This window comes from Hordeum vulgare, chromosome 7H (genome assembly GCF_904849725.1).
Source record: "Hordeum vulgare subsp. vulgare chromosome 7H, MorexV3_pseudomolecules_assembly, whole genome shotgun sequence".
NCBI lineage: Eukaryota > Viridiplantae > Streptophyta > Magnoliopsida > Poales > Poaceae > Hordeum > Hordeum vulgare.
This window is the reverse complement of record NC_058524.1, coordinates 386,912,222-386,984,310: the sequence shown is the minus strand read 5'-3', so window position 1 is coordinate 386,984,310 and position 72,089 is coordinate 386,912,222.

Sequence of the window (72,089 nt, the reverse complement as noted above, 5' to 3'; positions counted from 1 at the left end):
TAAAGAGAAGTGGTTTAAATATCATCCTCCCTTAGAAGTCAATGTAGTTAAACCCAATCCAGTTGAAGAGAAAGTCATTGCCTATAATGATCCTATTGTTCCCACTGCTTACATTGAGAAACCACCTTTCCCTGTTAGGATAAAGGATCATTCTAAAGTTTCAACTATGATATGTAGGGGCTACATTAGAACACCTACACCCCCTGAGCAAATTAGAGTTGAACCTAGCATTGCTATTATCAAAGATCTCTTGTACGACAATGTTGATGGCCATGATATTCACTTCTATGAAGATGCTGCTAGAATTGCTAAACCACATGCTAGAGACAAACATAGGCATGTTGTTGGCACGCCTGTTGTTTCTGTTAAGATAGGAGATCATTGTTATCATGGTTTATGTGACGTGGGTGCTAGTGTTAGTGCAATACCTCAATCCTTATATGATGAAATTAAGGACGAGATTGCACATGTCGAGATGGAACCTATTGATTTCACTATTCAGCTTGCCAATAGAGATACTATCTGCCCTGTGGGAATTGTTAGAGATGTTGAAGTCTTGTGTGGTAAAATGAAGTATCCTGCTGATTTCCTCGTTCTTGCTACCACACAGGATACCTTTTGTCCCATTATATTTGGCAGACCCTTCCTCAATACCGTCAATGCTCATATTGACTGTGAGAAGCAAACTGTCACTGTTGGCTTTGAAGGTGTGTCAAATGAGTTCAATTTCTCCAAGTTTGGTAGACAACCTCATGAAAAAGAGTTGCCTAGTAAGGATGAAATTATTGCTCTAGCTTCTATCGTTGTACCTCCTACTGATCCCTTAGAGCAATACTTGCTTGAGCATGGAAATGATATGCATATGGATGAAAGGGATGAGATAGATAGAGTCGTCTTAGAACAATATCATATCCTTAAGAATAACTTGCATGTTGAAGTGCTTGGAGATCCACCCCCACCAAAGGGTGATTCTGTGTTCGAGCTTAAACAGTTGCCTGATACTCTTAAGTATTCTTATCTCGATGAAAAAGAGGTATAACCTGTTATAATTAGTGCTAGTCTCTCAGAGCATGAAGAAAATAAGTTACTAAACTCCGAGGAAGCACTGTGCTGCTATTGGATATACTCTTGATGATCGTAAGGGCGTTAGTCCCACTCTATGCCAGCACAAGATTAAAATCGATCATGATTCCAAACCAGTTGCTGATCATCAAAGGAGATTAAATCCTAAGATGAAAGAGGTAGTAAGAAAAGAAATACCAAAAGCTCCACGAAGCAGGTATTATCTATCCCTTTGATCATAGTGATTGGGTGAGTCCGGTGCATTGCGTCCCTAAGAAGGGAGGTATTACCGTTGTCCCTAATGATAAGGATGAATTGGTCCCTCAGAGGATTATTACTGGCTATAGGATGGTGATTGATTTTCGGAAATTGAATAAAGCGACTAGGAAAGATAATTACCCTTTGCCATTTATCGACCAAATGCTAGAAAGACAGACTAAACACACACACTTCTGCTTTCTAGATGGTTATTCTCGTTTCTCCCAAATACCAGTTGCAGTATCTGATCAGGAGAAAACCACTTTGACCTGCCCTTTCGGTACCTTTGCTTATAGACGTATGCCTTTTGGCTTATGTAATGCACCTGCCACCTTTCAAAGATGTATGATGGCTATATTCTCTGACTTTTGTGAAAAGATTGTTGAGGTTTTCATGGATGACTTCTCCGTTTACGGGTCTTCTTTTGATGATTGCCTCAGCAACCTTGATCGAGTCTTGCAGAGATGTAAAGTTACCAATCTTGTCTTGAATTGGGAGAAGTGCCACTTTATGGTTAATGAAGGCATCGTCTTAGGACATCAAATTTCTGAAAGAGGTATTGAAGTCGATAAGGCTAAGGTTGATGCGATCGAGAAAATGCCATGCCCCACAAATATCAAAGGTATAAGAAGTTTCCTTGGTCATGTTGGTTTCTATAGAAGGTTCATTAAAGACTTCTCTAAGATTTCTAGGCCTGTTACCAATCTCTTGCAAAAGGATATTCCTTTTGTTTTTGACGACGATTGTGAGGAAGCCTTCGAAATACTTAAGAAGGCCTTGATAACTACGCCTATTGTTCAACCACCTGATTGGAACTTACCTTTTGAAATCGTGTGTGATGCTAGTGATTATGCGGTTGGCGTTGTTCTAGGACAAAGAGTTGATAAGAAGTTGAATGTTATTCACTATGCTAGTAAAACTCTAGACAATGCCCAAAGAAACTATGCTACTACTGAAAAGGAATTTTTAGGAGTCGTCTTTGCATGTGAAAAGTTCAGATCTTACATAGTTGATTCCAAAGTCACTATTCACACTGATCATGCTGCTATTAAGTACCTCATGGAAAAGAAAGACACTAAACCTAGACTTATCAGATGGGTTCTCTTGCTACAATAATTTGATTTGCATGTTGTCGACACGAAGGGTGCTGATAACCCAATAGCACATAACTTGTCTATGTTGAAGAATGTTCTTGATGACCCGCAACCTATTGATGATAGCTTTCCTGATGAGCAATTGAATGTCATCAATACTTCATGTAGTACACCGTGGTATGCTGATTATGCAAACTATATCGTTGCCAAATATATACCACCCAGTTTCAGATACCAGCAAAAGAAGAAATTCTTCATTGATTTGAGACATTACTTTTGGGATGATCCTCACCTTTATAAGGAAGGAGTAAATGGTGTTATTAGACGTTGTGTACCTGAACACGAACAGGGATAGATCCTACAGAAGTGTCACTCTGAGGCTTACAGAGGACACCATGCGGGAGATAGAACTACACACAAGGTATTGCGATCAGGTTTCTATTGTCCCACTCTCTTCAAGGATGCCCGTAAGTTTGTCTTGTCTTGTGACGAATGTCAAACAATACGTAATATCAGTAAACGTCAGGAAATGCCTATGAATTATTCACTTGTCATTGAACCATTTAATGTTTGGGGTTTTGATTATATGGGACCTTTTCCAAAATCCAACGGGTATACTCATATCCTAGTTGTTGTTGACTACGTTACTAAGTGGGTAGAAGCTATCCCAACTAGTAGTGCTGATCACAACACTTCTATCAGGATGCTTAAAGAAGCTATTTTCCCTAGATTTGGAGTCCCTAGATATCTAATGACCGACGGTGGTTCACATTCCATTCATGGTGCTTTTCGTAAAACGCTTGCTAAGTATGATCTCAATCATAGAATTGCATATCCCTATCATACTCAGTCCAGTGGTCAAGTAGAGCTAAGCAATAGAGAGATTAAACTAATTCTGCAAAAGACTGTCAATAGGTCTAGAAAGAATTGGTCTAAGAAGCTCGATGATGCCCTGTGGGCTTATAGAACTACCTATAAGAATCCCATGGGCATGTCTCCGTACAAAATGGTTTATGGCAAAGCATGTCATTTACCTCTTGAGCTTGAGCATAAGGCTTATTGGGCAATCAAAGAGCTCAATTTTGATTTCAAACTTGCTGGTGAGAAGAGGTTATTTGATATTAGCTCGCTTGATGAATGGAAAACTTGCTGGTGAGAAAAGGTTAAACGGTGGCATGATAAAAGGATACAAAAACATGAGTTCAACGTAGGTGATTGTGTCTTGCTATATAATTCTCGTTTAAGATTTTTTGCAGGCAAGCTTCTCTCTAAATGGGAAGGTCCTTATATTGTTGAGGAAGTATATCGTTCAAGTGCCATCAAGATTAACAACACGGAAGGTAATTTTCCGAGAGTGGTAAATGGGCAAAGAATCAAGCATTATATCTCAGATACTCCCATAAATGTTGAAAGCAATATTATCAATACCATAACTCCGGAGGAGTACATAAGGGATATTTATCAGCCTGTTTCAGACTCCGAAAACGAAGAGGTATGTGATTCGGTAAGAAAACCGACTCCAAAACATTTCCAGTAGGAATTTTTCTCCGTTTTGGAATTTTTGAAAAAATAGAAAAATTTAAAGTAGTCCGGAAAGCGCACGAGGAGGCGACAAGCCTGCCAGGCGCGGGCCACCCCCTGGCCGCGCCTGGGGGGCTTGTGACCACCTCGTGTGCTTCCCGGACTCCGTTTTCTTGCGGAATACTCCTTCCGGTCGAAAAAAATCATTATATATTCTCCCGAAAGGTCTAATCCTCGTATCACGCAAATTTCCTCTGTTTTCGTTTTGAGCCTGTTTCTGCTGTAGATCTAGATCGCTATGACGTCCCCCAAAGCTCTGAAGGAAAAGATCTTCGAGAAGGTCATCAATCCCTACCTCGCGGGAGTGCTGCAACACCCTCAATCTATCGAGATGCGTGAGGGGATGCTGCACATCCGTGATGTTGAGGGGCCCAAGAAGACCGGAAGCGTGGAGGCGAGGCTCGAAGCAATGGAGCAACAAGTCTTCAAATGCCAAGGGATGGTGGAGCGTGAACTCAATGCCAACCACATGATGATCACGGAGTTCACCAACAAGCACAAGATCGATGCCAATAATATCGGGAAGCACCTCTCCAGGCTCTATGACAGAGTTGATCACCTCGAAGCCCAGATCTATGACCTGCAGAACCAAAACTGTGAGTATGAGTATAGATTTAAATAAATACGGTTGGCTGCAGATTTGAGGATTCCGTACACTCGGTCATCTTTCCATGACGGAGCACCTATGCCTTGGAAGACGGAGGATCAAACCTTTGTTGCAACAACTCCACCACCATCACCTTCGAAGGAAGACAACTAAGCACGGGTATGGGCAATCCCCTTGGCTTGTGCCAAGCTTGGGAGAGTTGCCCCGGTATCGTAACTCTCACATCCCGGAAACCCTAATAAAGTTAGCATTGTGCTCATATCTTCTTTGCCTTGCATCCAAGAAAATTTCAACAAGAACAAAGCAAGTGGTGAAGAAAAACTCAAAAACCCTAGCCACTTCTCAAATTCAAAGAAATTATAAACTTATTCAAATCAATGAACCCAAAATGGCCTCAAGAAAAGTTCAACTTTTTTGATAATTCATGGAAGCAAGTAAGCACTGAAGCAAACTATTTTCATAACACTTTTGGCATTTTATTTAAATGCAAAAAACCTACTGGATTCAAGTTTAAATTTGAATTCAAAAACTTTAAGTTTTCAAAAATGTTGAAAACTTCAGGAATGGTTGGATATATTCCAACAAATATTCTGGTGTGTTCAAAATATTTTTTGTAAACTATTTTGGAGCTGAAATAAATAGCAAATCAAAAGTTAGTAAAACAGAAAACAAAATAGAAAAAAGGAAGAAGCTTACCTGTCGCCCTGAGGAGGCCCAGCCCATCAGGGGCAGGGGCGTCTTCTTCCTCCTGCCTTCTGGCAGAGGAGCGCACGCCCACGGCGTCTCCTCCACCTCCTGCTTCGCCGTGGCATGCTCCGGTGCTCCCCAGGACAGCGCGAGAGCAGGGATAACCTCCCCGAGCTCTGGCCTATCCATTCCCGTGCACCATTTCCCCCCTCTCCTCTCGGTTCCTTCCTCCCCTACTGCCGCCATTGACAGGAGCTCGAGCTCGAGCTGCCCATGCCTCTGGCCACTAGTTCTCTCCCCCGAGTTCCCCATTCGCTCCGCCTCGACGAGCTGGCCCTGCCTGCAGAAGCCGAAGATCCCCCGAGCCCTGCAACGCCCACGGCACCGTCGTCTTCAAGCTTCGGCCGCCGGCGAGCTCCGATCGATTCGTCGCCTACAGCGCCTCCCCGAGCAAGCTAGCGCCACCACTGCACTCCTCGTGAGCTTGCGCGGCTTTCCCCAAGTTTTCCCCGTTGATGTCTTCCTCTAGGCCTAGTTCCACCGGAGCCCGACGAGGACCGCCGCTGTAGCTCGTCGCCGGTAGCCCTCCGGTGAAGGGTTGGTCCATCTGAGGCTACCAGCACCTTCAGGCCGTCCCGTAGATGCTTTAGGAGCCCAGCCCCGCGCGTTTTGACCCTGTTTCCGATGACCTCGACAATGGCCGAACTTGGTCGCCCTGCAGCTCGTCGCCGACGTCGATTCCGGCCACCCCAGCCCCTGGGGTTTGCCCCATCGTGTGCGTCGTCGAGTGGCCGATCTCCGTGTGGTCTCCGCCGTGCGTTTGGTCGTCGGAGACGAGTTCCCGATGCCCTCCGCCGTTCTGGTGGTCGCCGGAGGCTCACCGTCGGCGAGCACGACCTCCCCGTTGGTGGATCTCAGCTGGCCTGAGCCACTGACGCGTGGGGCCAGCCTCTAGAAGTTTTGAATTAATAAAAATAAATTTAATTAATCTAATAAGTCACTCACATGTGGGTCCAATACTGTTAATTAGCTAATTAAGTTTTAAACAAATCTAAAACTGACGAGAGTCACTCACTAGTGGGTCCCACTGGTCAGGTTTGACTTTCAACGGCCAGTTCGACCTGCTGATATCATGTTGATGCAGTAAAGATTTTCTGATTTAAAGATTTTCTGACTTTCAACTTCTAAAAATCATAGAAATTAATCTGTAACTCCAACGAAAATAATTTATATATGAAAAAGTTTCAGAAAAATCCAAGGAATCTGAATATGTCATTTTCAAACATGTTTGGAAATGTTACTGGACCAAACATGTAGAATAATGAATAAGTTAAATTTTATAAATGCTATGGAGATGGAATTTGAAAATCATTTGAATTCCACTTCAAATGCTATGATCAAACATTGTTCAATCACAATGAGCAACTTAACATATCATTTCCATGCATGTTAAAACCAAGTTGATCTGAGCATCTGGTCGAATCAATTAAAACGGTATTCGAGAATACCCCGTTTGAAGTGATATTGAATCTGATTCAAATCAACTTCAAACCTAATAAATGTTAGCTATATTAGCATACCACCTTGCATCCTCATACCATGCTCATGCATCATCTTCTTGCATATGATTGATATTGATTGTTGTCATTTTCTTCGATAGGCTCCGCTCCTCCGGATTCCACCGAATATCCGACTGACGTATATTGTCCCTCCTCTGAGAAACAAGGCAAGCAACCATTTTGATCATCCCGATAGATCCCATGTTCTCGCTCCTGCACTTACTTATTGCATTAGGATCAAATGCTTCAAATGCTTTTGCCACGTTAGTTGAACCCACTTCCTTTGCATGACCTGTCCTTGTCACGGTAAATAGCTGAACCTTGCAACCTAGCATACCTGGTAGTTTCTTGACCCATGATGTGCCTTATCCTGCTATGCATGCTATGCTTAGAGTTGTGTATTGTCTATCATCTGGGAGATGAACAGAATTGTGAGAATGTGTTCAGTAAGTAAAGGTTATGTGTTGAACCTGATTTGGTAAAGGTACCGGTGAAAGGCTATGTAGGAGTACATGGCGGGATGTTTCATTGGAGCCGTCCTTAGGAACTGAGTTCCGTGTATGTAATCCAAGACGAGATACTAACACATGTTGGGCCCTAAAATATGACCCCGCTCGGCTTATTAATCGCTTAGTACTTGGTCCAGGAGTTGCAAGTAGTTTCTGGTGTTTATAGTCATGCTGGAGGCCGTGCATAGCGCTGACCTGATAGGTGGGCTGTGATGCGGTAGGCAGTGGCACGGTGTACCAAGTGGCGCCCGGATGGTGGGCTTGGGAACCTTGCGCATATCACTTGGGGCCGTGGCGGAAACCTAGGCCGGACTTCTATACGGGTTACCCTCAGATAGGCGATAGACCTGGACCAAGTATTAGCGTGGTTAACGGTCGTGGCCGACTCCCTCGCTGGGCTTCCGCTTGAAGGTTGCCGAGGTGCATGACGTGCACATGGCGATAAGTGGCAAGAGCGTGAGTGACGAAGTACATCCCTGCTGGGTTATGATCTATTCGAATAGCCGCGTCCGCGGATATGGACTAATTGGAGACATATGTTGTTCATAGATAACTTCAATGGCTACTCATAAAATTGTCAAAATAAGCGTGAGTGTCGTGGACGGCATTTCCGTATGGAGACGGACTGATTCCACGATGGAGTATTGTTGTGGTGTTAGTGGACTCGTCTGCGAGAACTCAAGTTGTCAAAAATTGTTTTAAAATGCAAGTTGTCTAGCCACGAGTCAAATGTTGGCTTTCCGCATGAAACCCCACAATTCCTTATTGATACTTGCATGAGTAGATAGTTATCCTAAAGTCTTGCTGAGTACCTCCGTACTCATGTTTGCTTAATAATTGTTGCAGAGGTTGTTAATGACCCTAATGGAGGGTTCTTCCTAGACATCGACGACGATGAGTAGCCGGTATCCCAACTACGATCTGGCCCTAGGATGGGTCTGTAGTATAGTCAGGCCATGTGCCTTCTAGTTTCATCTATCTGTACTCAGACAGCTTATCTACTTCCGCTGGCTGGTAACTTGAATGACTGTTATGATGGTTCATGAGACCCCTACTGTGTAATATTATGTGTGAGGCTCTTCCGAGCCTTTTAAATAAAGCTTGTATGTATATGGTTATGTTGTGATGCCATCGATGTATCTATACATATCGGTATGCCATGCGTATGTGTGTCATACTTGATATGTATGGGGTTCGATTACCTAGCCGTAGACTTTAGTAGCATTCCTTACAGGGAAATGCCCCTTTGTGATCCAACGATCCATGGTAGCTCGCTACTGCTCCGGACACATTGGTTGACCGACGTGTGTCCTTCTTAGCTGCTGTGTCTGTCCCCTTTGGGGAAATGTCACGCGATGTAATGGAGTCCTTATAGCTTGCTACGACTCGTCTACATTCGCTGGTGACCGACACCTGCTTTGCTGGGTCATGTATGCATGTCCCTGTGAGGAACTGCCACTTTGGTTTATGACTAGACATGTCGATCCGGGTTCTTTGTCATTGGATTGCTAGCGACACAATTGCATACGCGAGTCAAAAGGCGCAAACGGTCCCGGCTAAGGTAAGGTTGCAGCCGTGGGGTTAACCGTGCGTGAGACCACAAAGAGATGCGATGTGTTACAGGCTGGATTCCTATGACTTAGGACTACTAAGCCAAACTGGTCGAAGTTGAGTCTAGAATTGCTTTAGTTATATATAAGGGAATTGTTTGTGGAAGGGAACGTAGGATCTTGTTCTCTTCTCAAGTTATTCTATTCTGGTCATCCTCGTCTTTTCTGCGGGAATTAAGGACTAGGTTACTCATCTTCTTCTAAGCTCGTGTTTCTAATCGGTAGATTATAAGACTACGGTTCGAGAGTTATATTGGATTTCTTTTATCCCTAGGAAAAAGGAAGTAAGTTTGATGATAAGAGAATTGAACTTGATAGTTGAGTGGTTACGCTATTCTATTTTTGGGTTGTCTCAAAAAAAATTTGAGCATTTACAGCCGTTATGCTGCCCAATTTTGCATTCAGAGCTCTAATGCTTTTGCATTACTCTCTATTTTCATATGCCTGGCCGTCCTTCTCGTCAGGTGGTTCGAGATGACCAGGTGCATTGATGTGCCGGGTCATACAGCCATGCTGGTCAGGGTGATGTCGGTGTGCGGTTACCGCCGGTACCCAGAGTACACAGTGGAGGAACAGTACCGAGACTTCAACCAGAGCTAGTATATTTGCACTGTTAGGGTATTTCCAGACTACCCTGGAGCTGAGGAGCCAATCCATTGGTCCTATGGATTGGGAGACACTGTTGACATGGCAGTACAAGATGTTGCCTATTCAATGCTGACCATTATGACGGTAAGACATGCACTGTTGCAGAACTCAGAGTTCTGCTATTGTCGTGGGTATAAGCCTGACAGTAGATGTGTAGGGTACGAATGAGATGGGCAGAGTCCTAGCTACAGCGAGGTTGTATGAGTTCAGGCCCCTCTACGGTGGAGGTAACAGCCCTACGTCTCAGTGCTCTCGGAGCTTGTTGCCGAGTGTAATATGGAATACAATGATTTTCTAACCCTTCTACCAGTGGGGGAGGGCGGCTTATATGGAGTGCGCTGCCCTCCACAACGGTTCCGGTATAAGGGCGGAGTAGTGGGGATTGAATGCAAAAGTTACAGGTAACGTATGCTCTAAATGCTAATAAATGCACCCGGAAACGTACGACCGTTTCCCTCCAAGGAGGTTACGATGTACCGAGTGTATCCAGTCGGTTAGCTTGGTATTCTCCGAATGCTAGTATCCGACTGGATGATATAGGACCTGTTGCCGACTGGATAATGGGGATTCCTTGATTTAGTCGGGGTAGACTTAGGGTCTTGTCCTTTGTGTGGGGTAGTCCTTGGGTAGGACCTGTACGGCAGGCCTATGACCCTACCCTAGGACTATGACCCCATCATTAGTCCCCGAATGGATTGGGGTTGAAACGACGAAGCAGTGCTTGAAGTTCGGATCCGACTGGACTAGATTCGGCTTGGGCGTTGCTTGCCTCTATCCATTTTACCTCTTCTGACCAACGATCCAAGTGGAAGTGCTTGCGAAACCGACTGTCGGGAGCCGAGTGTTTCCGCGGCATCTTTTGACGCGACCGGTCAACTGACAATGGCGGATTTTCCGGGATCTCAAATTTCGGGTTCCGCGCGCTCAGCGGGGACGACGTCAGCGCACTCGAGTAGCGCCTGACGCCTCGATTCTCACGCCTTCAAGTCCTCCACTGATATCGCCGCGGCCGGGCGGGCGGATAAGGTTTCGGGGCCACCCGCCAGTGACCCAGTCGGAATCCTATTTAAATCTGGGCGGCGAGGCTTCTTCGTTACGCTCGCCGAATCTTTCACTCTCGCCTGCTCTGTCTTCCTCGCCACCCCCTGCGCTCCTACGCTCCTTCCTTCTCCTCCCTCTCGAGGGTTCGCCGTCGCCTCCATGACCAAGGGTCTGACCAGCAAGATGGAGGCGAGGAAGAAGAAGAACAAGGTGGCGGCGCCTGCTCAGCGGCGGCAGCGGCCGCTCCCGACGGGGTGGATCCAAGGAGACTTCCTTCCCTCTACGGTGACGGAGGGAGATCTGCTGGACCTGGTGGAGCACGGAATGCTCGTGCATAAGTCCTGGAGACTGCTGGCAGACGACGAGGTCGAGCCAGCGCCTCGGGAGGGGCAGCACGTCCTGCTCCTCAGGCATGTTCACAGAGGTTTTTCTTTGCCCCCGCATCCCTTCTTTAAAGGCATCATGAATCACTTCGGGGCTCAACTCCACCACTTTCCTCCGAATGCCATCGCCCATCTTTCTGCCTTCATTGTTTTGTGCGAGTGTTTCATCGGTTGTGCCCCCCATTGGGGTTTGTTCAAACACATCTTCTCCGCCCGATCCCAGACTATCAAACGGCTTAGCCAGTCGGATGATAAGACTCACCTCCTCCAGCTCTGCGGAGGTTTATGATTCCAGAAGAAGAGTCGGAGTAGCTATCCTGCTCTCCAGTTGAGTGAGTCGGTTAGGAACTGGCAATCGACGTGGTTCTACTGCCAGGACATCGCCTGTCCGAACGCGTCGACTGGGCTGCCTCCTTTTAGCCTAGACCGGCTCGCCCCGCCTAAGCAGCTCGCGCTATCGAAGGCCGAGAAGAACGACATCCAGCCTTTGGTCGAGGCACTCGTGGATGTCGTCAGGAGGGGGGTCACCGGTATAGACCTGCTGGAAGTCTTCCTTGGTCGGCGGATCCAACCTCTGCAGGCTCGTGACCATGCTATGTGGCATTACACGGGGCCCGAAGATTCCACTCGAAAACCAACGTGGTGGGCGTGACCGAGGAGAGGGTAACCTCGTGGGTGCTCCAAATCATGGGACCCTGTGAGAATCCCAAAGGAGCTCGCCGAGTGAAGCCTTACAGCGCGGATCATCCCCCACCGAATCAGGTGAGTGGCACTAGTCGAGTGCATTGAACTGTCTTAATTCCAGTCATTTGCTTATATCTCCGTGTGATGCCTAATGTTTCCGACTGAACTTTATGCAGGCGTGGACCAACTGGTTCTCCCCCGTCTCGAATGGGAATCCGGAGGAGGAAGAGGAGGAAGGCAGCCAGGAGGGCAGCGTGGAGAGCGCCGAATACGTCTCCGACAGCAAGGAATCGGAGGAGGAGGACAGCGAGGAAGAGGAAGAAGATGAGGAGCAAGACTCGCCACCTCCACGACCAGAGCATCGGACCAAGCGCCGACACGAGCCCGCCGTCCCCTCAGCTCCCCCTGCGTCGTCGAGTGCTCCGCCTACTGCTCCGGTGGTCCCGAGTGTTCGAGGCACCAAGATGGTCAGGGACGCCGCCGCTGAGCCCGCGGGCCAGTCTTCCAGGGCGCCCAAGCCGAGTGGGCCTAAGCCTCGGAAGGCTCTGCCGCGAATGAGGGTTTCTATCCATGTCACCTCCACGTAAGTGTATCCAGCTTTCGGCTCTTTCTGTTATCCGAGTGAACTCCTGATTACAGGTCGAATGGGTTTCACTCGACAGGGTCGCTACCTCTGCCACCTCTTCGGCCCGCCAAGGGGACGACCCCATGGACAGGGACAACATCGTTTCGTCCCACCCAGGTGTGTTGTAGGAGAGTCGGGTGTTTTATCCCATCGCGTCTCCAACTCTATCATAGGGCTTGTTTCTTTCTTTTCCTGAGACATCATGTCATTCGACTTGTTAGGGGAAATTTTCCTGGACGAGGACGACCAGGGGAGGGTCGACCCCGCCGTGGAGCCTGTCCTTGAGGCTGCTCCTCCTGCTGCCGCTCCCGCCGCCGATGTCCCGCCGACTGAAGTGCCTCCATCGACTGAACCAGTGCTGGTGGGGGAGGAGCCGACTGGGGCGGACCTTGGGATGCCTCAGGAACCTCCGACGATTCCAGGTTCGTCGAATGCTGAATTCAGCATCCGGCGTCTTCCGGAGGAGCAGGTGGGAGCGGCCAAGGGGGCCATGGTGCAGGCAGAGCTGATGGCTGGAGAAGCCAAGAGGGCTTATGACTCTGTTGCGGCCTTGTACCAGCGGAGCTTGGAGCTGCGCGATGATATCCGAGTAAGTGGTCTTGTAAGTATCTACTTTTCCCCTGTAGCCCACTGAGTGTTATTGAATATCAGCTGTTGTTTGCAATGGGTTCACTCTGAGTGAACCCAGTGGGTGTAGTCCCCGAGACTTCTGTCGAGTGCTTGCACCGACAGTTGTCTTTATACACTTTGCATTGAGTTTCGTTGTGTCTGTAAATAGGATTACCGAGTGCGAGTAATTGTTGCAGTCGGAGTGCACTTACGGTAAGAGTCCCCGAGAGTAAGTTGTACTCAGGTCGGGTACTATTGGCCTCGGAGGCGTAGGTGATAACATGCATTTCAATAGGGCAGGCCTGTTTGAGGTGCATGCCAGTGGAGTCACTCTTAGTGAACCCACTGGGTGTAGTCCCCGAGACCACTGTCGACTGCTTCCGTCGGCAGGGGTCTGAAGAACTTAGACTGTTAACTGTTGAACTTTCTGATTGTCCCTTGTTTCTTGTTGGCAGAAAACTTGTGAAATGGGGACGGGCTATGAGGCTCTCAAGGCGGAGAGGAATCAGTTTGCTGGTGAACTTGATGCGGCCATGCTTGCAATGGTCGGCATGAAGGAAGCTCTGGCGGAACGGGAGAAGTCATTGGAGCAGGCGCGTGAAGTGAACAAGGTGTTGACTGAGGAAGTGGAAAGGATGGGGAAGCAGAGGACTGCGCTGATGAGTCAGATGGACGTGCTGAACAAACGATGCAGAGCACAAGAGAAATATGTGAGCGACTGGGCTCGGCAGATGATGACGCGTCTGGCTTGTAAGTCCTTATTCTTCGGAGTGGTTGTGCTATGCGCGTAGCACTCGGCGCTTATTGTCTATTTGTCCTATTGTCGCAGATTTTTGCTCTGACGCCGAAGCTGAAGCGGCTGACGTGGAGCGTACGATTCTTGAGAACGTTCCACTCGGCGACGACGCCAATCGGGATCTGCTCCGTGCGCACATCCGCGTGGGCAAAGTTGGTCCTTTCATCGGTCGACTGAGAGAAGTCGTCGGCCGAATTGACAAGGAGCTTTGGCCAGAAGATGAGTCGCGGCAGGAGATGGAGAACCTGATGAGTCGACTGGCGGAGATTCCCAATAGAGTGCAGTCGTGGAAGAAGTCTGCAGCTTGTTACGGTGCAGATGTTGCTCTGTCCCTGGTCCGAGTCCATTGCAAGGAGGTGCGTGAGGAAAAACTGAAGACGCTGAAGGTCGCCAACACGAAGAAGCTTCGATTCGAAGACTTCATGGAGACGTTCCTTGAGAGTGCTACCCGCGTCGCCGACGGAATCGACTTGGACACTTTCGTGGAGCACTCCAGTCCTGGTGCCGGCCCAGCTGACGCGTAAGAAACTTTATCCTCGGTATGCCGAGTGTTTATCTGTAAGGTACTTTGGCCACTTCTGTTGGCCGTCACACTTTTAAATCGGTGCGGGTAAACTTGATCCGCATCGAGTTAGCTATCTTTGCGAGAATTTTGGAATCCGATTTTTTCTCTTCTGTTGCAATGTTGATTCGAGTTTTTGGTTGGCGTTTGTTGGTGAAGCCAAAGGCAAACAGCCGATGCTGGATCGCTGTTAAGCTCCCTCCGAGTGTGACGTGAAGTGTACACTCGGAGAAGGTTATTACTTAGGCGATGCTGAATCGCAGCTAAGCCCCCGATTGTGACGTTAAGTGCACACTCGGGGAAAGTTAATACTTAGGCGATGCTGGATCGCAGCTAAGCCCCCGAGTGTGACGTTAAGTGCACACTCGGAGAGAGTTAATACTTAGGCGATGCTGGATCGCAGCTAAGCCCCCCGAGTGTGACGTTAAGTGCACACTCGGAGAGAGTGAATACTTAGGCGATACTGGATCGCAGCTAAGCCCCCGAGTGTGACGTTAAGTGCACACTCGGAGAGAGTGAATACTTAGGCGATGCTGGATCGCAGCTAAGCTCCCGAGTGTGACGTTAAGTGCGCACTTGGAGAGAGTTAATACTTAGGTGATGCTGGATCGCAGCTAAGCCCCCGAGTGTGACGTTAAGTGCACGCTCGGAGAGAGTGAATACTTAGGCGATGCTGGATCGCAGCTAAGCTCCCGAGTGTGACGTTAAGTGCACACTCGGAGAAAGTTAATACTTAGGCGATGCTGGATCGCAGCTAAGCCCCCGAGTGTGACGTTAAGTACACAAGGAGAAAGTTAATACTTAGGCGATTCTGGATCGCAGCTAAGTTTTTTTTTGAGACCGGAGTCTGCGACCGCGGAAGAACTTTGAACCTGCAAAAAACTCAATCTGCTTTATATTATTTCGCCAATACTTGTTCTTTACATCGCTTCAGTCGACGGTCACGTGTAGAAGCGCTTTAGGAGGTCTCTGTTCCATGCACGCGGCTCGTCAGTCTCCCTCTGAATGTTGTATAGTCTGTATGCTCCGTTGTTCAGCACCTTGGAGATGATGAAGGGTCCTTCCCAGGCTGGAGCCAACTTGTGGGGTCTTTGGTGATCCACTCGGAGCACCAGGTCGCCTGCTTGGAACGTCCGACTTCTGACGTGGCGTGCATGAAAACGCCGCAGATTTTGTTGATAAATGGTTGAGCGAGTTAAAGCCATCTCGCGCTCCTCTTCCAGAAGATCCACTCCGTCTTGCCTGGCTTGTTCTGCTTCGGCTTCGGAGAAGAGTTCGACTCGTGGCGCTTTGTGTAGAAAGTCACTCGGAAGGACCTCTTCTGCTCCATAAACGAGGAAGAACGGTGATCGCCCTGTAGATCTGTTCGGGGTTGTTCGAAGTCCCCAAAGCACTGAAGGTACCTCGGTAACCCAAGCGCCAGCGGCATGTCCTATCTCTCGCAGGAGTCGGGGCTTCAATCCTTGCAAAATAAGCCCGTTTGCCCGCTCTGCTTGTCCATTGGACTAAGGATGTGCTACGGAAGAAAAATCCACTCGGATGCCCTGGCTTGTACAGAACCCTTTGAATCTGTCTGAGTCAAAGTTTGTCCCGTTGTCCGTAATTATGCTGTGAGGTACACCAAATGTGAAGATGATGTCCCTCACAAACTTGACGGCTGTCAAAGCGTCGGGCTTCTTGATGGGCTTTGCTTCGATCCATTTTGTGAACTTGTCGACTGCCACCAACAAATGTGTGTATCCACCTTGGCCTGTCTTGAACGGGCCGACTGTATCTAATCCCCACACCGCAAATGGCCACACAAGAGGGATCGTCTTCAACGCAGACGTTGGCTTGTGGGACTTGTTGGAGTAGAACTGGCAGCCCTCACATCGATCAACCATATCCTTAGCCATCTCGTTAGCCTGCAGCCAAAAGAAGCCAGCCCTGAATGCCTTGGCTACGATTGCTCTCAAAGAGGCGTGATGACCGCAGGTCCCCGAGTGAATATCCTCCAGAATCAGCTGCCCCTCCTCTGGGGAGATGCATCGTTCAAGAACGCCTGAGATACTCTCCTTGTACAATTGGCCTTCAATGACAGTGAATGACTTCGATCTGCGGACTATCTGCCTGGCTTGGACTTCGTCTTCTGGAAGTTCTTGCCTCAAGATAAATGCCATGATCGGCACAGTCGAATCGGGAATGACAACCAGAATCTCCATGACCAGATCAACCACAGTAGGTACATCGACTTCAGTCGGATCTGTTGTGCTCTTGGGTTGTATCGGTTCCTCTGTGAAAGGATCTTCTTTGACTGAGGGGAGGTGGAGGTGCTCGAGGCAGACGTCACTCGGGACTGGTCTCCGAGTGGATCCGAGTTTTGCTAACTCGTCAGCTGCTTGGTTCTTCAGTCTTGGAACATGGTGGAGCTCTAGACCTTCAAACTTCTTCTCCAGCTTCCTCACTGCATTGTAGTATGTGGTCATGGTGGGGTTCCTGACGTCCCACTCTTTCATCACTTGATTAACCACCAAATCCGAATCGCCGTAGACCATCAAGCGACGGACGCCGAGTGAGATGGCCATGCGCAATCCGTAGAGGAGAGCTTCATATTCTGCCTCGTTGTTGGAGGAATCAAAGTGTATTTGCAACACGTACTTGAGCTTGTCGCCCTTTGGTGATATGATCACAACACCAGCGCCAGAGCCATTCAACATCTTAGACCCATCGAAGAACATTGTCCAATGAGCCGAGTAGATGTGGGCCGGTTGCTGTTGTTCTACCCATTCTGCTATAAAGTCAGCCAGGGCTTGAGACTTAATAGCTTTCTTGGCCTCGAACTTGATGTCACAGTACAGCATCTCCATTGCCCACTTCGCCACTCGGCCTGATGCGTCCCGATTATGGAGAATTTCCGACAACGGAGCATCAGAAATGACAGATACCGAGTGGTCTTGGAAATAATGAGCCACCTTCTTCGCAGTCATATAGATCCCATAGATAAGTATTTGATAATGAGGATACCTCTGCTTGGAAGGGGTCAGGACTTCGGAGACGTAGTACACTGGCCCTGAACTTTGTATGCTTTGCCTTCTTCTTCTCGCTCGACTGTAAGAACAGTACTCACAACTTGATTTGTAGCCGCGATATATAGCAGAAGGGGCTCTTTACTGAGCGGAGCAGTAAGAACCGGCTGGGTGGAAAGTAGGACTTTGAGGTCGTCGAATGCGACTTGGGCTTCGTCTGTCCACTCGAAGGTATCTGATTTCTTCATGAGTCGGTACAGAGGAAGTGCTTTTTCGCCGAGTCGACTGATGAACCTGCTTAATGCCGCTAGGCAACCTGTGAGCCGTTGAACATCGTGTATTCTGACCGGCCTCTCCATTCGGACGATGGTCCCGATTTTTTCGGGGTTGACGTTGATCCCTCGTTCGGAAACGAAGAAACCGAGTAACTTTCCGCTGGGAACACCGAATGAACATTTGGCTGGGTTGAGCTTGATATCGTACCTATGAAGGTTGGCGAATGTTTCTGCCAAGTCAGTCAGCAGGTCGGAACCTTTGCGTGACTTGACTACGATATCATCCATATATGCCTCCACATTGCGACCGATCTGGTCGAGGAGACATTTTTGGATCATGCGCATAAAGGTAGCTCCTGCATTCTTCAGACCGAAAGGCATAGTGATGTAGCAGAAGCACCTGAATGGGGTGATGAAGGCTGTCTTTAACTCATCGGGACCATACAGACGGATCTGATGATAGCCCGAGTAGGCATCGAGAAACGACAGACGCTCGCAACCCGCAGTCGAATCGACAATTTGATCTATGCGGGGGAGCGGAAAATGGTCTTTCGGGCAGAGCTTATTGAGATGCTTGAAGTCGATGCACATTCGGAGAGACTTGTCCTTCTTGGGCACCATGACGACATTGGCGAGCCACTCGGAGTGGTGAACCTCGCGAATGAAGTTGGCTGCCAGCAGCTTGGCCACCTCTTCCCCGATTGCCTTCCTCTTGTGCGCGGCGGACCGGCGCAGACGTTCTCGGACAGGCCGAGTCGTGGAATCCACGTGCAGTCGGTGCTCAGCCAACTCCCTGGGTACACCTGGCATGTCAGAGGGTTTCCATGCGAAGATGTCCCAGTTCTCACGGAGGAATTGGGTGAGCTCGGCTTCCTATTTAGGATCGAGGGTGGTGGAGATGTTCGTCAGGGCAGCAGTGGCGTCCCTCGGGTGGATGCTGACTTTCTTCGTCTCTCCCGCCGACTGAAATGCAGACTCTGATGCTGGCTTTTTCGAGTGCACCAGGTCGGCGGGGTCGATTGTTTTCTTGTACTCGTCCAGCTCGAGGACGACCATCTGCTGGTCGGCGATTCTTGATCCCTGCTGCATACACTCTTCAGCCCGTTGCCGATTGCCTGTGATGGTGATCACGCCTTTCGGGCCTGGCATCTTGTGACAGCCCGATGCCGACGTTCCAGAAGATTTCCCCTTTTATTTCCGTTTCCGTCGTGTGATTAGTTTTATTTGTCGCATCATCATCGCATCATGCGCATCATCTACATTGCATCGGCGTATCCGTTGCCGCCCGTTTTCAAAACTTGCGCCCGTTGTTAGTTGCCGGTTCTCGTCGTTGTTCATTCCGAGTCCGACCGCACACGGACGCGCCCGCGGCACCATCAAACCCTGTTTTAAAAGTGTGCGTAAAACTTTCTCTGATCGGGTTGAGATTTGACGTGCGGTCTTATTTTAATATAGCTAGGCCGCCTGTCAAGTTTCGTCGCGATCGGAGTTCGTCTGGTACCCGAACGGTCGACCGTAGCGGCACCGTAGTCGGTCTATCGTCGGACGTTTTCCGGTATTTTAAATCTCGTTGCCGGGCTGCCCGTTTTCCCTCTCATCTCCGCCTAGCGCCTCTGCACAGTGCACCGACCCTATGCGCAGCCTAGTCCGAAAACCTCTCGGTACCCGAAACATACGATCGTGACCGTTGTATCCGGATCAATCCCGTTTTGTCGCAAACAGTCATCAGTTTGTCCATTGGATTTCCTAGACTATTCATTCTTGACCGTCCGATTTATATTGATAGGTCCAGATAACCCTAGATCTAACCTACCTACTATATTTATAGATGTATCCCTAGCCTAAACCTAATTTCTAGGGATCCTACACTAGCGCCGCCACCCACATTCCATCGTAACTACCACCCGACCAACCTCCTCCTTCCTCGGGATCTAATCCCGATCCAGATCCTCCCCAACCAGCGAGCTCTCCTGTGCGCGAGCAAACCCCCGTTCGTGCATCCACCCACCCAACCAGCATCCCGTAGCTGGCCCAACCCGGTGCACCCTCATGCGTGTGGATGGGCTCGACCCGGAGCTCCAACAGCCTCATGGCGATCCCGAGCTCCACATGGAGTTGGCCTCGATCTCGAGCAGCCAGTAGTAGGTGCAACCGTTGCCATCGTTTGGAGCAATGTGACCCCGAGCCTCGCTGGAGATGGCCATCGTCCCGGTCCGGAGCTCCCCTGCTCTCTCATTCATGTACAGGAGGCAACCATGGATGACCTCGAGCATGACCTTCTCCCGTGACCGACCCTGTCGGATCCTGCCGTCTGCCGCCCGGAACGGAAACCCATCGCCCAGGTTCGTTCGTTCCCACCACCGGCTCTACCAGATCCTGCAAGGACCGGCCTGAAATTGCGCTGCTATCTGCTATGCATGTTGCCCTGCTACCCCTCTTATTCTGTCTCTCTTCTCATTTCTTCAGATAACAGGAGATGGCATGGCGCCATCGGCCATCTCCACGCAGCCGAGTCAATCCGGCCACCGCATGCCTAGATCCGACCGATCCGGCGCCGCCGTGGACCTGCCGGCCCTGGAACCCCCTCTGCTCGCGCCATCCCCGACCGCGTCCTGCACTCCATAGGTCTGTAGGTGCCAGATCCGCAGGGTCGTTGTCTGTCTGTGTTCGTGGGAAGAAGTCCCGCATCCTGTCTTGTATTTGTGGAATACGGGCAGTAATTTAACACTCAACCATGCATATCCGAGTTGGTAGCGTAGTCATGTTCCAAGCGAGGGATCTGGGGTTCGAATCCCAGACAACCCTGCTTATTTTTGCTGTTTGTTTGATTTTTGGTTCACGTTCGGCGTGGTGCTTGTTCATGTAGCTAGTTAGCGCACTCGGTAGCAACTGTGAGGTCCAGGGATCAAATCCTGCCGGCGCCCCCTTTTGTTTATCCCGTTTTTTCCCCTGTTGCAGTAGCAGTAGAGTTAGTTTATCTATGTTAAGTCCTCATGTGGGGTTAGCTGCATTGCAGTAGCTTAGTGGTTTGGAGTTTTGCATAGGGTACCCTAGGTTCAGGGTTCAAATCCCCCTGCACTCCATTTTTTTTCTTTTAGGTGTGTGGTGCAGCAGTTGGGGTGTGTGTGTATTGTGGGGTTTGGCCTACTTGCATACACCAATTAGGGGCCCTGGTGAGTATGACCAGTGGGACCCCCCTGATGTTTATATGTTTTTTTTGTTTTGTTTAGTTTTTTGATGTATTTCCAAATCTGGGATATTCCAGAAGAGGAATATGGCAAATCTGGCATATCAAGAACAACCCTTGTTCTTGTTATTAGCGTAGTTTGATCCTGTGTAGTTTTTCCTTTGTTGTTTCTGGTGTTTTTCCGCACGCCTTTATAGCAGTGTTATATATGGATTTGGGGTAGGAGAACCCAAGGAATCCAATGGAGACACTAGTTTTCCAATTCTGAATAGTTCCGCAGAAGTGTCACTTTGTGATGAGGTGGCACTTGGTTACCTTGTAGGTTGGAGTAAGAGCATAGTTAGGGATTAAGCATCCATGCATCATTTATTTAGTGCTTCCTGTTGTGCATGTCTCTTGAATGTAGCTCCGTTCTTTGTTCCACGTGTTAACCGTCTAGGATGACATGTAGAATCACCGCTTCACCTCTTGTCATGTTTAACCACATTTAATATTGCCGTGTATCTAATCGGGAGTGAACTAAATATTTAACGTGGAGTTTCATCAATATGCAACTCGTGCATATTGAACTTCACTTACTTTGTAGTGTTTGATTGTGTGATTTGTCATGCCGTGACTTGCATGTATTCAGTAGTTCATGCATCATATGTGTTGTGCATCGTGTGGTGAATATCATGTGTTGATGCTTGTTTCCGGTTTCCCCATCTCGATAGAGTTCCGCACGCGTGCCGGATTGTGAGGAACCGTTCGACTACGTCGGTTCGTCTGCTTCACGGAGGCATACTTCTTCGAAGCGGGATCTCAGGCAAGATGATCATTTCCCCAGATACCATTACTATCATTGCCATGCTAGTTTTATCACTTCTGTCGATTATGTCTCGTTGCCTACCACCTGTTAAATATCAGCCTCTCAACAATGCCATGTTAACCTTCAACATGTTCAACCTAGCAAACCACTGATTGGCCATGTTACTGCTTGCTTAACCCTGTTGTTAGCGTTGCTAGTTGCAGGTGCAGTTGCTTCCATGTGAAACATGGGTTCGTTGTTATATCACCACGTTAATGCTATTTAATTTAATGGACCTATATACTTGGTAAAAGGTGGAAGGCTCGGCCTTTCTAGCCTGGTGTTTTGTTCCACCTTTGCCCCCTTTAGTTACCGGCTACCGGTGTTATGTTCCATAATTGAGCGCTCCTAACACGATCGGGGTTGTTATGGGGACCCCCTTGATAATTCGTTTTAGATTAAAGCTGGTCTGGCAAGGCCCAACATTGGTACTACATTTGCCTAATCACCTAATAAAATTGCATAGGGACCCGCCGGCACCCGCGGACTATTTTAATCAACCCCTGGGCCAGTGCTCCTCATGAGTGTTGGTCCAAAACAGAGCAGCTTATTAACGCTACCCGGGGCAACTCGGCGTTTGGCGTGGTAACCATAGCTCATCCGTCGTGTCCTGAGAACGAGGTACGCGACTCCTATCGGGATCGTCGACACGTCGGGCGGCCTTGCTGGATTAGTTTTACCTTTGACGAGATATCTTGTGCATCGGGATTCCGGTGATGCTTTGGGTAATCTCAGAGTTGAGGTTTTCCACTAGGGAATCCGACGAGATCGCGAGCTTCGTGATTGAGGATTTCTATGCGGCTTGTGGTAATTTGTGATGGACTAGTTGGAGCACCCCTGCAGGGTTAAATCTTTCGGAAAGCCGTGCTCGCGGTTATGTGGCAACGTGGAAGCTTTGTTTAACACTGGTTCTAGATAACTTGAAGTTAACTTAATTAAAATATGCTCACTGTGTGCGTAACCGTGACTCTCTCTTTCGTGAGTTCCTTCTCCGATCGAGGACACGGTGGGGTTATGTCTGACGTAGGTATGTGTTCAGGATCATTCATTTGATCATGAGTAGTTCACGTCCGTTATGCGTAGACCTTCTCCCTCTTATTTCTTGTACTCGTAAGTTTAGCCACCAAATATATTGCTTAGCCGCTGCTGCAACCTCACCACTTAACCTTACCTCACCCAATTAAGCTTTGCTAGTCTTGATACCTTTGGAAATGAGATTGCTGAGTCCCCTGTGGCTCACAGATTACAACAACACCAGTTGCAGGTATAGGTAAAGGGTACTTGACGCGAGCGCGTTGATTGTTCATTTGGAGTTGCTTCTTCTTCTTCTTCTTCTTCATCGATCTAGGATGGGTTCCAGGCCGGCAACCTGGGATACCAAGGATGGACGTCGTTCTTCTTTTCTTGTTTGTTGTCGTCCGTAGTCGGACCCTGCTCTTACTCTTGATGAATATGTAATGTACTGATGTGACTCTGATGTAGCTTGTGGCGAGTGTAAGCCAACTCTATTTATATATCTCTCCTTTTCAGTACATGTACTTGTAACGATATCCATTCTTGCGACACGACGAGATGCGCTTCTATCCCTGACGAGGCCCTCGTGCCAAATTGAGGATAGGGTCGCATCTTGGGCGTGACACATCTTCAGCTTCAGGTACACGTAACACGGACGGGCCATGAAGTGTGCATACGCGGGGCAACCCAGAATTGCGTGATAAGCGCTCTGGAAGTCAACCACTTCGAACGTCAGTCTCTCCTTGCGGAAGTTCTTGTCGGATCCGAAAACGACGTCCAACGCGATCTGGCCGAGTGATTTGGCTTTCCGTCCAGGAACGACTCCGTGGAACTGCATGCTGCTCTCGCTGAGTCTGGACATCGGGATGCCCATCCCCTTGAGGGTGTCGGCGTACATGATGTTCAAGCCGCTGCATCCATCCATGAGGACTTTGTGCAGTCGGACTCCTTCTTCCACCGGGTCGACGACCAGGGCCTGTCTTCCCGGGGTGGGTACATGTGCCGGGTGATCTGACTGGTCGAAGGTGATCGCAGTCTGGGACCATTTGAGGAACTTGGGGTTGGAAGGGGTGGCCATGTTCACCTCTCTGTTCACCAGCTTCAGTCGGCTCTTGCTCTCGACGTCAGCAAAGATCATCAGGGTTGCATGGACTTGGGGGAAAGGATCCTCCTTATCTTCCTCATCTTGTTCAGGATCCTTCTCACTCGGTTGTCCCTCGCTGAACCCCTCGATCAGGAGGAGACACTGTCGAGTGGTATGCTTTGCGTATATGGGGTTGCCTTCTTCGTCCATCTTCGTGTGAACCGGACAAGGCTGGTCCAGGATAGGATTGTTGAACGGCTTCTTCTTGGGGGTAAACTGCGCCTTCCCTTTGCCCTTGAACTTGGCATTGCTCACGGCTGCAGCTTCTGCTTGCGGTGTGGGCGGAGCTTTCTGTTTCTGCTTCCGAGTGTTACCTCCGTCAACATCGCCGACTGTCTTGTGCTTGCCGCTCCGGATGCGGTCTTCTTCTTCGCCGTTTGCATAGCGAGCCGCTATCTCCATCATCTTGCTCATGGAGATGTCGCCCGTTCGACCGAACTTTAGGTACAGCTCTCTGTACCGTACGCCTGCCTTGAAGGCGCAGACTGCTTGATGCTCGATGACGTTCTCCACCGTGTGGTAGAGAGTTCTCCAGCGCTGGATGAAGTCACGCAGGGGCTCATTCTGCTTCTGGTCGCAGTGCTGGAGCTCCATAAGGCCAGCAGGGCGCTTGCACGTTCCTTCGAAGGTCTTGACGAACACTCGGGCCCAACTGTAGATGCTTGAGGGGGCCAACTGGTTCAGCCACGCTCGCGCCAAGCCGTCGAGCATCAGAGGGAGGTGCTTCATGGCGACACGGTCGTCCCCTCCTCCGATCTTGACTGCCACTCGGTAGTCATCCAGCCATGTTTCCGGCTTGGACTTTCCTGTAAACTTACTGATTCCCGCCGCCAATCGGAAGTTGGGCGGGATGTCAGCCGAGCGGATGGCTCGACTAAAACACTCGGGACCAGACACGATGGCCCTGCTTCCACTTGGACGGTCCATATCGCGACCATCGCGGTGGGCTCGACCTCTGTCGACTATTCGTTGGGCGATATGTCCTCTTGCGTCGGGTCTTGGGTCGTAAGTGTCGCCGACTGAACGCCGATCATCATGATGTCGGGACCCATAGGGCCCACCCCACGGAGGGGTGCGTGAGCGGCGGCGATCTTCATGGATCACGGAACGGCTGCCTCCCCTGTGGCGCTGATGGGATCCAGGGCTGTGAACCGACCGATGCGTGTTCGCGTGGATGGAGCTGTTATAGATCCGGTTGTGCGAATGGGAGACTGCCGAATTCTGCTACTGCGCCGTGTGCAACAGGGCTCGGATCTGCTCGATCCCTCTGCCAGCTTCTGAATCAGTCGGCTGGAGGGAATCGACTATTTTGGCAGCTGCAGCCAAGTTGAGGAGAGGTGTGCGGAACAGCTCCACATTGCTCCTCCGAGTGTGCCGACTAGCAGAACGGCGAGGTGGACGACGTGCGCCGGACGTTTCGCCGATCTCGCGCTCGTTCCGGCCAGCCTGACGGGGATCTTCGTGGGAGTTGGCCATGTGTACTTCTGCTGCGGGCCCGTGACCCGCATACTCGGAAGGAAACTCAGTCGGAACCGAGTCCGAGTGCTGGGCCGACGGGGCAACCACAACGGACTCAAGAACTGCCACTTGAGAAGACGCGATCTAACGCGCTCGGGCATGCTGCACCCAATGTTGGAGACGCAGACGGCGGGACCGCTTGTTGCAGCGCATGATGGAGGTGCAGGTCGACAACGGAGCCGATTGTTGGAGAAGAAGAACACCGCGGGCGCCGGCACGGAAGTGTGTGGCCCCGCGACGGGGAAGCGCCTCGACGTCGCGAGGTGCCTCCAGAAGCCACGCCAAATCATCGACGGTGAAGGAGAGAGCGCCAAAGAAGATCTGGTGACCCATGCTCGAATCTCCACCGGACGACATGACGAAAGGAAGAAATCGCAAACTCGCCGGAAGTCGCTTAGACGCCTGCCCCACGGTGGGCGCCAACTGTCGTGGGTATAAGCCTGACAGTAGATGTGTAGGGTACAAATGAGATGGGCAGAGTCCTAGCTACGGCGAGGTTGTATGAGTTCAGGCCCCTCTACGGTGGAGGTAACAGCCCTACGTCTCAGTGCTCTCGTAGGTAACAGCCCTATGTATGAGTGTAATATGGAATACAATGGTTTTCTAACCCTTCTACCAGTGGGGGAGGGCGGCTTATATGGAGTGCGCTGCCCTCCACAACGGTTCCGGTATAAGGGCGGAGTAGTGGGGATTGAATGCATACGTTACAGGTAACGTATGCTCTAAATGCTAATAAATGCACCCGGAAACGTACGACCGTTTCCCTCCAGGGAGGTTACGATGTACCGAGTGTATCCAGTTGGTTAGCTTGGTATTCTCCGAATTCTAGTATCCGACTGGATGATATAGGACCTGTTGCCGACTGGATAATGGGGATTCCTTGATTCAGTCGGGGTAGACTTAGGGTCTTGTCCTTTGTGTGGGGTAGTCCTTGGGTAGGACCTGTACGGCAGGCCTATGACCCTACCCTAGGACTATGACCCCATCACCTATGTTCCTACCTCTCAGCTAGGTGAAGAGATATACCTCAGCGGGATCTATTTTGATTCCTCTATGGAGGATCCGCTACTGCAGTCCACTGCTGAGATGCTAGAGAATAGAGACAGGGATGCTCGTGCTCTCCGCATGGAGCTTTATGCTACACGTGCCCGTCTGTGTTCGGCTTTGACGCAGCTAGCGCCGGTAGTCCAGACAGGGTATGGAGATATGGAGATGTTGAACCCTGTTAGAACCCATCTTCCAGCCCATGTTGACTGGCCAGCTATAGGAGGAGTCACCCCTCTTTGGGGACCCCTACTACCACCAGTCACGGGACCAAGGCCACATCCGTGTCCTTATGGATCCCAGGGATCTCAGGCCAGAGTATTTCCTGATCCACAGGTTGAGCTTCCAGGCCATGGAGGCAATCTTTATGAGATGTTCTATGCGGATGCCTGAACCGTGAGTGGAAGGATAGTATGGTAGTAGTCGTACGTTCACAGTCCTGTGTGACTTGTGAAGTATGCTTGTGATGTGAAATGAATTCCGGAGGCCTAGATAAATAATGTATAGGAAGGTTGTAAGCCTCTGATGAGTAGTTTCATAATTTCCGTAGTTTGCTCTTCGGTTAAGGTTGTACTGAACTATGTAAGGGTGTGTATGAACCATGGTGTATATATAGCAGTTGATTGTTACCATGTTGTTCGGATATTCATTTCCGCATTCCATGTGTTCAGTGCATTCTTAATCCATAGCTAGTATTGATGTTGTTAATGGTCTAAGCTGTGAGTTTTTTGTCAGGATGGTGTTCACCAGGTTGAACCGTGCCCCTGCTCATGAGCAAGGCGAGGGTAGTCAAGCGTCGCAGGAAGACCTTCCTCACCCGCCCTCTCTGGCGGAAGTGATGCTTGAGGCAGAGAGGAACAAAAGGGAGACCAACCGACTATTAGAGCATATTGAGCAGAATACGGCTCGTCAGCCTAGGAATTCTACAGTGTCCCTCAATGACTTTGTGAAGCTGAATCCTCCAAAGTTCCATCACTCCGTCGGTCCCCTCGATGCTGATGATTGGCTGTGCAGTATCTCACGTAAGATTTTCTTTGCGAATGTTTCTGAGGCCAACAAGGTGACCTTTGCGGCGTATTTTCTGGAAGGACCCGCCAATCTGTGGTGGGAGAACTTTGAAGCTATGCGTCCTGCTGAACCAGCAGCCACATGGGCAGACTATAGTGCAGCCTTCCGTCTGCACTTCGTCGTGATCTGCGGCTCCGCGAGTCTACAAGCTTCCAAGCCCTAGTCAACAAGGCGATCAGTGCCGAGACTGGTCATACCGACTTTGAAGCCACAAAGAAGCACTCCCGTGACTTTGGCTCGTCATCTAGTTCCGCGTTTCCAAAACGCAGGCTCTGGGTTCCAAACAGTTCTCTGCCGCCAAGATACACTCCGAGGCCATCCTACGTGGCGCCTCTGACGAATCAAACCAACCCTCCAGCAAAAACCTATGGTGGTCCAGCTAGCAATGCTGCACCACGTGCCAACCAAGTGATATGCTACAAGTGTGGAGAACCAGGGTACTATTCCCATGAGTGTCCTCAGAATGTGGGTGCCAAGCAACCCGGAAAGTCCGTCGGGCAAGGCAAGTCGGGCAAAGCTTACTGTGTGAAGCCAACTCCTACACGTGGTCGTGTGAACTATCTCTCGGCAGAAGAAGCTGCAGAGGATCCCGACGTCATACTGGGTACGCTTCTTGTTAATCATCACCCAACGACTGTTCTTTTTGACACTGGGTCTTCTCAATCCTTCATTTCAGAAAGTTATGCACAGTTGCATAACATGTCTTTTTGTGATATGCCAATTCCATTGGTTGTCCAAACTCCTGGTAGTAAGTGGCAAACCTCTAGAATAACCTATGACAATGAAATTCTAGTAGACATGCTAGTTTTTCTAGCCTCATTGATAGCCCTGAAATCTTCAGATATTAATATCATCCTGGGTATGGACTGGATGTCATCTCATTATGCCAAGAATAATACTCATTCTAGAAATGTTCAGCTTACCCATCCCTCGGGTGAGATAGTCAATGTCTCTACTCGAGTTGCCAAATGCCAACTCTATTCCCTCAATGCCAACCCTCTTCCGGAACTTGAAGAAATTCCGGTAGTCCGTGACTTCCCGGATGTTTTTCCAGAGGAACTGCCAGGAATTCCACCTGACAGAGATGTAGAGTTCGTGATAGATCTTGTTCCGGGAACTGTTCCAATAGCCAGAAGACCATATAAGATGGCACCCTTGGAGCTAGCCGAACTTAAGAAGCAACTAGATGAGGCCTTGAATAAAGGTTTCATTCGTCCTAGCTCTTCTCCTTGGGCTTGCCCCGTCCTCTTCGTCAAGAAGAAGGATGGAACGGATCGGATGGTTGTAGATTACCGACTAGTTAATCTGGTCACCATAAAGAACAAGTATCCACTCCCCAGGATCAACGACCTGTATGATCAGCTCGCTGGATCCTCAATCTTCTCCAAAATGGATTGAGGTTGGGATACCGTCAAATCAAGATCAAGAACGGGACATTCCAAAGACGGCTTTTGTTACTCGTTATGGCCAATACAAGTACACCGTCATGTCCTTCGGTTTAACCAATGCTCCAGCCACCTTCTCTCGTCTCATGAATTCAATCTTCATGGAGTATTTAGATAAATTCGTCGTGGTATACCTCGATGATATTCTCATCTACTCGAAAAACGAACAAGAACATGACGAGCATCTAAGGCTGGTATTGATGAAACTTCGAGAGCATCGCCTTTATGCCAAGTTTTCAAAATGTGAATTTTGGTTACCACAAGTGACCTATCTAGGTCACGTAATCTCTGGTAAGGGTATTGCTATCAATCCCGAGAGAGTTCAAGCCGTCCTTGATTGGACTCAACCTGAATCGGTTAAGCAAGTTAGGAGTTTTCTTGGTCTAGCGAGCTATTGTCGCCGCTTTGTCGAGAATTTCTCCAAGGTTGCAAAGCCTCTAAATGAACTCCTCAAGAAGGATAAAAAGTTCGAGTGGACACCACAGTGTGAGCATAGTTTTCCGGAACTGAAAAGACGCCTGACTTCCACACCTGTGTTGCTAGCACCAGATTTTTCTAAGGACTTTGTTATCTATTGCGATGCCTCGCGACAAGGATTAGGATGCATTCTCATGCAAGATCGTCATGTGATTGCATACGCATCTCGACAGTTGCGTCCACATGAGGATAATTATCCCACACATGATCTTCAGCTTGCAGCTGTAGTCCATGCACGAAAAACCTCGCGACATTACCTTCTGGGTAATCGTTGCGAAATATTCACTGATCACCAAAGTCTGAAATATATCTTCACCTAGCCGGATTTGAATCTCACGCAAAGACGGTGGGTTGAGTTGATCTCGGATTACGACTTAGGGATAACTTACACCCCGGGGAAGGCCAATGTTATGGCTGATGCACTAAGTCATAAATCTTACTGTAACAACCTGATGCTACAACAAGGTCAACCACATCTCTATGAGGAATTTCGGAAGTTAAATCTTCATATTGTTCCCCAAGGATTCCTTTCTACCCTGGTAGCGAAGCCTACCCATAGGGATCAAATTATATCTGGCCAAAAGCGTGATAAGGGGATATCCCGGATCAAGGAGAATATTATTAGCGGAAACGCTAATGAATTCTCCATGAATGATCATGGTGTTGTGTTCTTCCAGAATCGTCTAGTGGTTCCTAAGAACCCACATCTAAGGCAGATAATACTTAAGGAGGCTCATGATTCTCCTCTCAACATTCATCCCGCTAGTACTAAGATGTATCAGGACCTACGCCAGAGGTTCTGGTGGACTAGGATGAAGAGAGAAATTGCTGAGTTCGTTGCTAACTGCGAAGTTTGTCGTCGAGTTAAGGAAGAACATCAAAGGCCTGCTGGCACCCTTCATGCTTTAGCTATTCCTGAATAGAAATGGGATAAAGTTAGTATCGATTTCATTACCGGATTTCCCAAGACCAAGAAAGGAAATAATGCTATCTTTGTGGTCATCGACCGTCTCTCCAAAATAGCTCATTTTCTTCCAGTTCGTGAGAGTATAACAGCTAGTCAGCTAGCAGAGTTATATATCTCTCGAATAGTGTCTCTTCATGGTGTTCCCCTAGAGATTAACTCAGACCATGGGAGTATCTTTACTTCTCACTTCTAGGAAAGTTTTCAGAATGCCATGGGGACTCACTTATCTTTTAGCACTGCTTTCCATCCTCAGTCAAGTGGTCAAGTAGAAAGAGTGAATCAAATCCTTCAAGATATGCTCCGAGCTTGTGTTATATCGTTCGGTATGAATTGGGAGAAGTGCCTTCCATTCGCCGAATTTGCTTATAACAATAGTTATCAATCAAGCTTGGGCAAAGCTCCTTTTGAAGTTCTCTATGGACGAAGATGTCGAACACCTCTTAATTGGTCAGAAACCGGAGAGAGGAAACTCTTTGGCCCGGATATGATCTAGGATGCAGAAGAGCATGTTCGCATTATTCGTGAAAATTTGAAAACAGCCCAGTCTCGTCAAAAGAGCCAATATGATCGTCATGATAAGGTTGTGACCTTTGAAGTTGACGAGAAGGCTTACCTTCGGGTTACACCTTTGAAGGGTACCCATCGATTCGGTATCAAGGGCAAGTTGGCTCCTCGTTACATTGGTCCTTTTCGCATTCTTGCCAAACGAGGAGAAGTTGCCTACCAGTTGGAACTTCCACCGCATCTTTGCAAGGTTCATGATGTCTTCCACGTCTCGCAACTCAGGCGTTGCTTTTCGGATCCTATCCGTGAAGTGGACCACGAAATGCTTGATCTCCAAGATAACCTTTCATACCGAGAATACCCCGTGCGTATTCTTGATCAAGCTAAGCGTCCCACTCGACGTCGAAACCTCAAGTTTCTTAAAGTTCAATGGTCAAATCATTTTGAGAAGGAGGCCACATGGGAAAGAGAGGATCGTCTCCGACTTGAGTATCCCGCGTTATTCCCGACGACTTCTAAATCTCGGGAGGAGATTCTTTTGAGTGGGAGTGAGTTGTCACATCCCTGAAACCCTAATCAAGTTAGCATTGTACTCATATCTTCTTTGCATTGCATCCACGAAAATTTCAACAAGAACGACGCAAGTGCTGAAGAAAAACTCAAAAACCCTAGCCACTTTTCAATTTCAAAGAAATTATAAACTTGTTCAAATCAATGAACCCAAAATGGCCTCAAGAGAAGTTCAACTTTTCTGATAATTCATGGAAGCAAGTAAGCAGTGAAGAAAACTATTTTCACAACACTTTTTGCATTTTATTTAAATGCAAAAAAGCTACTAGATTCAAGTTTAAATTTGAATTCAAAAACTTTAAGTTTTCAAAAATGTTGAAAACTTCAGGAATGGTTGGGTATATTCCAACAAATATTCTGGTGTGTTCAAAATATTTTTTGTAAACTATTTTGGAGCTGAAATAAATAGCAAATCAAATAGTTAGTAAAACAGAAAACAAAACAGAAAAAAGGAAGAAGCTTACCTATCGCCCTGAGGAGGCCCAGCCCACCACGGGCAGGGGCGTCTTCTTCCTCCTGCCTTCTGGCAGAGGAGCGCACGCCCACGGTGTCTCCTCGACCTCCTTCTTTGCCGTGGCACGCTCCGGTGCTCCCCAGGACAGCACGACAGCACAGATAACCTCCCCGAGCTCTGGCCTATCCATTCCCGTGCACCATTTCCCCCCTCTCCTCTCGGTTCCTTCCTCCCCTACTGCCGCCATTGACAGGAGCTCGAGCTCGAGCTGCCCGTGCCTCTGGCCACTAGTTCTCTCCCCCGAGTGCCCCATTCGCTCCGCCTCGACGAGCTGGTCCTTCCTGCGGAAGCCGAAGATCCCCCGAGCCCTGCAACGCCCACGACACCGTTGTCTTCAAGCTTCGGCCGCCGGCGAGCTCCGATCGATTCGTCGCCTACAATGCCTCCCCGAGCAAGCTAGCGCCACCACTACACTCCCCGTGAGCTTGCGCAGCTTTTCCCCAAGTTTTCCCCGTCGATCTCTTCATCTAGGCCTAGTTCCACCGGAGCCCGACGAGGACCGCCGCTGCAGCTCGTCGCCGGTAGCCCTCCGGTGAAGGGTTGGTCCATCTGAGGCCACCAGCAGCTTCAGGCCGTCGCATAGATGCTTTAGGAGCCCACTCCCGCGTGTTTTGACCCTGTTTCCGATGACCTCGACGATGGCCGAACTAGGTCGCCACTACAGCTCGTCGCCGGCGTCGATTCCGGTCACCCCAACCCCTTGAGTTTGCCCCATCATGCGCGCCGTCGAGTGGCCGATCTCCCTGTGGTCTCCGTCGTGCGTTTGGTATCGGAGACGAGTTCCCGATGCCCTCCGCCGTTCTGGTGGTCCCCGGAGGCTCACCGTCGGCGAGGACGACCTCGCCGCCGGTGGATCTCAGCTCGCCTGAGCCACTGATGCTTGGGGCCAGCCTCTGGAAGTTTTGGATTAGTAAAAATAAAGTTAATTAATCTAATAAGTCACTCACATGTGGGTCCAGTACTGTTAATTAGCTAATTAAGTTTAAAACTAATCTAAAACTGACCAGAGTCACTGACCAGTGGGTCCCACTGGTCAGGTTTGACTTTCAACGGTCAGTTGGACCTGCTGATGTCATGCTGATGCAGTAAAGATTTTCTCATTTAAAAGAATTCCATAAAAATGCCAAAACTTCTAAAAATCATAGAAATTAATCTCTAACTCCAATGAAAATAATTTATATATGAAAAAGTATCAGAAAAATACAACGAATCTGAATACGTCATTTTCAAACATGTTTGAAAATATTACTGGACCAAACATGTAGAATAATGAATAAGTTAAATTTTATAAATGCTATGGAGATGGAATTTGAAAATCATTTGAATTCCACTTCAAATGCTATGATCAAACATTGTTCAATCACAACCAGCAACTTAACATATCATTTCCATGCATGTTAAAACCAAGTTGATCTGAGCATCTGGTCGAATCAATTAAAACGGTATTCGAGAATACCCCGTTTGAAGTCATATTGAATCTGATTCAAATAAACTTCAAACCTAATAAATGTTAGCTATATTAGCATACCACCTTGCATCCTCATACCATGCTCATGCACCATCTTGTTGCATCTGATTGATATTGATTGTTGTCATTTTCTTCACTAGGCTCCGCTCCTCCGGATTCCACCGAATATCCGACTGACGGATATTGTCCCTCCTCTGAGCAACAAGGCAAGCAACCATTTTGATCATCCCGATATATCCCATGTTCTTGCTCCTGTACTTACTTATTGCATTAGGATCAAATCCTTCAAATGCTTTTGCCACGTTAGTTGAACCCACTTCCTTTGCATGACCTGTCCTTGTCACAGTAAATAGTTGAACCTTGCAACCTAGCACACCTGGTAGTTGCTTGAGCCATGATGTGCCTTATCCTGCTATGCATGCTATGCTTAGAGTTGTGTATGGTCTGTCATCTGGGAGATGAACAGAATTGTGAGAATGTGTTCAGTAAGTAAAGGTTGTGTGTTGAACCTGATTTGGTAAAGGTACCTGTGAAAGGCTATGTAGGGGTACATGGCGGGTTGTTTCATTGGAACCGTCCGTAGGAACTGAGTTCCGTGTATGTAATCCAAGACGAGATACTAACACATGCGGGGCCCTGAAATATGACCCCGCTCGACTTATTAATCGCTTAGTACTCGGTCCAGGAGTTGCAAGTAGTTTCTGGTGTTTATAGTCATGCTGGAGGCCGTGCATAGCGCTGACCTGAGAGGTGGACCGTGATGCGGTAGGCAGTGGCACGGTGTACCAAGTGGCACCCAGATGGTGGGCTTGGGAACCCTGCGCACATCGTTTGAGGCCGTGGCGGAAACCTCGGCCGGACTTCTGTACGGGTTACTCTCAGATAGGTGATAAACCTGGACTAGGTACTAGCATGGTTAACGGTCGTGGCCGACTCCCTCGCTGGGCTTCCGCTTGAAGGTTGCCGAGGTGCATGACGTGCACATGGCGATAAGTGGCAAGAGCGTGTGTGATGAAGTACACCCCTGCAGGGTTATGATCTACTTGAATAGCCGCGTCCGCGGATATGGACTAATTGGAGACATATGTTGTTCATAGATAACTTCAATGGCTACTCATAAAATTGTCAAAATAGGCATGAGTGTCGTGGACGGCATTTCCGTATGGAGACGGACTGATTCCACGATGGAGTATTGTTGTGGTGTTAGTGGACTCGTCTGCGAGAACTCAAGTTGTCAAAAATTGTTTTAAAATGCAAGTTGTCTAGCCACGAGTCAAATGCTGGCTTTCCGCATGAAACCCCACAATTCCTTATTGATACTTGCATGAGTAGATAGTTATCCTAAAGTCTTGCTGAATACCTCCGTACTCATGTTTGCTTAATAATTGTTGCAGAGGTTGTTAATGACCCTAATGGAGGGTTCTTCCTAGACATCGACGACGACGAGTAGCTGGTATCCCAGCTACGATCTGGCCCTAGGGTGGGTCTATAGTATAGTCAGGCCATGTGCCTTCTAGTTTCATCTGTCTGTACTCAGACAGCTTATCTACTTCCGCTGGCTTGTAACTTGAATGGCTGTTATGATGGGTCGTGAGACCCCTACTTTGTAATATTATGTGTGAGGCTCTTCCGATCCTTTTAAATAAAGCTTGTATGTTTATGGTTATGTTGTGATGCCATCGATGTATCTATACATATCGGTATGCCATGCGTATGTGGGTCGTACTTGATATGTATGGGGTTCGATTACCTAGCCGTAGACTTTAGTAGCATTCTTTACAGGGAAATGCCCCTTTGTGATCCAACGAGCCATGGAAGTTCGCTACTGCTCCGGACACATTGCTTGACCGGCGTGTGTCCTTCTTAGCTGCTGTGTCTGTCCCCTTTGGGGAAATGTCACGCGATGTAATGGAGTCCTTGTAGCTTGCTACGACTCGTCTACATTCGCTGGTGACCGACACCTGCTTTGCTGGGTCATGTATGCTTGTCCCTGTGCAGAACTGCCAATTTGGTTTATGACTAGACATGTCGATCCGGGTTCTTTGTCATTGGATGGCTAGCGACACAATTGCATACGCGAGTCAAAAGGCGCAAACGGTCCCGGCTAAGGTAAGGCTGCAGCCGTGGGGTTAACCGTGCATGAGACCGCAAAGAAATGCGTGTTACAGGCTGGATTCCTATGACTTAGGATCGGGGTCCCAACAGTATCACCATCACATCTTTTTTCCTTTACCTTTTCTTAGTTCGTTCCTTTTTTGGTTTTTATCTTTCTCTAGTACAATAAAGTTCTTAGTGTTTTAGGCTTGAGTTTTGCTTTGTGTCACCCCCGATGAATTCGAGCTTGTGAGTCATATAATAAAGAGAGTTTTAGTTAAGGGCCTTGCCTCATGCCATGATCAAAAGAATGATAAAAGAACAAAAGCATGAAAGATCATGTAATGATCTTATGGGAAGTGATGCCTTCACATATAAAAAGAATGATGATTGAAACTTGTTGAGGGTGGACAAACATAGACCTTGGTCATTGTTGCAATTAATAGGAAGTGATAGAGAAGAAGAGGTTCACATATAAATATATCATCTTTGACACCATCTATGATTGTGAACACTCAGTAAACTATTGCATGCTTAGAAGTAGATGTTGGACAAGGAAGACAACATAATGAATTATTTTTGCTTGGTTCCGAACAATGATTATATGACTAGAGATCCCTTAGCATGTAACGATTGCTTCCACCTTGTAAGTGCATCTAGTGCCCCTTAGTGATTTTGGTGGTTTGAAGACTTATAGGTTAAGTATCTAATGTGTTTTTAAGTGTACACAGGATCTATAAGTCATTGTGGAGTTTGAGATATTTGAAGAATATCGACCCCTATAAATATATGTCTTCAGTTGAAGAAATTGGTCTGAAGCTGAAGAAATGAATCGCGAAGAATTTGCGATGAAATTGATATTCCTCATGAAGATATTGATATTGAGAAGATCGGTGGTTCCTGAAGAAAATCGTTCTCAAGAAATTGAAGCATGAAGATTTACGTTTTCTGTTTTACTTTCTTCGCATTTGATGAATAGGAACACCGTACTGTTAAAGGGGGTCAAAGTAACGCTATGGAATGAATTTCCTCATGATGCTCAAACCAAGCCAAATCCTACCAAAAGCCTCAAGTGAGGAATATGAGTGACATGAGGACTCTCACAGTTGAGAGTCCCGACCGTTTCGATAAGCCACGCCAAGTCACTGATCTTATCCACTCGAACGGTCATATTATTTAAGGGCATTAATGTCAAATCATGTCGGGATGCTCCCAGGCTATAAATAGCCGCCCCCACAACCACTAGCTGGTTGGCTGCTCCGTTACAAACTGACACTTGTCATAAGAGCAACCCAATTCCTCAGAGCTTTCGAGAGTAAATCATCAGTGAGGAAATACACCACCCACCGAAACCACAAACCAAACCTAGGGATTGAGCATCACTGAAGAAGTTGTTCCTGTGTGGTACTGAAGCCTTTTACCTTTGAGGACTGTGCATCCTCCAGACGGTTATGCGTCATGGTCTAGAGCAATCCAGCACTCAATTGTGGACCGCCGGGTGACCGAGTTTGTGAGGGTTTGGAAGTCTGCCCTAAAGACTTACCACGAGTGTTGGGCGAGGACTGTGTGTCCTTAGCTCAAGGAGAATACGGTAGGGACTGTGTGTCCCGGGACTGGGTGTCCATTGGTTTCAATACCAAGCCGCTCCAAACCATATGTACAACTGTCACAGCAGTTGGAACTGGGTCATCAACAACAGTCTTCACCAAGAATCGGGTTCTAATTCCTCAACTCTTTACATTCTCTGTATTATGTGTTGATGACTTTCACTGTAACTGTTTGAAGAATTTGCTGAAGACTTTCTCTGAATTTCCTCAACCCCAAATTCTTCACTTGAGTTAATCATCATCTGAATTCTGCGTGCCTGCTTGTTGTGCAATCTGTTTTCATAATCTTCACTCTGTAATACTGCTGTTGTGAACGATTGCACAACTGATCCTTAACTGTTTCTGCTGTAAGTTAGTCATCAGTGAGGAATTTCCTCAAAAGGAATTTCCTCAGTGATGAAATTCTAAAAATCTCCTATTCACCCCCCCCCCTCTAGTCGATATAACGCACTTTCAATTGGTATCAGAGCAAGGTACTCCCTTGTTCTGTGTGATTTTGGTTTAACCACCTGAAGTTTTAGTTATGTCGACTGCAGGCATGTTTAAGGTGACTGCAGCATGTCCTACCTACGAGGGAAAGAATTTTCCCTTCTGGAAGAACAAAATGCAAATGCATCTACAAGCTATAGACAATGATCTCTGGTGTATTGTGGAAAATGGTGTTCCCATCATTTCTGCTAGTGTCACTGCAGCTGATGTGAAGAAATTCAAGCTACTCGATTCTCAAGCGAAGAACATCATATGTGGTCATCTGAGCCCTGGCCAGTTTGGAAGAGTAAGTGCCTTAGGCTCTGCAACACTGATCTCGCAAAGACTGTGCAAGGTAAATGAAGGAGTATCAACCCAACGCGACTCTCGTGTTGATATTCTTCGCAATCTCTTAAATCGCTTCAAGAGACATGAAAATGAAAGCTGCCAAGACACCTTTGATCGCCTCACTGACATATCAAATGAACTGCAAGCACTGGGAGCTCGAGACATCACTGATCACGAAGTTGTGAAGAAACTGCTGAGATCATTGGATTCTTCATTTGACACTTTAGTTCTGATGATCCAAGAAAGACCAGACTACAAGATGCTAGATCTTGCTGATATCCTTGAAAGGCTAAATACTCATGAATTCCAGCTAGAAGAAAAGAGAGATCTATATGGACAAAGCTATTCCAGACCACGCGCACTGAAGGCAAGAGCAATTTCCAAATCTGAAGAAGAAGACACAGATGACAGCAGTTGTGACCCTGAAGAATTTGGTCAGGAACTTGCAATGCTTGTGAGGAAATTCCAGAGATTTACACGACGAGGCCAGTTCGGTAAATCATCAAGAAGAGACATGAGGAAATCAGAATCTGCATCTGAGGACTACAAGAAATGGACCTGTCACAAGTGCAAGAAATCAGGCCATTACATTGCTGATTGTCCTCGCTGGGGAAAGGAATCAAAGAAGAAGAAATACAAGGATGACAGTTCTGATGACTCAAAGAAGAAGAAGAAATCTTCAAAATCCTCATCCTCAAAGTCCTCCTCACACAAGAAGACTAGCTTCAGAAAGGCTCGGGCACTTATTGGCAAGGAAATGGATTCCGAGGCAGAATCAGAAGAATGTGATGATGAAGAAGGCTCTGGAGAAGATTCAGAATCCGGACAGGCTAGTCTTGCACTAGCAACCAATTTCATGAGCAAGTCCATCTTCAGTCTTGAAGAAAATGAGTGCACCATCCATACTGATGACTATGCTCATGACTTCGCTCCAACCTATTGCTTCATGGCAAAAGGTTCAAAGGTATCAAATAATGCCTCCTCATCTGATTCAAGTGACTGTGAACATGATGATTACAAAAAACCCAGTTACAGTAAACTTGCCATCATTGCCACTAAACAACAAACTCCTTTGGAAAAGCTTCAAAAACTGCTAGACAAAAGTGATGATCTGTTGAATGATGAAATGAATCTTAATCAAATCCTCACTGATGACATGAAAAATCTTCAGTCTAGATTTGATATTCTTCAGGATCGTTATGATACACTCCTCACTGATCATGAGAAGCTTTCCTACGAATTTCTTCAAAGGAAGCTTGATCTTGAGAAGCTGAGGATGTCTTATGATGATCTTCGTATGTAAAATGATTCGTTACTAGCTCAACAGATCAGCGCTAGTCAAGTTGAATTTATTCCTCCATGTCTTAAATGCATTGATCGTGAAACTGCTAATTCTTCACCAGAATCTTCAAATGCTACCACTGCTACAAATACTTCAACTGCACCTGTTGTGTCTATTTCCTCACTTGAGGAAAACACAAATGTCACTGATGAAAATGCAGGGTTGAAGGAATTGTACGTGACAGGCATGTACAAAAGCCTCAAAGGACATCAAATCCTTTGTGATGTGCTCAAAAAGCAGATCTTGAACAGGAACCCGAGGAAAGAAGGAATTGCCTTTGAGAGGAAATTGAATGCTGATGGATCTTACTGGAAACCTGAGCAGTATCCCAAAACCTCATGGGTTGCTGCTACTGGGCCTCCTTTTGATCCATCTAATCTAACTGGCTTCTCATGTGAATTATCCTATTCCTCGGATGAGTCATTTGATTCCAACTATAAACTGTTCAAAGATCAATCTGGTGAAGTATTTGCTCGATATGTTGGAACTAACTGCAGGAATGGCCCTCCTCTGAGGAAAAGCTGGGTTCCCAAAAGTTGTCTTGAAAATCTTCAAGTAAATGTCCTCATGACATCACCTCTGAAGAATCTGAACCCCAGATCAAATTCCTCGGGAGGACCAAAGTCTTCAAGAGGATCAAAATCCTCAACTGGTCAAAACTATGCTCATACCCGTGCTTATGCATCTAACATGCAGGGAAACTACAAGGAATATGATTATGAGCTCTATTCTTCAAGTCATTATGTTCATAAATCCTCAAACCAGTTCTCTGCATACTCATATGAGTACTTTAACCCCCCTACTGTTAAGAGAAGTGCATTAGCTTCAATGCCACCTTTCTCATATGGTGCTCGCAGGATGATGAACGCTTTGCCACCCCTTCAGATGTGGGTGGTGAAGAAATCAAACTAATCACTTCTGCAGGTCAGGTCTCCAGATGAATATCATCATCTGAAGAATTTGCTGGAGACCTGAGGAAATGCTTGATAGGACGCAAGCTAATGATTGATGAAACAGAAATATTTCACACGTCCTTACATTTCTGTTATGATGAAATTAGTATCATATTCTTCAAATTTGAAGCATATGAGATGGTAAGCTGTACTAATTCATCTGCAGGATGACAAACCCAAAAATACTGAGTGGGTTCTCGATAGTGGCTGCACACATCACATGACTGGTGATAAAAGCCTACTGATGAATATGCCACTAACTCCATCACCTCTGAAGCAAATCACATATGCTGATAAAGGTAAAAGCAAGGTATTGGGACTTGGCAAAGTAGCTATTTCCAAGGATAGGCATATGGACAAAGTGATGCTTGTTGAATCTCTTGGTTTTAACCTCATGTCAGTCTCAATGCTTTGTGATCTTGATATGATTGTTATCTTTGGTAGATATAGATGTGTAGTCATCTTGGAATCTGACAGATCCAAAGTCTTCGAAGGTGTAAGAAGAGGGGATTTGTACATTGATGACTTCTCTACAGGTCCTCAACCAGCCACTTGCTTACTAGCAAAAACCTCAGAAGGATGGCTGTGGCATAGAAGACTAGGTCATGCAGGCATGAGGAATTTGCACACACTTGCAAAGAAGAAGCATGTTATTGGCATCGAATCAGTCAAATTCATCAAGGATCATCTCTGTGGTGCATGTGAATCTGGGAAAATGACCAGATCCAAGCATCCCTCCAAAACCATCATGACCACTACACGTCCATTTGAATTGCTTCATATGGATTTATTTGGACCTACACACTATGCAACACTGACCAATGCAGCATCTCTATATGTCTTTGTCATAGTTGATGATTATTCCAGATACACTTGGGTGCATATCATAGTGTATAAAACTGAAGTGCAGGAAATCTTCAAACGATTTTCTTCAAGGGCCTCGACGAACTTCGGCATCAAAATCAAACATATTAGGAGTGATAATGGAACCGAGTTCAAAAACACTGGGCTTGATGATTATCTTGATGAACTTGGTATTACTCACGAATTGTCTGCTCCTTATACTCCTCAGCAGAATGGTGTCGTCGAAAGAAAGAACGGGACTCTGGTTGAAATGGCAAGAACTATGCTTGAAGAATATCAGACTCCTCATCGCTTCTGGCCTGAAGCAATCAACACTGCATGTCATATCATCAACAGGGTATATCTTCACAAATTCCTCAAGAAAACCTCATATGAACTCCTCACTGACAAGAAACCCAATGTAAGTTATTTCAAAGTCTTCGGTGCAAAATGCTGGATTAGAGATCCTCATCATAGCTCAAAATTTGCACCTAAGGCACATGAAGGTTTTATGCTCGGTTATGGAAAGGACTCGCACACCTACAGAGTCTTCAACAACTATCACAACAAAGTTGTTGAGACTGTAGATGTGCGGTTCGATGAAACTAATGGCTCGCAAAGAGAGCAATTGCCTTCTGATCCAGATAAGCTGTCTCCTGAGGAAGCGATAAAGCTTAAGCCTACTGAAGACATTGTCCCCACTGAGGAAATTGGTGAAGAAACAATCCCCATCGCTGATGAAAGTCAAGAAGATGCTCCTAAGGAAATTGCAACAACACCACTTCCTCAGCCCAGACAAAATCCTCAACCAGCTCATCCGAGGATTGCAAATGAAGTTGAACTTGACAAAATCCTCAACCACATCAACGCGCCAGGTCCTCTCGCTCGCTCAAAAGCTTCACACTTAGTTAACTTTTGTGGGCATTTTTCTTTTGTATCCATCACAGAACCCTCAAAAGTAGCTGAGGCTTATCTGGAACCGGAATGGATACAAGCCATGCAAGACGAACTTCTTCAATTCAAGCTGAATGACGTATGGGAGCTCGTCAAGCGACCAGATCCTCGCAAGCATAACATCATCGGCACCAAGTGGATTTTCGGAAACAAGCAAGATGAGGATGGTCAAGTGGTGAGGAACAAGGCACGACTTGTAGCCCAAGGCTACACCCAGGTTGAAGGAATAGATTTCGATGAAACTTTGGCACTGGTTGCTAGACTTGAAGCTATTCGAATTCTACTTGCTTACGCTAATCATCATAACATCATCTTATATCAAATGGATGTCAAAAGTGCATTCCTCAATGGTAAGCTTGAGGAAGAAGTATATGTTGCTCAACCCCAGGTTTTGAGGATCCAAAGAATCCAGACAAAGTCTTCAGACTCAAAAAGGCTCTGTATGGTCTCAAGCAAGCCCCTCGGGCATGGTATGATACATTGAAGGAATTCCTCATGAAGAAAGGCTTCAAACCTGGTTCACTCGATCCAACTCCTTTCACAAAATCTTATGATAATGAGCTGTTTGTATGTCAAATATATGTTGATGATATCATATTTGGCGGTACTGACAAAAGATACAGTGATGAATTTGCTTATATGATGAGTGAAGAATATCAGATGTCTATGATGGGGGAGCTGAAATTCTTCTTAGGTCTTCAAATTCATCAACAAAGAAATGGAATCTTCATATCACAGGAGAAATACCTCAAGGATGTTCTGAGGAAATTCGTCATGCATGAATGCAAAGGTGCCAAGACTCCAATGCCTACCAACGGTCACCTCGGCACTGATGAAAATGGTAAAGATTTCGATCAGCAGGTATACCGTTCTATGATTGGCTCTTTATTGTATCTATGTGCATCTAGGCCAGACATAATGCTTAGTGTTTGCATGTGTGCACGTTTTCAAGCAAAACCAAAGGAATCACACCATAAGGCTGTGAAAAATATTCTTCGATACCTAGCTCACACACCAACACTAGGATTATGGTATCCCAAGGGCTCCAATCTTCATCTAGTAGGGTATTCTGATTCAGACTATGCTGGTGACCGTGTGGATCGCAAGTCAACTTCTGGCACATGCCATTTCCTCGGAAGATCACTGGTTTGCTGGTCCTCAAAGAAGCAGAACTGCGTATCACTCTCCACTGCCGAAGCTGAGTACATTGTTGCTGGTTCTTGCTGTGCTCAGTTACTATGGATGAAGCAAACCCTCAAGGACTACGGCATCAACATGAAGAATGTGCCTCTCTACTGTGACAATGAGAGTGCTATCAAGATTCCCTATAACCCAGTACAGCACTCGAAGACCAAGCACATCCAGATTCGTCATCATTTTCTTCGGGACCATGTCCTCAAGGGCAATATCCTCATCGACCATGTGAAGACTGATGATCAACTGGCTGATATCTTCACTAAGCCCTTGGATGAGAAAAGGTTTTGCAAGTTGCGGTGTGAGCTAAATATCTTAGAATCTTCAAATGTTTTGTAAAAACATGCACACATCCTAACACTTATGCAAAGTTGATGACTTAGATGTGCAACACATGATGAAACAATTTTCTTCAACCGATGAAGAAAGTCACTCTGAATGTGAAGAAATTAACGAAGAAATTGATTCTCAGGGCCCTACGACAATTGTACGCGGCGTCTGTAATCAACATTCTTATATGGTGGGCAACGCCACCGCCCAATGTGAAATTCCTCAAGTTGATTTTCTTCAAATGATCAAATTCCTCACAATGCATTTTTCTTCAAAACAGTTGTTCTTCATTGTGATGATCTATTGCAAAATCTTCAAAAACACTTGATGACTTTCATTTGCCTAGGTAGACTGTGATTTCTAGTCCTCAACAGCATTCACTTATTGCTATTTCGTCAAGTTGATGTTTCTGCTAAGTGAATGTGATCGGACCCTATTTTCCCTCTATGCTATACTTATCCAGTCTATTCAATTCATCATATGCGTTCTACTTGAAACTTTGTTCAAAATCCTCACTGCATCCTTGTCAGCTGATGATTTTGTAACGAAAATCCTCAAATCTTCAAAAAATTGTTTTCTTCAAAGGAACAGTAACTGAACCCCCACTTTCCACGATTGGATAGCCACGATCTCCACTATCTCCACCGCATCGTACGGGAGCTACACGTGTCCTGCGGAGACGTAGAGGCAAGGGCTATTCGGTCCGAAACTTTCGCGCCAAACAGTAACTTTCGGGCTATAAATATGTCCTTATCCCCCTCGGTATCATCTTCTTCGCCTCATCGCTCTCCTTCCACAGCACACCGAACCCTAGCGCCACCGCTGGTAGTCTTGTCGCCGGCAAGGAAGAGCTTCACTGCCTCAACCTTCTCGCCGCCAGGATCACGACGGAGTCGGAACATCTACGTCCGCCGTCGCCGTAGACGTCCTCTGCTGCCAAGTTAGGGTGCATTGGACACTTGACCGAAGAGCCTCTCGAACACCACCTTTTTGTGTTCTTCGTTCGCACCTTCCAGGGTAATTATATCCCATTTTTACAACAGATTAGATCTAAAATTTTACCTCTCCCATGTGAAATCTGTTTTTCCTCAAGATACGATGCGCACACGATTCGTCAAACACTATCCATCACCACAATCATTAATGAACTAGCTAAGCATCTAAGATTTTCACGAGATTCCTCAATTGTGCGAATTTTCGGATCTGTACAACTCTGGAACCCAAGAACGGAATGCTTAAGCAAATTCCCCAACCACTGGTTATATTCCTCAAACTATCAAACTTTTCATTTTCTTCAAATCTGAGAACGCATATGACCTCTCCAAATTCCTCGCAACTATACTCTGTTCACAGGTACACACATGTCAGCTGATGAATCTCTCGGTTCTCATCACATTAACTCATTTGCAGCGTTTCTGGAAGAAACTCTTCAAGGCTCATCAGAATCCTCAAGAGTTCAAAATCCTCAGAAAGTTCCTCGTCTGAAGAAAATGGAGGAAGAAAGGAAACAGAAGGGAGGAAAGAAACTGGAGCAGAACACAGCTGTTGATATTCCTGATGACATATACGTGGACTATTGCACGCCTGATGATGAACCTGAAACTATGCCTAAAAGAAAGATTAGGCTGCAGAAAATTGAAGGCAGATGGGCAAAGGAGTGGAAGGAGTACAGGTTTGTGACTCCAAAATATGCGAAGAAATTCGCTTTGAAGCCTATTGGCAGAAGGGCCCCACTTGAGGATCATCAAGTAGCTCATCCCTCAAGTCTTATGACACTTGATGACTACCCAGATGAAAAAGAAAGGCATCTGGCCAAGCTCAAGAAGCAAGCAGAAACAGCAGTGAAGAAATTTCATGAATCCTCAGCTGCTGCCTCCGGTGCTGCTCATTCCTCAGCAGCAGAAACCTCTGGCTCCGAGATTCCTCAACCAAAGTCTATGCCAACAAAGCCAAAAGCTTCAAAACCCCAAGAGAAGTTTGCACAGACTTCTGTCACCAAACCCTCAGTTCCAAAACCCTCGGTTCCAAAACCGTCAACACCAAAACCATCAGCGCCAAAACCTTCAGCACCAATCGCATCTACACCAAAGTCCTCAGCTCCACCTCCAAAGCTAGTACAGAAGAAAGTCGTGAAGACTACGACTGCCAGCTCCAGCTCCTCACTCCCAGCTGCAACTAGCTCGGAGACAAAGTCTTCAACACCTCTTTTGAAGACTTTGACAACAACTGAACCTGCACCTCTGCCCAGCCCCAGCAAAATCATCACAGTCCCGTCTGCATCAGAGGGAAGTGAAGAATATGATGATGAAACTCTGGAAGCCATCATCAGGAACAAGTAAGAAAGGGTAGCACAAGCATCAGGCAGTGCTATTCCTCTGGCGATGGACCCCAAGGTCCTCCTCGACTTCATCAATGTGTGGTATGAAGACCCAAACACACCCATTGATGATTTGAAACTTCCTCCTGGTGTCAGCCACATGGTGGCTACCTTCATAAACGAAGCCAAGTGGAAGGAACAGAAGGCCAAGCAGGCAAAAATTGCAAAGGCCAGAAAGGAGAAATTCCACAGGCAAAATGTTCTCAAGCTGACGCCTGAAGCATTGGTGTCCACCCAGGCAGAGCTGCAAGTCTTGACTGACAAGTGTGAGAAACTGTCAGACCGCACAAGCATCAAACGCAATTTCATCAAGGTAGCCACTAGTGCTGTTGATGACTACAATAGACGTCACCCCCCACCAACACCAACTCCTCAGCCCCTGCTTGAACAGCCAGAAGATGCATCTCCTGTTGAGGAGGAAATCCTCAAGCTGAGGAACAACACCAAGAGCGCCGAGCTGATGAGCAGGCCATTGAAGAAATCATCACTGAGACCGCTCCTGATGAAACTGCAAACCCTGATGAAACTGCTACTGATCCAGCTGCTTCACCAAAGCAGGCTGATGACTCTGTTCCAGCTGGTTCCTCACTGCCAGCTGAAGAATCTGTTGAGAAATCACCTTCACCAAAAACTTCAAAGGTGAAGAAGTAAATCCCGTCTGCATCAGACGTGAAAAAGACAAGGGTTGCTGAGAAGGAAGCGAAGAAGAGAAAACCTTCCTCAGCAGAAGAAAAGATTGAGGCAAAACGCCTCAAGGAAACTGAAGAATCTGCCCCACTGGACCCGGTGCCTCTTAATGTTGCACCTTCATATGAAATGGTTTTCATTGGTGACCACACTACAAGGGCAGATGAGGAAATGAAGGATGCTGCCTCTGAGGAGCATACTGATGAGGAAATACAAATTGATGACAGTCCTCAACCTCATATTCCTTAGAAAGAGACTACTCAAGCTTCAGCTGCAGCAGCTGATGAATCTGTTTCTGCCACAAGTCAGCTGATGAAAATCAAGTTGAAGAAAATGTCCAGTCTGAGCAGGCTCCTCCCACTGAACAGGCTGACCAAACTCCTCAAGCTGAGAAGGATGAAGAAATTCCTCAGCCGGATGCTCAGCCAGAACAAGAAATTCCTCATCCTGAGGAAACTGCTGAAGAAAATGTTCCCGCCCCTGACAATGAATTCATTGTGCTCAACCCAGAGACTGTCATGGTTGTTTCCCCTCCCATTCCTCAGCACATTCTCAATCCAGTTCAGCGCCTGCCATTCTCAAAACAGCCAAAGTTTCAAAAAGAGAATTTCTTTGAGGAACGCATGTATTTCATCGAAGAGAATCCTTATGACAAGCCTCAAATGAGGCATATGAAGTTTTGGACAAGGACTCAGATGAACTACTATGCTTCTGTGCTCTGTAGCCGCAACAAGATATTCCAGCACAGGCACATTCCTCATGATGAACTTGAAGAGATTCCCTGCATGGAACCAGTCCTCAGTGTACTACATGATGCAGATTTGCTCCCTATGTGCTCCGACATATCAGATTGGAATAGTGAGCTAATTCTTCAGTTCTATTCAACTCTGCACATCTCGGGCAATGCTGATGACATCAACACTTGGGTGTTCGACTGGATGACCCAAAATACTCACTACAAGGCTCCAGCGTCTGAACTCCTCAGAGAACTGCCCATACCAATTCCTTCAGAAGGGGCAGTGAAGCTTTATGGTGAGCGTGAGCTGCCAAATGGAATGATGGAAGTCCTCATGAAGCCTTTGGCTGCTGGAAAACCCTCAAGAACCACATTCCTCGTCCATGAGCTCAAGTACACACCCCGGTCCGTCTATCGCATTCTCTGCAGTGTGCTCGCGCCAATCAAAGGTCATGATGATGACGAAGATGTCGTCGGCCTCATGAAGAATATCCTCTTCAACATCACAAAATTTCTTCTTGAGGACTTTGGCTGACAATGCAATGTGCCCATATGATCACAAAATTTATGCACCATGGATCATGAGATTCCTCAGGACAAGGACAAGCATCAACTTCCACGCAGATTTCCAGAACCATGTTGGTTATATGCTTCCTATCCGAGTCAACAAGAAGACTTTCGAGACCATTGAGGGAAAAGGAAAGTCTGTAATTGATGAAGGAAGCAGGCCTCTTGATGGTCAATTGAAAGAGCCAGATGCATATTCCTCATGGGACGATACTGAGACTCGTCCACCAAGCCTTGTTCCTCCTCGCGTGCTAAACATCAGAGAGCTTCTTCTCAGTCTTCATCAGAAGGTCGATCACAACCACAAATGGGTCAAACGCCAGTTTGGTGCCATTGTGAAAACCCTCACTGAGACACAGAACAGTGTGAAGCTTAATCATCACTATCTGCATGAGGTTTTTGATCGCACCTGGGCTAGCCTTGCACATCTGAAGACCCAGACTGAGCTTGAAGAATTGAACTTTGAGCAGGACTTTGACTGGTCGTGGCCACCCAAGAAAAAGTTCAGGCCCATTCCAGTGCCAGATCTTGAAGACAGCTCCTTCTCGTCCTTCCGCGCCGCCGAATCTGATGAGGAACAGCTCGACACCGCAACAGGCCCAAGGAAGAAGACTACACCCAAGAAGCGCCAAGGATCTTCATCAACCGCCAAGAAATGAAGTCTTCACGGGCGTTAGTCCTCAGTTTGCCCCTTTTTGTCACTTGATGACAAAGGGGGAGAAACTTGAGAGTTAGTCTTCAAACGGTATTTATTTTTGGGGCTTCTGAACTATATTTAAGTTACAAACTCTTGGCTCTTCTGAAGTTTTTATGTAATGAGTTGTAACTTAAGCCCGATGGTACTCTGACGCTTTTGAACGTTTTTCTTCGCATGCTTATTCCTCAAGTTTTAATGCACGCATGCTGAAATTCATCAGATACTATTTGCCATCATGCATCCTCATTTTCTTCATATGATATGTTATATGTATGCATGATTTACAAGATTCAGGGGGAGATCTCCATGATATAAATCATCAATGTGCATATGCTATAAAAGCAAAATCCTCAAGGTATGCACATCTTCAGGGGGAGTCTCTGTGAATCTTGTTTTCAAATTCCTCAAATGAGTATTTACACTTCATATTTTTTATCCCTGTTGAAGACTTAACCTAATTGTCATCAACCACCAAAAAGGGGGAGATTGTAAGTGCATCTAGTGCCCCTTAGTGATTTTGGTGGTTTGAAGACTTATAGGTTAAGTATCTAATGTGTTTTAAGTGTACACAGGATCTATAAGTCATTGAGGAGTTTGAGATATTTGAAGAATATCGACCCCTAAAAATATATGTCTTCAGTTGAAGAAATTGGTCTGAAGCTGAAGAAATGAATCGCGAAGAATTTGCGATGAAATTGATATTCCTCATGAAGATATTGATATTGAGAAGATCGGTGGTTCCTGAAGAAAATCGTTCTGAAGAAATTGAAGCATGAAGATTTACGTTTTCTATTTTACTTTCTTCGCATTTGATGAATAGGAACACCGTATTGTTAAAGGGGGTCAAAGTAACATTATGGAATGAATTTCCTCATGATGCTCAACCCAAGCCAATTCCTACCAAAAGCCTCAAGTGAGGAATATGAGTGACATGAGGACTCTCACAGTTGAGAGTCCCGACCGTTTCGATAAGCCACGCCAAGTCACTGATCTTATCCACTCCAACGGTCATATTATTTAAGGGCATTAATGTCAAATCATGTTGGGATGCTCCCAGGCTATAAATAGCCGCCCCCCACAACCACTAGCTGGTTGGCTGCTCCGTTAGAAACTGACACTTGTCATAAGAGCAACCCAATTCCTCAGAGCTTTCGAGAGTAAATCATCAGTGAGGAAATACACCACCCACCGAAACCACAAACCAAACCTAGTGATTGAGCATCACTGAAGAAGTTGTTCCTGTGTGGGACTAAAGCCTTTTACCTTTGAGGACTGCGCATCCTCCAGACGGTTACGCGTCATGGTCTAGAGCAATCCAGCAATCAATTGTGGATCGTCGGGTGACCGAGTTTGTGAGGGTTTGGAAGTCTGCCCTGAAGACTTACCACGAGTGTTGGGCGAGGAATGTGTGTCCTTAGCTCAAGGAGAATACGGTAGGGACTGTGTGTCCCGGGAGTGGGTGTCCTTTGGTTTCAATACCAAGCCGCTCCAAACCAGATGTACAACTGTCACAGCAGTTGGAACTGGGTCATCAACAACAGTCTTCACCAAGAATCGGGTTCTAATTCCTCAACTCTTTACATTCTCTGTATTATGTGTTGATGACTTTCACTGTAACTGTTTGAAGAATTTGGTGAAGACTTTCTCTGAATTTCCTCAACCCCAAATTCTTCACTTGAGTTAATCATCATCTGTATTCTGCGTGCCTGCTTGCTGTGCAATCTGTTTTCATAATCTTCACTCTGTAATACTGCTGTTGTGAACGATTGCACAACTGATCCTTAACTGTTTCCGCTGTAAGTTAGTCATCAGTGAGGAATTTCCTCAAAAGGAATTCCTCAGTGATGAAATTCTAAAAATCTCCTATTCACCCCCCCTCTAGTCGATATAACGCACTTTCACACCTCATATCAGCCAAAACTTCCACACCAAGTAGAGATACTACTTGTGTATCCATAAACCTTCAACCCAGTTTTGCCATGAGAGTCCACCATACCTACCTATGGATTGAATAAGATCCCTCAAGTAAGTTGTCATCGGTGCAAGCAATAAAAATTGCTCCCTTAATATGTAAGATCTATTAGTGTGTGGAAAATAAGCTTTGTACGAACCTGTGATGAGGAAGACATAAAAGCGACAGACTGCATAATAAAGTTCTTTATCACAGGAGGCAATATAAAGTGACGTTCCTTCACACTAAGAGGACACACATCCAAACCTCAAAAGCGCATGACAACCTCTTCTTCCCTCTGCGAAGGGCCTGTCTTGTACCTTTACTTTTCTCCCTTGAAAGAGTCATGGTGATCTACACCAATTCCTTATTTCGCCTTTATCTTGACTAACGTGATATGCTAGGAAAGATGTATATTCATATGTCAACTTGGAAGTAAGTATTCATGAATTATTATTGTTGACATTACCCTTGAGGTAAGCAGTCGGGAGGCGAAACTATAAGCCCCTATCTTTCTCTGTGTCCGACTGAAACTTTGATCTCATGAGTATCGCGTGAGTTCTCGCAATTGTAGAAGACGAAAGGATGATTGAGTATGTGGATTTGCATTACAAGCTCTTATTTGACACTTTCCGATGTTATGATAAATTGCAATCGCTTCAATGACTAAAGGCTATTGGTTATTAATTCTCAGTAAGGTTCTTGATCCTTACTTTACTTTGTGAAGCAATTATCACTTTAGCATGAGAGATTATATGTTGGTATTGCTGTTTTGACGATGATCATGATGCATGCATGTTTGTATCTTGTTTTGTCGACACCTCTCTCTCTAAACATGTGGGCATATTTATTGATCTCGGCTTTCCCTTGAGGACAAGCGAGGTCTAAGCTTGGGGGAGTTGATATGTCCATTTTGCATCATGCTTTCATGTTGATATTTATCGCTTTTTGGGCTGTTATTACACTTCACGGTACAATACTTATGCCTTTTCTCTCTTATTTTGCAAGGTTTACATGAAGAGGGAGAAAGCCGGCAGCTGGAATTCTGGCCTGAAAAGGGTGCAAATTTGAGATACCTATTCTGCGCAACTCCAAAAGCCCTGAAAATCAACGAGGATTTATTTTGGAATTTATAAAAAATACTGGGCCGAAGAAGTACCAGAGGGGCGCCAGCAAGAGGCCACAAGCCTCCTAGGCGCGGCCTACCCCCCTGGTCGCGCCTAGGGGGCTTGTGGGCTCCCAGCTAGCCCTCTGGCCCCCTCTTTTGCTACAAGAGGGGTTTCATTCCAGAAAAAAATCAGGAGGAGGCTTTCGGGAGGAATCGTCGCTGCCACGAGACGGAACTTGAGGAGAACCAGTCTAGAGCTCTGGCAGGGTCGTCCTGTCGGGGAAACTTCCCTCTCAGAGGGGGAAATCGTCGCCATCGTCATCACCAACACTCCTCTCATCGGAGGGGACTCGTCACCATCAACATCTTCATCAGCACCATCTCATCTCCAAACCCTAGTTCATCTCTTCTAACCAATCTACGTCTCGCGACTCCGGTTGGTTCTTGTAAGGTTGCTAGTAGTGTTAATTACTCTTTGTAGTTGATGCTAGTTGGATTACTTGGTGGAAGATTATATGTTCAGATCCTTGATGATACTCACTACCTCTCTGGTCATGAATATGATTATGCTTTGTGAGTAGTTAGTTTTGTTCCTGAGGACATGGGATAAGTCATGCTATAAGTAGTCATGTGAATTTGGTATTCGTTCGATATTTTGATGTGTTGTATGTTGTCTCTCCTCTAGTGGTGTTATGTGAACGTCGACTACATAACACTTCACCATTATTTGGGCCTAGAGGAAGGCATTTGGAAGTATTAAGTAGATGATGGGTTGCTAGAGTGACAAAAGCTTAAACCCTAGTTTATGCATTGCTTCATAAGGGGCTGATTTGGATCCACTAGTTTAATGCTATGGTTTGACTTTGTCTTAATTCTTCTTTCGTAGTTGTGGATGCTTGCAAGAGGGGTTAATCATAAGTGGGATGCTTGTCCATGTAAGGGCAGTACCCAAGCGCCGGTCCACCCACATATCAAACTATCAAAGTTGCGAACGTGAATCATATGAACATGATGAAAACTAGCTGGACAGAAATTCCCATGTGTCCTCGGGAGCGCTTTACCTCCTATAAGAGTTCCTCCAGGCTTGTCCCTTGCTACAAAAGGGATTGGGCCACTTTGCTGCACCATTGTTACTATTGTTACTTGCTACTCGCTACAAATCATCTTTTCACACAAACTACTTGTTACCGATAATTTCAGTGCTTGCACAGATTACCTTGTTGAAAACCACTTGTCAGATCCTTCTGCTCCTCGTTGGGTTCGACACTCTTAATATCGAAAGTACTAAGTTAGATCCCCTTCACTTGTGGGCCATCACATCCCAAGTGCATCCCCACATACCGAGACACTAGAGGACAAGATGGGGCGCGGCAAAGCATGCCACCATGCCGTGGCATGCCAAAACTACGCTATGGTTGTGCTACAGTGCGCACCCGCACATTGGGAGGCCAACCGTGGCCAGCTTTGGACCCCTCCGGCTGTCCCCGCGGCCCCCTCGATGGCGAGAGACTTGCGCCATGTCGTGCCTCTCCCCTCTCCCTTTCCACTCCCCCCTGCGATGTGTGCCCCCGGTGACCGGTTCCCTTAGATGGTGCCTGCCACCGCAGTACGCGAGGAGCCAGCTCCCTGCTCCCCCTCGTTCCTTTTCTAGTCCCAAACCACATCCACGAAGGCCGTAGATGCATCCCTGAGCCCTCTATCCTCCCCTGGACTTTGCCATGGTCTTGCCGGCGCACAATCTTTTGGTGGACCGTGACCGACCTATAAAAGGCCACCCCGAGCCTCCCTCTTCCCCCTCTTCGACCTCCTGTTGTCCCCAATCGAGTTCCTAGCTCACTCCCCCCTCTCGTGAATCCCCCGACCTCAAGATCAAACTCCGGATCCACCGCATCGAGATTTTGGTGATCCTCGAGTACGGTGCCGCTCCAGACCTCTTCTGCTCTCCATTGTGGTCGCAACAGTCTCCTAATACTTTTCCCTTCTTCCCCATCCTTTTCCTTGTAGGTTTCAGCTCTCGCGACCACCCTCCCGAAGCATCGTCGCCTGAGTACCTTGCCGTCGGTGATTCCCTGGGTCCCAGCTCTTTCCTCCACCACCCATCAAATGGCGGGTCGACAGTGGTCCCATTCCCATCTTCATCTTGCCTCGCCATGGACCCCAGCGCTGTCGGTGAGCATCGCCCCCTTTGTCGAGAGACATTGACGATGGAACCGACAGGTGGGGCCCAGCGGTCGGCCTCCTATGCCTCCCCTCACCTCTCTGTGTCTAGCCCTTGGGCACCGATCGTCACATTTGAACCTAGCGCAGCGTGGCTGCGTGGCGCGCGTGGGCTGGTTGGCCTCTGGCCGGCCCAGTTGCTAGCTGCCCCTGGCCTAGGAGCTTTAGCTCCTTTTCTTTTTCTTTAAAAATCTGTTTTTGCAAAAATTGAACAGAATAAAATACTTGTAGAAATCCAAATATTTCCCCACCTAAAATCTTGTTTTATTGTGAAGTATTTTAGAGTGCCTCTTGTGTAATTTTTATAGTAGGTTAAATGCACTGACTTATTTTAAAACCATGTTTAGTGTATTTTAACACTCTGTTAAAATAGTTTATGCAACTTTTAGAGATTAAAAATGAAACCCAATAATTTTTAGAGAACCTATACTCACCCTAGTATTAAACAAAAATGGTGTCACATTTTTCTGAGTAGGATATTTTTCCTATTTTGGTTGAGTGCTTATTTTTGCCCATTTACATTGCACCAATAGATTGCGTTGCTGAAGAGGTATTTGGGCTGGAAAACCGCGAAGACACCGGAGACCTATTTGATCAAGGCAAGCAACCATTTAACCATGTCTGAGCAAATACTTTCATGCATGTCATATCAAGCATTTTAATCTGATGTATAAGACCATGTTGAATCGGTAACTACCTCGGTGGGGTGTCTCCAATAGTTACTAACTGACACTTTCACTTGGACATAACCTTACCACCTATGAGGGTTCTCCGGGTGGGAGTAGTTAGGTTGCTAGTAGTGCTATGCATGTGAGTGAGCACATGCATGGTGATGATAGAAAGGAAGTGGTTTCAAAGGTTTTTACGAAAACCCCTTCGGGGGCCACTAATGACCGAGGGAGATGGTGTGAGCTAGGTAACCACTTGAGGGAGAGGTGGCATACCGAGGCTAGTGAGTGTGTTTGGTTTTAAAAATCGGATTGGCTTAAGTTCCGATTGTTACTCCAACCTTACATATACGACTACAATACCCCTTATGGGACGGAGCTTTGTTGATTACTATGGTCGATGCTAGTAGGGAGCCCGTATTACTAGCAGCGGGAGTGACGTGGATACTCTCGAGACGGGGTCGTGCCAAGGAAGCGCGACCATGGGCTGTTTTTATAGACACCGGGCACACTATTGTGTGCCCTTGTGGATGATACGTGTGGCGTGCATCATGAGGGATTGTCACCAACGAGTGGACTCTTTGCTAGTACCGTCAAGGGAAAGGTGATGTTCGGGTACTTACCTCGGGTACAATAAATACCGCGAGTCATGTTCTGTCACGGAGGTTTCCCGAATCATGTGGGGTAAAGTGTGCAACCTCTGCAGAGTGTAAAACTATTTTAATAGTTGTGTCTACGATCAAGGACAGTTGGATGACCGCTCTTGGGCTACGTCCATATTTACCAAACAGTGTGCGTGTGTGGGTAATGTGGTGCCTGGGCTAAGTCATGTGACTTGGAAGGATGGGTGGACAAGGGTTGTCCGACCCTCAATAATATTGACATGTGTAATCTGCTCTTGGTTACTGTTTACCTTGTGACGCTTGCCTCACGAGAAGTTGATCATGTTATTGCACTAGGGAAAATTTTGCTTTCTACAAAATAGCATACTAGTGTTATGTGATACTTCATTATTTCCTTGTTCCACATCATGGGTCGCTTGCGAGTACATTCAAAGTACTCATTGGCTTGTCACTGGTTATTTAGTTGGTCAGGCATGGCAGAACCGGAATTTGGAGAAGAGTTCGTCGGGGACGAACATGTGAACTAGTACGCTTCCCACTCAGAATGCATGTAGACTAAGGCAGATGGCATGGGTTCACGCTATCAATCAAGATATCTGATGTTAGTTTGTGCTTGGTGTGTCGGACTTCGAGGCCCTATCTATGTAATGACTTGGCCTTAATGGTCTTTATTTGTATCATATGGTATGTAAGGATGTAAGACTCAATTTATTCAGCTTTTGTGTATTGAGTGAGCATTAATATCTAGGATCACTGTACACATGTGTCGGGACCCCGATCCTAAGCCATAGGAATCCAGCCTGTAACACATTGCATCCATTTGCGGTCTCACACACGGTTAACCCCACGGCTTTCACCTTACCTTAGCCGGGACCGTTTGTGCCTTTTGACTCACGTATGTATTTGTGTCGCTAGCATTCCAATGTGAAAGAACCCGGGTCGACATATCTAGTCATAAAATCAAGTGGCTTGACTGTACAGAGACAGGCATACATAACCCAGCAAAGCAGGTGTCGGTCATCAGCAAGTGTAGACGAGTCGTAGCAAGCTACAAGGACTCCATTACACCGCGTAACATTTCCCCATAGGGACAGACACAACAACTAAGAAGGATACATGCCGGTCAACCAATGTGTCCGGAGCAGTAGCGAACTACCAGGGCTCATTGGAAGCACAAAGGGGCATTTCTCTGTATAGAGAGCTACTAAGGGCATACGACTAGGTGTCGAATCCCATACATATCACAGTGCATCACACGTACGCATGACATACTCGATATGCATAGATACAACAATGGTATCACAACATAACCATACAACAACACACCATTTATTTAGAAGACTCGGAAGAGTCTTGCATAATATGTTCATACAGGTAGGGGTCACATGACCTGACACTCAAGTTATACAAGCAGAGTTATACAAACCAAGCGGAAGCATAAAATCTGTCTGAGTACATACAGATGAAAGGGAAAAGGCATAAATCCTGACTATCTACAGATCCCTTCGGAACGGGGTCATAGCTGGGACCCCAGCTACTCGTCGTCATTGATGTCTAGATAGAACACACCTGTTGGCTCGTGGGTATCCTCTGCAACAATTATTAAGCAAACAGGAGTACAAAAGTACTTAGCAAGACTTTAGAACAGATCTATCTACTCATGCTCAGGTATCAATGAAGGGGGTTGTGGTGTTTCATGCAGCAAGCCAGCTTTGACACTTGGCTAGGCTAAACTACAATTTTTAAATAGTTTTAACAACTTTGATAAGTCGTACACGAGTCCACTACCACCACAACAATACACTATCATGGACTCCGTTCCATCTCCCTACGGAAATGCCATACATGATACTCACGCTTATCTTGATACTTTTATGAGTAGCCATTAAAGTTGTCTATGAACCACATATGTCTCCAAGTAGTCCATATTCGCGGACGTGGCTATTCGAATAGATCATAACCCTGCAGGGGTGTACTTCTCCACACACGCTCTCGCCACTTCTCGGCATGTGCACATCATGCACCTCGGCATCCTTCAAGCAGAAGCCCAGCGAGGGAGTCGGCCACGACCGTTAACCACACAAATACCTAGTCCAGGTCTATCGCCTATTTGAGGGTGAACCCGCATGGAAGGCCGGCCGAGGTTTCCGCCACGGCCCCAACGATGTGCGCAAGGTTCCCAAGCCCACCATCCGGGTGCCACTTGGTACACCGTGCCACCGCCTACCGCATCATAGCCCACCTCTAATGTCAGCACTATGCACGGCCTCCAGCATGACTATAAACACCAGAAACTACTTGCAACTCCTGGACCGAGTACTAGGCAATTAATAAGTCGAGCGGGGTCATATTTCAGGGCCCAGCATGTGGTAGTAACTCGTCTTGGATTACATACACGGAACTCGGTTCCTAAGGACGGTTCCAATGAAACAACCCGCCATGTACTCCTACATAGCCTTTCATCGGTACCTTTACCAAATCAGGTTCCACATCCATCCATTCATGTTCATCGCCCAGATGAAACAGACCTGACACAACTCTAGGCATAGCAAGCATAGCAGGAAAAGCACATCATGGCTCAAGCAACTACCAAGTATGCTAGGTTGCAAGGTTTGGCTATTTACTGTGACAATGACAAGTCATGCAAAGGAATAGGTTCAGCTACGAAGTAAAGCATTTGAAATACTTTGTCCTAATGCAATAAGTGGGAGCAGGAGCAAGAACATGGGATTATATCGGGATGATCGAAAGGGTGCTTGCCTTGTTGCTCAGTAGTAGGATTAAATCCGTCAGTCGGATATTCAGACGTATCCGGAAGGGCAGAGCCTACCGAAATGATAACAGTCAATCAATAACATTCATATGCAACAATATGATGCATGATCCTGGCATGAAATGAATTGTAGCATGAGTTAATGTGGCTATCAAACTTTTAGGATGATGTTGATTTGAATTCAAATTCAAATATTACTTTAAGTAATATATTTATCAAATTCTTTTAATTGATTTGACCTGATGTTGTTTCATAACTTCGTTTTTCATGCATGAAAGTAGCACCATTGTGTTCATTGAATTTTTCTAATCAATATAAATGAAAATTAGTATTACTGCATCAGCATGACATCAGCAGGTCCAACTGGCCGTTGAAAGTCAAACCTGACCAATGGGACCCACTGGTTAGTGACTCTCGCTAGATTTTAGTTAAACTTTAAGTTAATTAGTTATTTAACAAGGGCTGGCCCACATGTTAGTGGCTGTTTAGGGATTTAGTTAACTAATTATTTTTATTAGTTTAAACTTATTTAGCCAGGGGGCTGGCCCCACCTGTCATAGACCCAGGGGGTCAAACCCACCGGCGGCGAGCCTCCGGTGGCTCCAGAGACGGCGGAGGGCTTAGGGATTGCTCCTCCGATGAACAAAAAGACGGCGGAGGGCACCAGGGGAACGGCCACTCGATATTGCATCCATTTTTGCAAGTCTCAGGGGCTGAAACGGCTGGAGCTAACGTCGGTGACGAGCTCGGTGGCTGCCGGAGCTCGGGCAATGTCGAGGTCATCGATCCAGTGGGCAAAAGGGACGGGTCATGGCTCCTACAACATCTACACGTCAAGCTGGAGCTGATGGTAGCCTCGGATCGACCAGCCGATCATCGGAGAGTCATCGGCGACGAGCTCTCGCGGCGGATCTCGTCGGGCTCCGATGGAATCGGGGCCTAGAGCAAGGGATCGAGGGGGGAAACAAGGGGAAACCATCAGGAGCTCACTACGGTGTCGATGGAGGGCTCAGGCTGCTCGGGGAGGCGCTGGATCCGACGGATTGACGACGACTTGCCGGCGGCCGAAGGTAGAAGACGACGGTGATGGAGGCGATGCAGGGCTCGGGGGCTCTTTTCCTTTGGCAGAGACGATGAGCTCGTCAAGGCGGAGAGAACGGCGTGCTCAGAGAGGCTAGAGGTGGCCGGAGATGACAGCGAGCTCGAGCTCGAGCTCGCTCCAATGGCGGCCGAGAGGAGTGGCACAGAGGGGGCGAATAGAGAGAGGGAGAGAACTGGAATGGGTTGCCGGGAGGGTTATCCTCCTTGCCAGCGTGAAGGAGGGTCCAGGCAGGCACGCAGGTGTGTGGCCTCGCCGGAGCAGGCGGCGGCCACCTCCTGCTGCCGACTGGCACGAGGAAGACGACAGCGAGGGAGGAAGCTGGGCTGGGCCTGAGCGACACGTAAGCGTTTCTCATCTTTTTTTTCATTTCTATTTCTATTAAAACCATTCTGACATTTGTTTGATTTTATTTTTGTCTCCAAACTATTTCTAAAATAGTGAAAATAATGTTGGGGTGTTAGTTGTAATATTTCCAACCCCACATGAAGTTTTCAACATTTTATGAAACTCTCAAATATTTGAAATCAAATATTTAGTTGATTTCAGTGGCTTTTGTATTTAAAATAAAACGCCAAAAGTATTTTTAAAAATAAATACACCCCTGAATTGTGGTTTCCAATATTTATTAAAAATGATGGACTTTTATGAAGGCCATTTTGGGTTCATTGGTTTGTCACCACTTTGAATTGTTTTGAATATAGAGTTGCTAGGGATTTTCTCTTTGATTTCCATCTTCATTTTTAATGCAAGAATGAAAATATGAGCACAATCTTGCTAATCATCAAAGGGGTAGCTAGAGATGTGACAACGTGCATTCGGTGATCACGGCTTCTAAGTCGGGGTCCCCACACCTCCCAACATCATGGACAATCCTCTTTGTGGCTCTCTTCTGACCTCGCTTCTTTGCAAGCCTAGCTTCTCGTGCTCTAGTGTCAGCGGGTCTGGCATACTCCTTCCTCACAGTCTTCCTGACTGTGGTCTTCTCCTTTTGCTTGTGGGGAGCCGATTCCTCACAGATAAATTCAACATCTTCTTCATTAGAATTTCTCTTCCTTCTGGACCTCGTAGCTGCCTTGGGCAAGACATCGGAGCTCGGAGCACCTGGGCCAGAAGGTGTCCGCTCAGTACTAGTATATGAGTCCATTTCAACACTCGGCTCACTGAAGTTGTTCTGACTATCCTCTGAACCTCGCATTCTCGCAAGACCAAGCACACAAGCACACTGGCAAAGAAGCACACCCTGTGAAAAGATATAGAAGAGCTAGAATAGATGAGCATCACAAAATTGCAAAAGTTTTTGAAAAAATAGAACTCTGCAAAATTAGTTTTAACATTCAGCAAAAGGGGATTTTCGTTCCACCGGGTCAGAAATTTCGGAGCCACCGAGACAGATATTCTCATTAACATGAACTTGACACCCTTTTCGGTTTCACCTAAAAGGTTAACTTGGTTCCACCGAGAACATTCTCAGTAACCCTAAAACCAAAATCGGTAAGACGGATTTTTATGAATGGTGACACCAAGATTCAATTTCGCAGACTATTAACCCTAATATTTTCTTTGCTCGCTAATCTATGGGAATTCTCTCCTGGGTAGAATTAGTGCAATTGGACAGATTTCGTTAGTGCCTATTTGCGCAAGAATCAGACTTTAGAGAGCGCAAAATGGATCGGATCCATACCCTAATTCGGCAAGGATCCGCTATGGTGGCGACGGCGGTGAAGATTCCATCGGCAGTGATGGCGGTGAAGATTTTGTCGGTGACGACGGTTCACGCTTTCGATCAAGATTTCCACTGCTAGTTATGGTTGGTGTGTTTGCCTTCGAGGCCCTATCTATGTAAGACTTGACCTTAATGGTCTCTATTTGTATCAAACGATATGTATGGATGTAAGACTCTTGTTATTTAGCTTCTGTTTGCTCAGTAAGCATTGATCTCTAGGAACATTGTACATGTGGATTCGATGATCACGACTTCTAAGACGGGGTCCCCATAGAGCTGGTATAATAGCCATCCTGACTGTAGGAAGCCTTAGTTGGCATGTATGTTAGATAGGAGGAAACCCCTCTCAAAAGCTACACCTACCTTTACAGTTAGGAGTTTCGGCATCTCTCGCCTCTTCCACTCTAAATTCAAAACCCTTTACTAACACCTCTCCTTAAATCTTCTGGATGGTTGTCATACCCGAAGGCCTCCTAGAGTATGGATTTCCCTTACTCCTGGGGGACAGCATGGGGAAGTTCGGGTCCACCGGTCACTCATTTTCCTCTACCACAAGCACTAGGTTAATGCCACCATGAAGGAGTATCACGTTGATGTGGTCGTGAAGGCGAATGACTCAATGACTAGTTGGTTCTTTGAAGGACCGTAGATGGAGACTCTGGTGTTAGCAATCGAGACAGTGTCACGAAAGGCGCTCATCCGCCTTCGCAACATCCTTCCTGAGATGGCCGACAAACCGGCTGCTCGCCACTTGCCTTTCGTAAAGGATGAGGTTCGCAGGAGATTGATCTTGACCCCATCCTCGGAAGAAGGAGCAGCACTTAGATTCCAGACCTACTTCAGCCTCTCTGCCGACGGTATGGCTCACAACCTGATCAGGGGGATCCGTGAAGCTATGACAGGAACTTCACCACACATGTCAGCTACTCTGTCAAGCTAAGACGAAGACAGACAAGGTCAAGAAGGATGGAGCCCCCGAGGGGAAACCCGATGTTGCATACAGAGGAGGAATAACTCCAGCTAGCGATTCAACCACGCAGAACCATCGCAGGAGTGCAACGGAGTATCGTGAGCTCTTCACTGCTCCACCTGCGAAGTGTCGTCGGGATGGACCTCCCCATTCCCCAACTCCCTTGATAGTAGACAATGCCCGTACAGATGATGACCACGAGGAAGACCCTGAGGAGTGGTAGTACGAGACTGAGCACTCCACTACTTGAGTCCGAGAACCCCTAGGGTACGACAGGCTATGAACACCTCATGTGAAGTCGAGTCAGTGTAATGGTTCAGAGGAAACCATGTGTACTTGTTGTTTGATTTTTTGTTGTGTTTCGATGCAAGTCGTGCTTTTGTCTTAGGCATCATGTAAACAACTACATCGCTTGTCTTATCTTGAGGTTATGTGATGGGTCTTTCGACCCTTTTGCTTGACACACTTGCACTGTACCAACCCCATTTTTAGGCGTCTATCCCTCTTGTGTTGTTCGTTTCATATTTTCCACTTGTTTGACTTGGCTGCTCCAAACAGGATGGTGACTGCTACTCACACTAGTACTTTTGGCAACCCCGGCACCGGCGACTCTAGGCAACAGCGAGAAGTCAGTGGGTCTGCTCAAGATGGAGCTCACCATAAGCAGCCACAAGGCGATATTCCCCCGCCACTGCCTCCTCCAGAGAACCTCACTATGGCTCAATTTCTCCAAGATCTCCGCGAGGAACGCCAAGCCAACATTTCCTCTATCCAGCAGATGGCACAGGTCTTCGTGAACAACCTGCAGCAGGGTTGGAATGAAAATGGTCATTCCACTTTGTCAGAGTTCATGAGGTCTTCGCCCCCCGACCTTCACACAGACATTTGAACCTTTAGATGTTGATGACTAGATCCGCACCATCGAGGACCTCCTTGCATTGGTCAACTGCAATGAGAACTGTGAGAAGGTTCTTTATGCCTCTCACTGCCTCGGGGTACCAACAGAGCTTGGTGGGATGGGTTCAAGGTCATGCAAGGCGAGCATGTTATCACCTAGGATGATTTCAAGCAAGGCTTTCGTACTCCTCATATCTCCTCTGGGATTATGGCCATCAAGAAGCGAGAGTTTCGAGCGCTGAAGCAAGAAAGTGGCTCGGTCAAGGATTACATGCAGAAGTTCAACCTCTTATCGAGGTACGCGCCTCGTGATGTCAACACTGAGGCAGCCAAGATAGAATGCTTCATGAAAGGCCTTCAGCAATCGCTGCAGTATCAACTTGTTGTATGTGACTACCGAACCTTCTTTGAGCTGGTGAACAAGGCCCTCATGCTTGAAGATAAGCGCCATGCTATGGAAGACACGCGCAAGCGCAAGATGATCAATATCGGTGGTTCCAGCAACCAGAAGACTCGCCCGTGGCTACTAGCCTCGGCAAAGCCAAACTATCAGCCTCACCACCCCAGAATCCCGCACCTCCTTTGAGCTACCAGCCTCAGTAGTATGCCAACTCCAAGCGGGCATACAACCCTCCAAACGACAACAATGGCGGCAAGACCAACAACTTCGGAGAGGTCTCCTACTCCGGGTGTGGTCAGCCCGGACACATCTCAAAGCAGTGCCCCAACAAGAAGCCAGATGCATCGCGCCTTAACGTGCCAAACCAGGGACAAGGCCATGGAGCACCACCTGGGAACCAAGCTCCCCGCAACCCTCCCAACAAAGGCAAGGGTCGTGTGAATCACATCTCTGCAGGGGAAGCCCACGAAGACCCGGATGTCATATTGGGTATGTTACTTGTCAACTCAACCCCGGCAAGCAATAGTTATGTTTGATTGTGGTGCTTTGCATTCTTTTGTCACCCAAAAGTTTACGCTACATAGTGGCTTGAAGCCTACACTCTTGAGTGGTCACATGATGTTACAAACCCGGGGTGCACTATTGAGGACCAAGCTAGGGTATAGAGCAGTTGAGATCAACATCAACGGGGTAGACTTCTTAGTAGATCTCATCTTCCTTAAGTCGCAAGGCTTGGATGTGATCCTTGGCATGTTAGACAAGCACCAATGATTGTTGGATTGTGCCAAGAGGGCTATTACGATGACCAATAGCCAATGAGTCGAGGTCAAGTACGTTCCCGACCCTACCTCCAACAGAGCCACTCATATTAATTGCCTTTCGGGAGTTGAGATGGATCAAGTACCGGTGGTATGTGAGTACCCAGATGTCTTTCATGATGAACTGCCTAGAATGCCACCTGATCGTGACATTGAGTTCATTATTGAGCTAATGCCCAGAGTAGAACCCATCTATAAGAAGCCCTATAGAATGGGATCTGAAGAATTGGCTGAACTGAAGGAGCAAATGAGTGAGCAACTCGAAAAAGGATTCATCCGTCCTAGCTCCTCTCCTTGGGGATCGCCTATTATATTTGTGATGAAGGAGGACGGGACCATTCGGCTCTCTGTTGATTACCGTTCTCTAAATAAAGTCATGGTAAAGAACAAGTATCCGCTCCCCAAGATTGAAGACATGTTCGATCAGCTAAATGGTGCCAAGGTGTTCTCCGAGATCGATCTTAGGCCTGGTTATTACCAATTGAAGATCAGACCCGAGGATATCCTCAAGACGGTGTTCGTGACCAGATATGGCATGTATGAGTACACGGCATGTCATTTGGGTTAACTAATGCCCCATCATACTTCATGTACCTCATGAACAAAGTCTTGATGGATTTTCTGGACAAGTTTGTTGTTGTCTTCATCGAAGGCAAACTCATCTTCTCCGAGTCAGCATGAGCAACACTTGAGGGTGGTGCTGGAAAAGCTTCGAGAGCACCAAATTTATGCCAAGTTCAGCAAGTGTGAATTTTGGCTGCTTGAAGTTGGGTTTTTGGGTCATGTGATGACAGCGGATGGATTGTCAGTTGACCCCGCTAAGATAGAAGCAGTGATGAAGTAGAAATCACCGATCAGTGTGAAGGAAGTCAGAAGCTTCCTCGGACTCGTGGGATACTACCGCAAGTTCATCAAAGGATTCTCAAGCCTCGCCCGACCTATGACTCAAATATTGAAGAAGGACAACAAGTACGAATGGACAACGAAGTGCTAGGAAAGTGACCAAGAGCTCTAGAAGAGTTTGATGACAACCCCAATTCTGGCCACCCCTGATATTCACAAGGATTTTGTGATATATTGTGATGCATCAAGGACTGGGCTTGGTGGTGTCCTGATGTAAGAAGGCAGAGTCATGGCATATCTATCCCGACAGTTTTGTCCTCACAAAGAGAACTATGCCACTCACAATCTTGAGTTGGCGACGGTGGTTCACGCTTTGAAGACATGGCGACATTACATTCTCGGGAAGCGATGTGAGATATACACAAACCACAAGAGTTTGAAGTATATTTTCACTCAGAATGAATTGAACATGAGGCAGCAGAGATGGTGGGAGTTGATTAAATATTATGACCTCGGTATTCAATACCACCCCACAAAGGCCAATGTGGTAGCAGATGCCTTGAGTATAAAGGCTTGTTCCTTGAATGATATGATCAAGGAAAGGCTACCTGCCTTGTATGAGGAACTTGAGAGCTTCGGTTTGGAGTTATTCGTACCAGGATTGCTACAACCCCTCGAAGTGCCTGAATGGAAGTGGGACAAAGTCGGGATGGACTTCATCACCGATCTGCCCCGATCAAGAAAGGGACATGATTCCATTTGGGTCGTTGTCGATCACCTTACCAAGGTGGCCCACTTCATTCCTGTCAAGACGACATACACCGGTAACCAGTTGTAAAGTCTCTACATCAATCGCATCGTGAGACTTCATGGAATTCCTAAGGAGACCGTGTCAGATCATGGCACCTAGTTCACCTCGAGATTCTGGAAATGATTCCAAGAGGCCTTGGGAACCAAGCTATCCTTCAGCACAGCTTTTGACCCTCAAATCGGCGGGCAGACGGAACGAGTAAACCAGATTCTCGAGGACATGCTTCGTGTGTGTGTCTTGGCATGTGGAACCAAGTGGGAAGATTGTTTGCCTTTTGTCGGGTACTCCTATAACAACAACTATTAGTCCAGCCTCAGATGGCACCATTCGAGGTGTTGTATGGTCGCAAGTGTCGTACTCCCCTCAATTGGCCAGAAACCCACTACAAGAAATATGTCAACTAGTGACCTTCTCTCAGTGACCCTAGCTGAATAGGTCGTAAATCCACGGCCATTTCGCTCGAAAGGGTTCAAAACCTGAAATTGCCTTACACCAAATGGTCATAAAGCAGGCAGCACTAGTTGACGACCTTATTTCTACCTGATTACGGCCAATATAAATGGTCATGAGGTTGTGAACGTGGATGCATTGGTACTTAAGGCCACCTCCTTTCTAAAAAGGAAGTAACATTTTTATTTATCCAAATGGTATGTAATTTTTACAGCGCCTTCATATGCCCAAATTATCATCCTTCTCCAAATTGCAGCTCAATCCAATCATCTATGTGAGCCGAGTATCAATTTCTATTTTTTGTCCAGATTGGCACATTGCAAGGCAAGTGCTATCTAGACCCCTCGTATTTCCCTCAAACTTTTCGAGCCATTTTACATATTCAAATCATTGCTACATGCCAATATTCACCTCCATTTGCCTAGTAAAGCTTCATGAGCAAATATCCAAAGTTTCTATCCAAAGAGAAGCTTTGTGAAGGAAGTACCGACTAGGATCATCCAAATCATGTGATATTTTTCAAATATTTCATATGCTCAAATAATCACTCTCCGCAAAATTTTAGATTTATCCAGCAATCCATGTGATCTCATCATCCATACTTTTATTCTGGTCATATTTTCAGTTTGCGAAGCAACTATATTTTATATTGCTTAATTCTTTATGAAACTTTACCAGGGAATGTTGATACATATGTCACTTATCTCCACCAAATTTTACCTCATTTCATTTAGCCAATTTCTCTCAATAATTTTCCCAAGTTTCTGTCCAGAGAAGAGCATTGTGAAGGAAGTACCACTTTGGCACGTCCAAATGGTATCAAATTTGTACAGTACCTACCTACCCTCAAATTACCATCCTCCGCCAAATTTCAGCTCAACCCATTCATTCATTTGAGCCCAGCTTCAACATTCATATTTTTGTCCAGTGTGGTACTTTGCAAAGCAAGTGCCATCTAGGATCCTCCGTTTGAGCTGAAAATTTGCCAAGATGGTCTCCTTAGTTGAAGATCATGCTCAGCCAAAACTCAGGCTCATTGGCCATGTTCATTTCCCCCATCGCTAATCAAACACTTCGGTGCTAATTCATGTTTGAGCTTAGTTCTATCTCCTTGTAAGATTCTTCTATTCTATTCTTCTTCCTAACACCTACGGGGGAGTGTCTGACACATCAGACACTCCTAGGCCGCCCACAACAAGTGGCAATGCCAAAGTCACGCGGTGACCACGTGGTTGGCATGCCAGTTTATGCGCTCTGTATTTGGGGCCCTCGGACACCATCGAAACCTTGACGTCTTGCCACCACATTATGTACCTCTGAATCAATGGACACTTATGTACCTATAAATGATTTTTGGGAAAAATAAAGGGCAAACCATAATATAGGTGCAGTTCAAATTTGACCCGGTTTTTGGTGAATCGAGGGAAATTTGTCTTTTTCACAGAGGTGTCTCAAATCTTTTGACACCCAACCATTTTGTCAATTGTACATTAAATATGATCTAATATTGAAAAATGATTTGGTCCAACTTTGCAACAAACATATGGTAGGTCCTTCACAAAAAAACTCATTTTGGGCATTCAAAAATGGAAAATGAATTTTCCGTCCAAAGAAAATAAAAACTTCCGTAGTAAACATTGTTTTTCATTTCAATATGCACCCTTGTGCACAATATGAGATCATTTGAGGAGACTCTCCCATGAATGTGGCCATAAGATTGATCATTTGGCTTCAAAGCTATGAATCTTCACACATGATAGCTCATTTTTTAGAACACTTTTTAAAAATAATTGTCCTATTACAAGTTTATTATTTTTCCTGGTAACTTGGTCACATATAATGACACAATGCGAAGGTTATACAATTTTTTGATTTTTTTTTTAATTTGCAGGCCCATTTCAAAATGCGATCAAAACGACGGGCATGCCCGTTCCTAGATAGTGGTTGAATTTTGGAATTTTTTTGGTGTTTTTGTGATTAAATAGATACTTTTCTACCTAGAAATGATTTTTGCAAAAAATAAAAAGCAATCTATGAGGCAATTGGAGTTCAAATTTGACGTGGTTCATGCTGAATCGGGGGAAATTTGTCTTTTTCACGATAGATATCTCAAACCTTTTTGACACCCAACCATATAGTAAATTGTACACTAAATATGACCTAATATTTTAGAAAAAAGATTCGGTCCAATTTTGCAACAAATATATGGTAGGTCCTTCAAAAAAAACTCATTTTGGGCACTCAAAAAATGGAAAATGATTTTCCGTCCAAAGAAAATGAAAACTTCCTTAGACAACATTGTTTGTCATTCCAATATGCACCCTTCTGCACAATATGAGATCATTTGAACTATGCCATGAATGTGGCTAGAAGATTGATCATTTGGCTTCAAAGCTATGAATCTTCACACATGATAGCTCATTTTTTAGAACACTTTTTAAAAATAATTGCCGTATTACAATTTTATTAATTTTCTTGGCAACTTGGTCACATATAATGACACAATGCGAAGGTTTACAATTTTTTATTTTTTTAAATTTTTGCATGCCCATTTCAAAATGCGGTCAAAACGACGAGCATGCCCGTTCCTAGCTAGTGGTTGAATTTTGGAATTTTTTTTGGTGTTTATGTTATTAAATAGATATTTTGTACCTATACATTATTTTTGCAAAACACAAAGAGCAATCTATGAGGCAGTTGCACTTCAAATTTGACCTAGGTCCTACTGAATCAGGGGAAATTTGTCTTTTTCACGATAGATATCTCAAACCTTTTTGACACCCAACCATATAGTAAATTGTACATTAAATATGACCTAATATTTCAGAATAATGATTCGGTCTAATTTTGCAACAAATATATGGTAGGTCCTCACAAAAAACTCATTTTTGGCACTCAAAAAATGGGAAATTAATTTTTCGTCCAAAGAAAATGAAAACTGTCTTAGACAACATTGTTTGTCATTCCAATATGTACCCTTATGCACAATATGAGATCATTTGAGCAAACTATGCCATCAATGGGCCATAAGATTGATCATTTGGCTTCAAAGCTATGAATCTTCACACATGATAACTCATTTTCTAGAACACTTTTTAAAAATAATTGTCGTATAACAATTTCATTATTTTTCTAGTAACTTGGTCACATATAATGACACAATGTGAAGGTTTTACAATTTGTTTATTTTTTAATTTTGCATGCCCACTTCAAAATGTGGTCAAAACGATATGGCATTTATACACAAATTCCTCCAAATTAGATATTTTCTATTTTAGAAGGTCATAGATAGATATGATATTCATCTCAGTTGAGCACATACAAATTAGCAGCTTGTGTGCTTCTCCTGTTAACTCTTGTTATTGCAACGAGAAAGAACAACTCCTCCAAAACATGGTTTGGTGAAAAGTACTGGAAGGTCATATTTTGTGCCTATTGGTTCTACATATGAAATTGGGAATGTTTGGATGAGAGAATTTAAGCATCTGAAAATATCGGAGATTTTTTTTAATCTTCATCTAGTCTAATGCAATACAAATGTATGATTTATAGCATTAAGTTTTGTTGTATGTACTTGGAAAAAGAGAAATACTTTTTCTTCTCTAGCCTCGTGTTAGTAAAATTCTAATCATGTAGTGGTGCACTGCTCAACTATCTGGTAACACATTGATTCCCATGGATCAATCCAGACATAGAAACTTCAGTACTTAGCAATTGACCATGTATAAATCCAGACATAAAAAATCTAACTTTATTTATAGTCGATTACGACCAATTTTAAATGGTCATAACGTCATACACGCATACTACATTTTGATTGGGCCATAGCCATGTCACGCGGATCATGCATCATATACCGCTGGGTGCTGGCGGATCCAACGGCTGCCCTCACCCCGTTTGGATCCATCCTTGTCCTCTCTCCACGACAACCCTGAAAACCCTAGCTTGTGCCCTCTCTCCCAATCCATCCCTCCCCTCGTCCTCTCATCGCGCTGCCACCCATGTTCACCAACACCCAGCCCCCCCCCCCCATCCCTCCCGCGACTCATTCATCTCCTCAACGGACTCCCTCGGGCCTCGCCCCACCCACATTGCCATCGTCGACCTCTCTCCCTCCTTCTCCTCGGACCATGCCTCCAGCATCCCCCACCGCCTCCCCTCCCTTCCCCTCTCATCGTTAAAGGAGAAGAGAAAAGAAGAGAAGAGGTAGATCGAGAAGGACGACGACGGAGGCATGTCGCTCCCTCCCTCCCAGATCCGCGAGCAACTCTGTCAAGGTCAAGGGGTTCTTCGACCTGGGCCTCCACAGGGGGCACGCTCTGTCTGATTTCGGGCAATGCTAAACCCTTAAAGATTCGAACACAGGGGCGCACTCAAAAGCCTTGGTTCGTCGGACTCGCTACTCGCTAAGGATGGCAGAGAACTCACTCGATGGTGAGGAAGAAACAGAACACTGCAGTTTACCCAGGTTCGGGCCACTTCGAAGCACAATACCCTACTCCTGCTTTGGTGTTTTGCCTCTCGTGGAGGATAGTGGATGAACCAGTACAACGTTCGGGAGCCTCGGGAGGCTAGGTGGCCTTCGTGTGGTGTCGGCGTGCGAATGAATGGATCCCCCTGTTCTATGAAGTAACCTATCATCTATCTATAGCGGCGGGTCGGGTCCTCTTCCCTTATCGCCGGGGTGGGAAGGGATCCCACAATGGCCAATTTTAAAGGGGGACACACTAACGTGCTCCCCCTGTCCAAAGGTGGTCTTTGTGTGCAAAGTGGCTGTCAGCGCAGCAGGGACGGGTCCAGGGATGACGTTCGTCCTGCTGCAAAGTGGCCTCGTTGCACTAGAATGGAAACCTTTGGGAGATGCCTTCGGAACCCCGATACGACCTTGCACCCTTTGCACTAAAGAGGAAACTACTCCGCCCTGCCGTCTGCTGCGCGCTTGTCCTTCCCACACGTCATCCTTGCTTCCTGAGGCCGGGTCTTGCCTCAGAATCTCTGCCGCTCCGGAGGGGTCCTGAGAAGGCCCCCTGCGGGTATTGAAGCTTCTCCTCCTCGCGAGGCTTGGCCACTCGCGAGGGCCTTGCCTTGAGTGGTGTCGGGCCCGTTGGTTTGGTCGATGAAGTGGGCCAGCCCTGGGCCGCAGGCAGGCAGGTCTAGGTACCCCCATTCCCAGAACGCCGACAGTAGCCCCGGGACCAAGGCCCGCCTGGGCCGGCTTCTTGGCGAAGCCTCGAGGGTGGTCTAAAGCATCGCGGGCCCTAAAATTCTCTGCAAAGTGGGGACGATCACATCCCCTTAGTCTCCTTTGTTTATCACTATTCTGATTTCTCATGAACAAAGCGTGAAGGAGGTTTTGTTTGTTGCTATTATCTTTTACGAGATGGGCGCACTCATTACAGTCCCTCCTCTTATTAGGGGTTCGCAGATTAGACATGCAAATTCAAGATAAAGCTTGTCGAGTATGAGAAGATCGTGAATTATCTACTACCTCCCCATGAGCTAAAACAGAGGCACAAAGCAGGAATATATTTTAGAGTTTTAAAGGTAGCACATGAGAAATTTACTTGGAGTGGTGGTTAAATACCACATGTAGGTAGGTATGGTGGAAACATTTGGCAAGCTTTGGTTTTTCGCAGTTGGATGCACGAGTAGAGCTCATACTCAGTATAGGTGGAGACTAGCAAAAGACTGAGGGCTACAAATTAAGAGAGCAATAATGTCCATAATCATGCATAGCGACAAAAACATTATTAATCAAAGCATAAATGGTATTACAAGTCAAAAACTAAATGATCATAGAGGCTATAAGTGACTGGTTTGTAATCATAACATGGTGTGAGCATGCGCCAAGTGAACCCAAATGAAGTAGTGAAGGAGAATACCACAATATTATGCTTCGTTATGATAAAAACAACACATGATTCTTTCAATGGAACATTAAGCACTCTCAGCTATTTGAGACAAGTCATGCTACATCAATAACTACTACGCATATAATTAAGATAATATCTAACATGACATGTTAAAGTCTAAGACACAGTCTAAACGAGCTTTCTATTGCACCATTGTAAGCATGAAATATTTTACTCTTCTCCAACACCAATCAACTTTCTTGAAAAAACTCTCATAGATAATATTAATTAGAGACCAGGGAGAAAATCATATATAAATGAAGC